This window comes from Lithobates pipiens, unplaced genomic scaffold (genome assembly GCF_037356315.1).
Source record: "Lithobates pipiens isolate NorthernLeopardFrog02 unplaced genomic scaffold, aLitPip1_a1.2 Scaffold_13, whole genome shotgun sequence".
NCBI classification, from domain to species: Eukaryota; Metazoa; Chordata; class Amphibia; order Anura; family Ranidae; genus Lithobates; species Lithobates pipiens.
Window position 1 is genome coordinate 554999176 of NW_027507718.1, and position 72089 is coordinate 555071264.

Below are 72089 nucleotides of genomic sequence, written 5' to 3' on the forward strand. Positions count from 1 at the left end.
ATCACCGCCCACACTGTATGGCTATCAGAAAGTGTCCGTATGTAAGTGCGCATGCGTCATGTGCCCTTATCACCGCCCACACTGTATGGCTATCAGAAAGTGTCCGTTGCGAAGTGCGCATGCGTCATGTGCCCTTATGACCGCCCACACTGTATGGCTATCAGAAAGTGTCCGTTGCGAAGTGCGCATGCGTCATGTGCCCTTATCACCACCCACACTGTATGGCTATCAGAAAGTGTCCGTTGCGAAGTGCGCATGCGTCATGTGCCCTTATGACCGCCCACACTGTATGGCTATCAGAAAGTGTCCGTATGTAAGTGCGCATGCGTCATGTGCCCTTATCACCGCCCACACTGTATGGCTATCAGAAAGTGTCGGTATGTAAGTGCGCATGCGTCATGTGTCCTTATGACCGCCCACACTGTATGGCTATCAGAAAGTGTCCGTTGCGAAGTGCGCATGCGTCATGTGCCCTTATCACCACCCACACTGTATGGCTATCAGAAAGTGTCCGTTGCGAAGTGCGCATGCGTCATGTGCCCTTATGACCGCCCACACTGTATGGCTATCAGAAAGTGTCCGTATGTAAGTGCGCATGCGTCATGTGCCCTTATCACCGCCCACACTGTATGGCTATCAGAAAGTGTCGGTATGTAAGTGCGCATGCGTCATGTGCCCTTATCACCGACCACACTGTATGGCTATCAGAAAGTGTCCGTTGCGAAGTGCGCATGCGTCATGTGCCCTTATCACCGCCCACACTGTATGGCTATCAGAAAGTGTCCGTATGTAAGTGCGCATGCGTCATGTGCCCTTATCACCGCCCACACTGTATGGCTATCAGAAAGTGTCGGTATGTAAGTGCGCATGCGTCATGTGTCCTTATGACCGCCCACACTGTATGGCTATCAGAAAGTGTCGGTATGTAAGTGCGCATGCGTCATGTACCCTTATCACCGCCCACACTGTATGGCTATCAGAAAGTGTCCGTATGTAAGTGCGCATGCGTCATGTGCCCTTATCACCACCCACACTGTATGGCTATCAGAAAGTGTCCGTTGCGAAGTGCGCATGCGTCATGTGCCCTTATCACCGCCCACACTGTATGGCTATCAGAAAGTGTCCGTTGCGAAGTGCGCATGTGTCATGTGCCCTTATGACCGACCACATTGTATGGCTATCAGAAAGTGTCCGTTGCGAAGTGCGCATGTGTCATGTGCCCTTATCACCGCCCACATTGTATGGCTATCAGAAAGTGTCCGTATGTAAGTGCGCATGCGTCATGTGCCCTTATGACCGCCCACACTGTATGGCTATCAGAAAGTGTCCGTATGTAAATGCGCATGCGTCATGTGCCCTTATCACCGCCCACACTGTATGGCTATCAGAAAGTGTCGGTATGTAAGTGTGCATGCGTCATGTGCCCTTTCCACCACCCACACTGTATGGCTATCAGAAAGTGTCGGTATGTAAGTGCGCATGCGTCTTGTGCCCTTATCACCGCCCACACTGTATGGCTATCAGAAAGTGTCGGTATGTAAGTGCGCATGCGTCATGTGCCCTTTCCACCACCCACACTGTATGGCTATCAGAAAGTGTCGGTATGTAAGTGCGCATGCGTCATCTGCCCTTATCACCGCCCACACTGTATGGCTATCAGAAAGTGTCCGTATGTAAGTGTGCATGCGTCATGTGCCCTTATCACCTCCCACACTGTATGGCTATCAGAAAGTGTCCGTATATAAGTGCGCATGCGTCATGTGCTCTTATCACCACCCACACTGTATGGCTATCAGAAAGTGTCTGTACATAAGTGCGCATGCGTCAGGTGCCCTTATCACCGCCCACACTGTATGGCTATCAGAAAGTGTCCGTATGTAAGTGCGCATGCGCCATGTGCCCTTATGACCGCCCACACTGTATGGCTATCAGAAAGTGTCCGTATGTAAGTGCGCATGCGTCATGTGCCCTTATCACCGCCCACACTGTATGGCTATCAGAAAGTGTCCGTATGTAAGTGCGCATGCGCCATGTGCCCTTATGACCGCCCACACTGTATGGCTATCAGAAAGTGTCCGTATGTAAGTGCGCATGCGTCATGTGCCCTTATCACCACCCACACTGTATGGCTATCAGAAAGTGTCGGTATGTAAGTGCGCATGCGTCATGTGCCCTTATCACCGCCCACACTGTATGGCTATCAGAAAGTGTCGGTATGTAAGTGCGCATGCGTCATATGCTCTTATCACTGCCCACACTGTATGGCTATAAGAAAGTGTCCGTATATAAGTGCGCATGCGTCATGTGCCCTTATCACCGCCCACACTGTATGGCTATCAGAAAGTGTCCATATGTAAGTGCGCATGCGTCATGTGCCCTTATGACCGACCACACTGTATGGCTATCAGAAAGTGTCGGTATGTAAGTGCGCATGCGTCATGTGCCCTTATGACCGACCACACTGTATGGCTATCAGAAAGTGTCCATATGTAAGTGCGCATGCGTCATGTGCCCTTATCACCACCCACACTGTATGGCTATAAGAAAGTGTCCGTATATAAGTGCGCATGCGTCATGTGCCCTTATCACCGCCCACACTGTATGGCTATCAGAAAGTGTCCGTATGTAACTGCGCATGCGTCATGTGCCCTTATCACCACCCACACTGTATGGCTATCAGAAAGTGTCCGTATGTAACTGCGCATGCGTCATGTGCCCTTATGACCGACCACACTGTATGGCTATCAGAAAGTGTCGGTATGTAAGTGCGCATGCGTCATGTGCCCTTATGACCGACCACACTGTATGGCTATCAGAAAGTGTCCGTATGTAAGTGCGCATGCGTCATGTGCCCTTATCACCGCCCACACTGTATGGCTATCAGAAAGTGTCCGTATGTAAGTGCGCATGCGTCATGTGCCCTTATCACCGCCCACACTGTATGGCTATCAGAAAGTGTCCGTATGTAAGTGCGCATGCGTCATGTGCCCTTATCACCGCCCACACTGTATGGCTATCAGAAAGTGTCCGTATGTAAGTGCGCATGCGTCATGTGCCCTTATGACCGACCACACTGTATGGCTATCAGAAAGTGTCCGTTGCGAAGTGCGCATGCGTCAAGTGCCCTTATCACCACCCACACTGTATGGCTATTAGAAAGTGTCCGTTGCGAAGTGCGCATGCGTCATGTGCCTTTATCACCGCCCACACTGTATGGCTATCAGAAAGTGTCCGTATGTAAGTGCGCATGCGTCATGTGCCCTTATCACCGCCCACACTGTATGGATATCAGAAAGTGTCCGTATGTAAGTGCGCATGCGTCATGTGCCCTTATCACGGACCACACTGTATGGCTATCAGAAAGTGTCGGTATGTAAGTGCGCATGCGTCATGTGCCCTTATCACCGCCCACACTGTATGGCTATCAGAAAGTGTCGGTATGTAAGAGCGCATGCGTCATGTGCCCTTATCACCGCCCACACTGTATGGCTATCAGAAAGTGTCCGTATGTAAGTGCGCATGCGTCATGTGCCCTTATCACCGCCCACACTGTATGGATATCAGAAAGTGTCCGTATGTAAGTGCGCATGCGTCATGTGCCCTTATCACCGACCACACTGTATGGCTATAAGAAAGTGTCCTATGTAAGTGCGCATGCGTCATGTGCCCTTATCACGGACCACACTGTATGGCTATCAGAAAGTGTCGGTATGTAAGTGCGCATGCGTCATGTGCCCTTATCACGGACCACACTGTATGGCTATCAGAAAGTGTCGGTATGTAAGTGCGCATGCGTCATGTGCCCTTATCACCGCCCACACTGTATGGCTATCAGAAAGTGTCGGTATGTAAGAGCGCATGCGTCATGTGCCCTTATCACCGACCACACTGTATGGCTATCAGAAAGTGTCCGTATGTAAGTGCGCATGCGTCATGTGCCCTTATCACCGCCCACACTGTATGGCTATCAGAAAGTGTCGGTATGTAAGTGCGCATGCGTCATGTGCCCTTATCACCACCCACACTGTATGGCTATCAGAAAGTGTCGGTATGTAAGTGCGCATGCGTCATGTGCCCTTATCACCACCCACACTGTATGGCTATCAGAAAGTGTCCTTATATAAGTGCGCATGCGTCATGTGCCCTTATGACCGACCACACTGTATGGCTATCAGAAAGTGTCCGTATGTAAGTGCGCATGCGTTATGTGCCCTTATGACCGACCACACTGTATGGCTATCAGAAAGTGTCCGTATGTAAGTGCGCATGCGTCAGGTGCCCTTATGACCGACCACACTGTATGGCTATCAGAAAGTGTCCGTATGTAAGTGCGCATGCGTCATGTGCCCTTATCACCACCCACACTGTATGGCTATCAGAAAGTGTCCGTATATAAGTGCGCATGCGTCATGTGCCCTTATGACCGACCACACTGTATGGCTATCAGAAAGTGTCCGTATGTAAGTGCGCATGCGTCAGGTGCCCTTATGACCGACCACACTGTATGGCTATCAGAAAGTGTCCGTATGTAAGTGCGCATGCGCCATGTGCCCTTATGACCGCCCACACTGTATGGCTATCAGAAAGTGTCCGTATGTAAGTGCGCATGCGTCAGGTGCCCTTATGACCGACCACACTGTATGGCTATCAGAAAGTGTCGGTATGTAAGTGCGCATGCGTCATGTGCCCTTATCACCACCCACACTGTATGGCTATCAGAAAGTGTCCGTATATAAGTGCGCATGCGTCATGTGCCCTTATGACCGACCACACTGTATGGCTATCAGAAAGTGTCGGTATGTAAGTGCGCATGCGTCATGTGCCCTTATCACCACCCACACTGTATGGCTATCAGAAAGTGTCCGTATGTAAGTGCGCATGCGTCATGTGCCCTTATCACCGCCCACACTGTATGGCTATCAGAAAGTGTCCGTATGTAACTGCGCATGCGCCATGTGCCCTTATGACCGCCCACACTGTATGGCTATCAGAAAGTGTCCGTATGTAACTGCGCATGCGTCATGTGCCCTTATCACCACCCACACTGTATGGCTATCAGAAAGTGTCCGTATGTAAGTGCGCATGCGTCATGTGCCCTTATCACCGCCCACACTGTATGGCTATCAGAAAGTGTCCATATGTAAGTGCGCATGCGCCATGTGCCCTTATGACCGCCCACACTGTATGGCTATCAGAAAGTGTCCGTATGTAAGTGCGCATGCGCCATGTGCCCTTATGACCGCCCACACTGTATGGCTATCAGAAAGTGTCCGTATGTAACTGCGCATGCGTCATGTGCCCTTATCACCACCCACACTGTATGGCTATCAGAAAGTGTCCGTATGTAAGTGCGCATGCGTCATGTGCCCTTATCACCACCCACACTGTATGGCTATCAGAAAGTGTCCGTATATAAGTGCGCATGCGTCATGTGCCCTTATGACCGACCACACTGTATGGCTATCAGAAAGTGTCCGTATGTAAGTGCGCATGCGTCAGGTGCCCTTATGACCGACCACACTGTATGGCTATCAGAAAGTGTCCGTATGTAAGTGCGCATGCGCCATGTGCCCTTATGACCGCCCACACTGTATGGCTATCAGAAAGTGTCCGTATGTAAGTGCGCATGCGTCAGGTGCCCTTATGACCGACCACACTGTATGGCTATCAGAAAGTGTCCGTATGTAAGTGCGCATGCGTCATGTGCCCTTATCACCACCCACACTGTATGGCTATCAGAAAGTGTCCGTATATAAGTGCGCATGCGTCATGTGCCCTTATGACCGACCACACTGTATGGCTATCAGAAAGTGTCGGTATGTAAGTGCGCATGCGTCATGTGCCCTTATCACCACCCACACTGTATGGCTATCAGAAAGTGTCCGTATGTAAGTGCGCATGCGTCATGTGCCCTTATCACCGCCCACACTGTATGGCTATCAGAAAGTGTCCGTATGTAACTGCGCATGCGCCATGTGCCCTTATGACCGCCCACACTGTATGGCTATCAGAAAGTGTCCGTATGTAACTGCGCATGCGTCATGTGCCCTTATCACCACCCACACTGTATGGCTATCAGAAAGTGTCCGTATGTAAGTGCGCATGCGTCATGTGCCCTTATCACCGCCCACACTGTATGGCTATCAGAAAGTGTCCATATGTAAGTGCGCATGCGCCATGTGCCCTTATGACCGCCCACACTGTATGGCTATCAGAAAGTGTCCGTATGTAAGTGCGCATGCGCCATGTGCCCTTATGACCGCCCACACTGTATGGCTATCAGAAAGTGTCCGTATGTAACTGCGCATGCGTCATGTGCCCTTATCACCACCCACACTGTATGGCTATAAGAAAGTGTCCTATGTAAGTGCGCATGCGTCATGTGCCCTTATCACGGACCACACTGTATGGCTATCAGAAAGTGTCGGTATGTAAGTGCGCATGCGTCATGTGCCCTTATCACGGACCACACTGTATGGCTATCAGAAAGTGTCGGTATGTAAGTGCGCATGCGTCATGTGCCCTTATCACCGCCCACACTGTATGGCTATCAGAAAGTGTCGGTATGTAAGAGCGCATGCGTCATGTGCCCTTATCACCGCCCACACTGTATGGCTATCAGAAAGTGTCCGTATGTAAGTGCGCATGCGTCATGTGCCCTTATCACCGCCCACACTGTATGGATATCAGAAAGTGTCCGTATGTAAGTGCGCATGCGTCATGTGCCCTTATCACCGACCACACTGTATGGCTATAAGAAAGTGTCCTATGTAAGTGCGCATGCGTCATGTGCCCTTATCACGGACCACACTGTATGGCTATCAGAAAGTGTCGGTATGTAAGTGCGCATGCGTCATGTGCCCTTATCACCGCCCACACTGTATGGCTATCAGAAAGTGTCGGTATGTAAGAGCGCATGCGTCATGTGCCCTTATCACCGACCACACTGTATGGCTATCAGAAAGTGTCCGTATGTAAGTGCGCATGCGTCATGTGCCCTTATCACCGCCCACACTGTATGGCTATCAGAAAGTGTCGGTATGTAAGTGCGCATGCGTCATGTGCCCTTATCACCACCCACACTGTATGGCTATCAGAAAGTGTCCTTATATAAGTGCGCATGCGTCATGTGCCCTTATGACCGACCACACTGTATGGCTATCAGAAAGTGTCCGTATGTAAGTGCGCATGCGTTATGTGCCCTTATGACCGACCACACTGTATGGCTATCAGAAAGTGTCCGTATGTAAGTGCGCATGCGTCAGGTGCCCTTATGACCGACCACACTGTATGGCTATCAGAAAGTGTCCGTATGTAAGTGCGCATGCGTCATGTGCCCTTATCACCACCCACACTGTATGGCTATCAGAAAGTGTCCGTATATAAGTGCGCATGCGTCATGTGCCCTTATGACCGACCACACTGTATGGCTATCAGAAAGTGTCCGTATGTAAGTGCGCATGCGTCAGGTGCCCTTATGACCGACCACACTGTATGGCTATCAGAAAGTGTCCGTATGTAAGTGCGCATGCGCCATGTGCCCTTATGACCGCCCACACTGTATGGCTATCAGAAAGTGTCCGTATGTAAGTGCGCATGCGTCAGGTGCCCTTATGACCGACCACACTGTATGGCTATCAGAAAGTGTCCGTATGTAAGTGCGCATGCGTCATGTGCCCTTATCACCACCCACACTGTATGGCTATCAGAAAGTGTCCGTATATAAGTGCGCATGCGTCATGTGCCCTTATGACCGACCACACTGTATGGCTATCAGAAAGTGTCGGTATGTAAGTGCGCATGCGTCATGTGCCCTTATCACCACCCACACTGTATGGCTATCAGAAAGTGTCCGTATGTAAGTGCGCATGCGTCATGTGCCCTTATCACCGCCCACACTGTATGGCTATCAGAAAGTGTCCGTATGTAACTGCGCATGCGCCATGTGCCCTTATGACCGCCCACACTGTATGGCTATCAGAAAGTGTCCGTATGTAACTGCGCATGCGTCATGTGCCCTTATCACCACCCACACTGTATGGCTATCAGAAAGTGTCCGTATGTAAGTGCGCATGCGTCATGTGCCCTTATCACCGCCCACACTGTATGGCTATCAGAAAGTGTCCATATGTAAGTGCGCATGCGCCATGTGCCCTTATGACCGCCCACACTGTATGGCTATCAGAAAGTGTCCGTATGTAAGTGCGCATGCGCCATGTGCCCTTATGACCGCCCACACTGTATGGCTATCAGAAAGTGTCCGTATGTAACTGCGCATGCGTCATGTGCCCTTATCACCACCCACACTGTATGGCTATCAGAAAGTGTCCGTATGTAACTGCGCATGCGTCATGTGCCCTTATCACCGACCACACTGTATGGCTATCAGAAAGTGTCCGTATGTAAGTGGGCATGCGTCATGTGCCCTTATCACCGCCCACACTGTATGGCTATCAGAAAGTGTCCGTATGTAAGTGCGCATGCGTCATGTGCCCTTATCACCACCCACACTGTATGGCTATCAGAAAGTGTCCGTATGTAAGTGCGCATGCGTCATGTGCCCTTATCACCACCCACACTGTATGGCTATCAGAAAGTGTCCGTATGTAAATGCGCATGCGTCATGTGCCCTTATCACCGCCCACACTGTATGGCTATCAGAAAGTGTCCGTATGTAAATGCGCATGCGTCATGTGCCCTTATCACCGCCCACACTGTATGGCTATCAGAAAGTGTCCGTATGTAAGTGCGCATGCGTCATGTGCCCTTATCACCGCCCACACTGTATGGCTATCAGAAAGTGTCCGTATGTAAATGCGCATGTGTCATGTGCCCTTATCACCGCCCACACTGTATGGCTATCAGAAAGTGTCGGTATGTAAGTGCGCATGCGCCATGTGCCCTTATGACCGCCCACACTGTATGGCTATCAGAAAGTGTCCGTATGTAACTGCGCATGCGTCATGTGCCCTTATCACCACCCACACTGTATGGCTATCAGAAAGTGTCCGTATGTAAGTGCGCATGCGTCATGTGCCCTTATCACCGCCCACACTGTATGGCTATCAGAAAGTGTCCGTATATAAGTGCGCATGCGTCATGTGCCCTTATCACCACCCACACTGTATGGCTATCAGAAAGTGTCCGTATGTAACTGCGCATGCGTCATGTGCCCTTATCACCACCCACACTGTATGGCTATCAGAAAGTGTCCGTATGTAAGTGCGCATGCGTCATGTGCCCTTATGACCGCCCACACTGTATGGCTATCAGAAAGTGTCCGTATGTAACTGCGCATGCGTCATGTGCTCTTATCACCACCCACACTGTATGGCTATCAGAAAGTGTCCGTATGTAAGTGCGCATGCGCCATGTGCCCTTATGACCGCCCACACTGTATGGCTATCAGAAAGTGTCCGTATGTAACTGCGCATGCGTCATGTGCCCTTATCACCACCCACACTGTATGGCTATCAGAAAGTGTCCGTATGTAAGTGCGCATGCGTCATGTGCCCTTATCACCACCCACACTGTATGGCTATCAGAAAGTGTCCGTATGTAAGTGCGCATGCGTCATGTGCCCTTATCACCACCCACACTGTATGGCTATCAGAAAGTGTCCGTATGTAAGTGCGCATGCGTCATGTGCCCTTATGACCGACCACACTGTATGGCTATCAGAAAGTGTCCGTTGCGAAGTGCGCATGCGTCATGTGCCCTTATCACCACCCACACTGTATGGCTATCAGAAAGTGTCCGTATGTAAATGCGCATGCGTCATGTGCCCTTATCACCACCCACACTGCATGGCTATCAGAAAGTGTCCGTATGTAAGTGCGCATGCGTCATGTGCCCTTATGACCGACCACACTGTATGGCTATCAGAATGTGTCCGTTGCGCAGTGCGCATGCATCACGTTTGTTTCTCACGTCCCACACACTGGCTCTTATAAGTGTTAATAAGCATTTCGTATCCGCCCTCTTCACCGCCCTACACACTGTGCATTACATATTGGAGCGAGTGCATAAGCGCCCAAAATCACACCCCTTTTGTTAATTGTACGAGCCTCGTGAACGTGCGGGTGGTTGTGAGGCGAGTTAATGAGAAGTGCGCATGCGTGAATGATCAGCTGTTTAGTTTCGGCAATTTCCGGAGAGTGGTAGGTGATGGGTTGTGATGCGTAGTGCGCATGCGCTGCACATGCGCAGTTGAGGGCGGACGCTCTGTGATGGGGGACACTAAGTGATAGGACACCGGGGTGCATCAGGCTCCTCCCCTTCGTGGCCACGCCCCCAGGCCCCAAAGGCGGAGAGGTCTCTCCTCTAGCCCCTCCCCCTTCATGTATAACTACCCCTGGGTCTCTCCTCTAGCCCCTCCCCCTTCATGTATCTGTACCCCTGGTGCCCATGGCTGAGCCTGAGCTGGCCTGGCAGCCAGGCTGCCGCGGAAAAGATAGGGGACTGTCGCGGGTGTAGTGTCACATTATGCTGCCTATCACAGGATACTGCGGAAGTGACGTTTCCGCCAGAAATTGCGTACTGCGCATGCGCCGTGCGTTCCAAACGCTAGCGCCGTGCGTTCCAACACATGTTCGGCAATACAGTTAAGCAAAAGCATCACATAATGTTACGGAAGTGACTGTGCAGACAACACAAACACTGGGCGTTACAACACCAATACTTCCCTTGTTACCTCGTATCAGTTTTTAAATAACCATGCTGAGCTACGTGCGGTCTTAGGTTATGGAGTGCTGGGACTTGTAGTGCCTATGCTGAGCTACGTGCGGTCTTCGGTTATGGAGTGCTGGGACTTGTAGTGCCTATGCTGAGCTACGTGTGCTGTTAGGTTCTGGATTGCTGGGACTTGTAGTGCCTATGCTGAGCTACGTGCCGTCTTAGGTTCTGGATTGCTGGGACTTCTGGATTGCTGGGACTTGTAGTGCCTATGCTGAGCTACGTGCGGTCTTCGGTTATGGAGTGCTGGGACTTGTAGTGCCTATGCTGAGCTACGTGCGGTCTTCGGTTATGGAGTGCTGGGACTTGTAGTGCCTATGCTGAGCTACGTGCGGTCTTCGGTTATGGAGTGCTGGGACTTGTAGTGCCTAAGCTGAGCTACGTGCAGTTTTACGTTCTGGATTGCTGGGACTTGTAGTGCCTATGCTGAGCTACGTGCGGTCTTCGGTTATGGAGTGCTGGGACTTCTGGATTGCTGGGACTTGTAGTGCCTATGCTGAGCTACGTGCGGTGTAGTGTCACATTTTGCTGCCTATCACAGGATGCTGCGGAAGTGACGTTGCCGCCAGAAATAGCGTACTGCGCATGCGCGATGCGTTCCAAACACTCGCGCCGTGCGTTCCAACATAGTTTCGGCAATACAGTTCAGCGGAACCATCACATAATGTTACGGAAGTGATGTTACACACAACACAAACACTGGGCCGTTCGTTACAACACTGAACATTGAAGCATGTAGCTCAGGATAGGCACTACAAGTCCCAGCAATGCAAAACCTACTAGGTAACAAGGGAAGTATTAGTGTTGTAACGAACGGCCCAGTGTTTGTTTTGTGTAACATCACTTCCGTAACATTATGTGATGGTTCCGCTGAACTGTATTGCCGAAACTATGTTGGAACGCACGGCGCGAGTGTTTGGAACGCATCGCGCATGCGCAGTACGCTATTTCTGGCGGCAACGTCACTTCCGCAGCATCCTGTGATAGGCAGCAAAATGTGACACTACACCGCACGTAGCTCAGCATAGGCACTACAAGTCCCAGCAATGCAGAACCTAAGACCGCACGTAGCTCAGCATAGGCACTACAAGTCCCAGCAATGCAGAACCTAAGACCGCACGTAGCTCAGCATAGGCACTACAAGTCCCAGCACTCCATAACCGAAGGCCGCACGTAGCTCAGCATAGGCACTACAAGTCCCAGCAATCCAGAACCTAAAACTGCACGTAGCTCAGCATAGGCACTACAAGTCCCAGCACTCCATAACCAAAGACCGCACGTAGCTCAGCATAGGCACTACAAGTCCCAGCAATGCAGAACCTAAGACCGCACGTAGCTCAGCATAGGCACTACAAGTCCCAGCAATGCAGAACCTAAGACTGCACGTAGCTCAGCATAGGCACTACAAGTCCCAGCAATCCAGAACCTAAAACTGCACGTAGCTCAGCATAGGCACTACAAGTCCCAGCACTCCATAACCGAAGACCGCACGTAGCTCAGCATAGGCACTACAAGTCCCAGCACTCCATAACCTAACAGCACACGTAGCTCAGCATGGTTATTTAAAAACTGACCGGAGGTAACAAGGGAAGTATTGGTGTTGTAACGCCCAGTGTTTGTGTTGTCTGCACAGTCACTTCCGTAACATTATGTGATGCTTTTGCTTAACTGTATTGCCGAACATATGTTGGAACGCACGGCGCTAGCGTTTGGAACGCACGGCGCATGCGCAGTACGCAATTTCTGGCGGAAACGTCACTTCCGCAGTATCCTGTGATAGGCAGCCTTGAGCAGCCTGCCTTGTCCCCACAAGCAATCAGCCGTTGAGTCGCGTCACGTGACTTGTTAACGAGACCTGCAGCTGTTACTATGGCAACCAGGGACGTTATAGGGATTTGGCTGTTCTGTGATTGGTTGAACGGAATATAAATACTCAACACTGACTGGCAGAGCGGCAGTTGCTCTGCTGCGGGGGAAGAGTGCGGACGTGTTTGCCTGGAGTACCCGCCCACATCGGATAGCATGCCGATTGCTTCTATATCACTGTCACCTACAAGGAGCTTCCTGACCGTGAGTGTTTGAAGGTCTTTACATTGACTACTTCAGTCCCGAGAGATTTTACCTCCTTAATGACCAGGCTATTTTTTTGCGATACGGCACTGCTGTACCCAAACTAAATTATTTTTTTTTCCCCACCAAAAATTAATATATATTTAAATTATAATAATTAATAATAAATTAATTAATAAAAATTAATATATATATATTTAATTAAATAATTACTTAATAAATTAATAATAAATAATAATAATTAATATATGTATTTTTTTTTGTGCTGTAAACAAAAAGTGACACTTAAAAATAAATATTGTGCGTGTTTGTTTTTTTTTTCTATATGCCCAAAAATGTTTTTTTTTAAAAACAAAAACAAAATAAAACAAATTTCTTCATCAGTTTAGGCCAATATACAGTCTACATATTTTTGGTAAACAGATGCAGTAAGTGTATATATTGATTGGTTTGCTCAAAAGTTATAGCGCCTACAAACTATGGGAAAGATTTATGGCGTTTTTATAATTCATATACATTTTTTTTATATCAATGGCGGTGATCTGCGTGTGGGCTGTTTTTTTTTTTTTTTTGTTTTTTTTTTTCGGTATTGTGACGCACAGATAAGACACTTTTAACACTTTTTTTGGACCAGTGACAATTACACAGCGATCAGTGCTATGAATATGCACTAATTACTGTGTACTTGTTCCTGGCAGGGAAGGGGTAAATATGTGTTCCCTCAGTGTGTGCGACCTGGAGATGTCACTGACTGGGGGAGCAGAAATCATTCTTACTCCAGGATTGAGTGTGCTACATACCCTGAGTCCGGAAAGGAGTACTGGGGGTTGTACGCACTGCCTGGCCACCACACCAACTTGCAACTTGTCATCCATTTTTTTTTTCTTTTGGTCTAGGATTGAGTGTGCTAACATACCCTAAGTCTGGAAAGGAGTACTTGGGGTTGTACGCACTGCCTGGCCACCACACCAACTTGCAACTTGTCATCCATTTTTTTTTTCTTTTGGTCTAGGATTGAGAGTGCTATATACCCTAAGTCCGGAAAGGAGTACTGGGGTTGTATGCACTGCCTGGCCACCACACCAACTTGCAACTTGTCATCCATTTTTTTTTTCTTTTGGTCTAGGATTGAGTGTGCTAACATACCCTGAGTCCGGAAAGGAGTACTTGGGGTTGTACGCACTGCCTGGCCACAACACCAACTTGCAACTTGTCATCCATTTTTTTTTTTCTTTTGGTCTAGGATTGAGTGTGCTAACATACCCTGAGTCCGGAAAGGAGTACTTGGGGTTGTACGCACTGCCTGGCCACCACACCAACTTGCAACTTGTCATCCATTTTTTTTTTTTCTTTTGGTCTAGGATTGAGTGTGCTATATACCCTGAGTCCGGAAAGGAGTACTTGGGGTTGTACGCACTGCCTGGCCACCACACCAACTTGCAACTTGTCATCCATTTTTTTTTTTTCTTTTGGTCTAGGATTGAGTGTGCTAACATACCATGAGTCCGGAAAGGAGTACTTGGAGTTGTACGCACTGCCTGGCCACCACACCAACTTGCAACTTGTCATCCATTTTTTTTTTTCTTTTGGTCTAGGTTTGAGTGTGCTAACATACCCTGAGTCCGGAAAGGAGTACTTGGGGTTGTACGCACTGCCTGGCCACCACACCAACTTGCAACTTGTCATCCATTTTTTATTTTTCTTTTGGTCTAGGATTGAGTGTGCTATATAGCCTGAGTCCGGAAAGGAGTACTTGGGGTTGTATGCACTGCCTGGCCACCACACCAACTTGCAACTTGTCATCCATTTTTTTTTTTCTTTTGGTCTAGGATTGAGTGTGCTATATACCCTAAGTCCGGAAAGGGGTACTTGGGGTTGTACGCACTGCCTGGCCACCACACCAACTTGCAACTTGTCATCCATTTTTTTTTTCTTTTGGTCTAGGATTGAGTGTGCTAACATACCCTGAGTCCGGAAAGGAGTACTTGGGGTTGTACGCACTGCCTGGCCACCACACCAACTTGCAACTTGTCATCCATTTTTTTTTTCTTTTGGTCTAGGATTGAGTGTGCTATATACCCTAAGTCCGGAAAGGAGTACTTGGGGTTGTACGCACTGCCTGGCCACCACACCAACTTGCAACTTGTCATCCATTTTTTTTTTCTTTTGGTCTAGGATTGAGTGTGCTATATACCCTGAGTCCGGAAAGGAGTACTTGGGGTTGTACGCACTGCCTGGCCACCACACCAACTTGCAACTTGTCATCCATTTTTTTTTTCTTTTGGTCTAGGTTTGAGTGTGCTAACATACCCTGAGTCCGGAAAGGAGTACTGGGGTTGTACGCACTGCCTGGCCACCACACCAACTTGCAACTTGTCATCCATTTTTTTTTTTCTTTTGGTCTAGGATTGAGTGTGCTATATACCCTAAGTCCGGAAAGGAGTACTTGGGGTTGTACGCACTGCCTGGCCACCACACCAACTTGCAACTTGTCATCCATTTTTTTTTTTTTCTTTTGGTCTAGGTTTGAGTGTGCTAACATACCCTGAGTCCGGAAAGGAGTACTTGGGGTTGTACACACTGCCTGGCCACCACACCAACTTGCAACTTGTCATCCATTTTTTATTTTTCTTTTGGTCTAGGATTGAGTGTGCTAACATACCATGAGTCCGGAAAGGAGTACTTGGGGTTGTATGCACTGCCTGGCCACCACACCAACTTGCAACTTGTCATCCATTTTTTTTTTTCTTTTGGTCTAGGATTGAGTGTGCTATATACCCTAAGTCCGGAAAGGAGTACTTGGGGTTGTACGCACTGCCTGGCCACCACACCAACTTGCAACTTGTCATCCATTTTTTTTTTTTTTTTCTTTTGGTCTAGGATTGAGTGTGCTATATACCCTAAGTCCGGAAAGGGGTACTTGGGGTTGTACGCACTGCCTGGCCACCACACCAACTTGCAACTTGTCATCCATTTTTTTTTTTTCTTTTGGTCTAGGTTTGAGTGTGCTAACATACCCTGAGTCCGGAAAGGAGTACTTGGGGTTGTACACACTGCCTGGCCACCACACCAACTTGCAACTTGTCATCCATTTTTTTTTTCTTTTGGTCTAGGATTGAGTGTGCTATATACCCTAAGTCCGGAAAGGAGTACTTGGGGTTGTACGCACTGCCTGGCCACCACACCAACTTGCAACTTGTCATCCATTTTTTATTTTTCTTTTGGTCTAGGATTGAGTGTGCTATATACCCTGAGTCCGGAAAGGAGTACTTGGGGTTGTATGCACTGCCTGGCCACCACACCAACTTGCAACTTGTCATCCATTTTTTTTTTTCTTTTGGTCTAGGTTTGAGTGTGCTAACATACCCTGAGTCCGGAAAGGAGTACTGGGGTTGTACGCACTGCCTGGCCACCACACCAACTTGCAACTTGTCATCCATTTTTTTTTTTCTTTTGGTCTAGGATTGAGTGTGCTAACATACCCTGAGTCCGGAAAGGAGTACTTGGGGTTGTACGCACTGCCTGGCCACCACACCAACTTGCAACTTGTCATCCATTTTTTTTTTTTCTTTTGGTCTAGGTTTGAGTGTGCTAACATACCCTGAGTTCGGAAAGGAGTACTTGGGGTTGTACACACTGCCTGGCCACCACACCAACTTGCAACTTGTCATCCATTTTTTTTTTTTTTTTGGGCTAGGATTGAGTGTGCTATATGCCCTAAGTCCGGAAAGGAGTACTTGGGGTTGTACGCACTGCCTGGCCACCACACCAACTTGCAACTTGTCATCCATTTTTTTTTTTCTTTTGGTCTAGGTTTGAGTGTCCTAACATACCCTGAGTCCGGAAAGGAGTACTTGGGGTTGTACGCACTGCCTGGCCACCACACCAACTTGCAACTTGTCATCCATTTTTTTTTTTTTTCTTTTGGTCTAGGATTGAGTGTGCTATATACCCTAAGTCCAGAAAGGGGTACTTGGGGTTGTACGCACTGCCTGGCCACCACACCAACTTGCAACTTGTCATCCATTTTTTATTTTTATTTTGGTCTAGGATTGATTGTGCTAACATACCCTGAGTCCGGAAAGGAGTACTTGGGGTTGTACGCACTGCCTGGCCACCACACCAACTTGCAACTTGTCATCCATTTTTTTTTTCTTTTGGGCTAGGATTGAGTGTGCTATATACCCTAAGTCCGGAAAAGAGTACTTGGGGTTGTACGCACTGCCTGGCCACCACACCAACTTGCAACTTGTCATCCATTTATTTATTTTTTTTTCTTTTGGTCTAGGTTTGAGTGTGCTAACATACCCTGAGTCCGGAAAAGAGTACTTGGGGTTGTACGCACTGCCTGGCCACCACACCAACTTGCAACTTGTCATCCATTTTTTTTTTTTTCTTTTGGTCTAGGTTTGAGTGTGCTAACATACCCTGAGTCCGGAAAGGAGTACTTGGGGTTGTACACACTGCCTGGCCACCACACCAACTTGCAACTTGTCATCCATTTTTTATTTTTCTTTTGGTCTAGGATTGAGTCTGCTAACATACCATGAGTCCGGAAAGGAGTACTTGGGGTTGTATGCACTGCCTGGCCACCACACCAACTTGCAACTTGTCATCCATTTTTTTTTTTCTTTTGGTCTAGGTTTGAGTGTGCTAACATACCCTGAGTCCGGAAAGGAGTACTTGGGGTTGTATGCACTGCCTGGCCACCACACCAACTTGCAACTTGTCATCCATTTTTTTTTTTCTTTTGGTCTAGGTTTGAGTGTGCTAACATACCCTGAGTCCGGAAAGGAGTACTGGGGTTGTACGCACTGCCTGGCCACCACACCAACTTGCAACTTGTCATCCATTTTTTTTTTTCTTTTGGTCTAGGATTGAGTGTGCTAACATACCCTGAGTCCGGAAAGGAGTACTTGGGGTTGTACGCACTGCCTGGCCACCACACCAACTTGCAACTTGTCATCCATTTTTTTTTTTTTCTTTTGGTCTAGGTTTGAGTGTGCTAACATACCCTGAGTTCGGAAAGGAGTACTTGGGGTTGTACACACTGCCTGGCCACCACACCAACTTGCAACTTGTCATCCATTTTTTTTTTTTTTTTGGGCTAGGATTGAGTGTGCTATATGCCCTAAGTCCGGAAAGGAGTACTTGGGGTTGTACGCACTGCCTGGCCACCACACCAACTTGCAACTTGTCATCCATTTTTTTTTTTCTTTTGGTCTAGGTTTGAGTGTCCTAACATACCCTGAGTCCGGAAAGGAGTACTTGGGGTTGTACGCACTGCCTGGCCACCACACCAACTTGCAACTTGTCATCCATTTTTTTTTTTTCTTTTGGTCTAGGATTGAGTGTGCTATATACCCTAAGTCCAGAAAGGGGTACTTGGGGTTGTACGCACTGCCTGGCCACCACACCAACTTGCAACTTGTCATCCATTTATTTATTTATTTTTTTTTGGTCTAGATTTGAGTGTGCTAACATATCCTGAGTCCGGAAAGGAGTACTTGGGGTTGTACGCACTGCCTGGCCACCACACCAACTTGCAACTTGTCATCCATTTTTTTTTTTTCTTTTGGTCTAGGATTGAGTGTGCTATATACCCTAAGTCCGGAAAGGGGTACTTGGGGTTGTACGCACTGCCTGGCCACCACACCAACTTGCAACTTGTCATCCATTTTTTTTTTTTCTTTTGGTCTAGGATTGAGTGTGCTATATACCCTAAGTCCGGAAAGGAGTACTTGGGGTTGTATGCACTGCCTGGCCACCACACCAACTTGCAACTTGTCATCCATTTTTTTTTTTTTTTTTATTTTGGTCTAGGTTTGAGTGTGCTAACATACCCTGAGTCCGGAAAGGAGTACTTGGGGTTGTATGCACTGCCTGGCCACCATACCAACTTGCAACTTGTCATCCATTTTTTTTTTTTCTTTTGGTCTAGGTTTGAGTGTGCTACCATACCCTGAGTCCGGAAAGGAGTACTGGGGTTGTACTCACTGCCTGGCCACCACACCAACTTGCAACTTGTCATCCATTTTTTTTTTTTTCTTTTGGTCTAGGATTGAGTGTGCTATATACCCTAAGTCCGGAAAGGAGTACTTGGGGTTGTACGCACTGCCTGGCCACCACACCAACTTGCAACTTGTCATCCATTTTTTTTTTCTTTTGGTCTAGGTTTGAGTGTGCTAACATACCCTGAGTCCGGAAAGGAGTACTTGGGGTTGTACGCACTGCCTGGCCACCGCACCAACTTGCAACTTGTCATCCATTTATTTTTTTTCTTTTGATCTAGGTTTGAGTGTGCTAACATACCCTGAGTCCGGAAAGGAGTACTTGGGGTTGTACGCACTGCCTGGCCACCACACCAACTTGCAACTTGTCATCCATTTATTTTTTTTCTTTTGGTCTAGGATTGAGTGTGCTATATACCCTAAGTCCGGAAAGGAGTACTTGGGGTTGTACGCACTGCCTGGCCACCACACCAACTTGCAACTTGTCATCCATTTTTTTTTTTTTTTTTTTTTTTCTTTTGGTCTAGGTTTGAGTGTGCTAACATACCCTGAGTCCGGAAAGGAGTACTTGGGGTTGTACACACTGCCTGGCCACCACACCAACTTGCAACTTGTCATCCATTTTTTTTTTGGGCTAGGATTGAGTGTGCTATATGCCCTAAGTCCGGAAAGGAGTACTTGGGGTTGTACGCACTGCCTGGCCACCACACCAACTTGCAACTTGTCATCCATTTTTTTTTTCTTTTGGTCTAGGTTTGAGTGTGCTAACATACCCTGAGTCCGGAAAGGAGTACTTGGGGTTGTACGCACTGCCTGGCCACCACACCAACTTGCAACTTGTCATCCATTTTTTTTTTCTTTTGGGCTAGGATTGAGTGTGCTATATACCCTAAGTCCGGAAAGGAGTACTTGGGGTTGTACGCACTGCCTGGCCACCACACCAACTTGCAACTTGTCATCCATTTTTTTTTTTTTCTTTTGGTCTAGGTTTGAGTGTGCTAACATACCCTGAGTCCGGAAAGGAGTACTTGGGGTTGTACGCACTGCCTGGCCACCACACCAACTTGCAACTTGTCATCCATTTTTTTTTTCTTTTGGTCTAGATTTGAGTGTGCTAACATATCCTGAGTCCGGAAAGGAGTACTTGGGGTTGTACGCACTGCCTGGCCACCACACCAACTTGCAACTTGTCATCCATTTTTTTTTTTTCTTTTGGTCTAGGATTGAGTGTGCTATATACCCTAAGTCCGGAAAGGGGTACTTGGGGTTGTACGCACTGCCTGGCCACCACACCAACTTGCAACTTGTCATCCATTTTTTTTTTTCTTTTGGTCTAGGATTGAGTGTGCTATATACCCTAAGTCCGGAAAGGAGTACTTGGGGTTGTATGCACTGCCTGGCCACCACACCAACTTGCAACTTGTCATCCATTTTTTTTTTCTTTTGGTCTAGGTTTGAGTGTGCTAACATACCCTGAGTTCGGAAAGGAGTACTTGGGGTTGTACACACTGCCTGGCCACCACACCAACTTGCAACTTGTCATCCATTTTTTTTTTTTTTTTGGGCTAGGATTGAGTGTGCTATATGCCCTAAGTCCGGAAAGGAGTACTTGGGGTTGTACGCACTGCCTGGCCACCACACCAACTTGCAACTTGTCATCCATTTTTTTTTTTCTTTTGGTCTAGGTTTGAGTGTCCTAACATACCCTGAGTCCGGAAAGGAGTACTTGGGGTTGTACGCACTGCCTGGCCACCACACCAACTTGCAACTTGTCATCCATTTTTTTTTTTTCTTTTGGTCTAGGATTGAGTGTGCTATATACCCTAAGTCCAGAAAGGGGTACTTGGGGTTGTACGCACTGCCTGGCCACCACACCAACTTGCAACTTGTCATCCATTTTTTATTTTTCTTTTGGTCTAGGATTGATTGTGCTAACATACCCTGAGTCCGGAAAGGAGTACTTGGGGTTGTACGCACTGCCTGGCCACCACACCAACTTGCAACTTGTCATCCATTTTTTTTTTTTCTTTTGGTCTAGGATTGAGTGTGCTATATACCCTAAGTCCAGAAAGGGGTACTTGGGGTTGTACGCACTGCCTGGCCACCACACCAACTTGCAACTTGTCATCCATTTTTTATTTTTCTTTTGGTCTAGGATTGATTGTGCTAACATACCCTGAGTCCGGAAAGGAGTACTTGGGGTTGTACGCACTGCCTGGCCACCATACCAACTTGCAACTTGTCATCCATTTTTTTTTTTTTCTTTTGGTCTAGGTTTGAGTGTGCTACCATACCCTGAGTCCGGAAAGGAGTACTGGGGTTGTACGCACTGCCTGGCCACCACACCAACTTGCAACTTGTCATCCATTTTTTTTTTTCTTTTGGTCTAGGATTGAGTGTGCTATATACCCTAAGTCCGGAAAGGAGTACTTGGGGTTGTACGCACTGCCTGGCCACCACACCAACTTGCAACTTGTCATCCATTTTTTTTTTCTTTTGGTCTAGGTTTGAGTGTGCTAACATACCCTGAGTCCGGAAAGGAGTACTTGGGGTTGTACGCACTGCCTGGCCACCGCACCAACTTGCAACTTGTCATCCATTTATTTTTTTTCTTTTGATCTAGGTTTGAGTGTGCTAACATACCCTGAGTCCGGAAAGGAGTACTTGGGGTTGTACGCACTGCCTGGCCACCACACCAACTTGCAACTTGTCATCCATTTTTTTTTTTCTTTTGGTCTAGGATTGAGTGTGCTATATACCCTAAGTCCGGAAAGGAGTACTTGGGGTTGTACGCACTGCCTGGCCACCACACCAACTTGCAACTTGTCATCCATTTTTTTTTTTTTCTTTTGGTCTAGGATTGAGTGTGCTAACATACCCTGAGTCCGGAAAGGAGTACTTGGGGTTGTACGCACTGCCTGGCCACCACACCAACTTGCAACTTGTCATCCATTTATTTTTTTTCTTTTGGTCTAGGATTGAGTGTGCTATATACCCTAAGTCCGGAAAGGAGTACTTGGGGTTGTACGCACTGCCTGGCCACCACACCAACTTGCAACTTGTCATCCATTTTTTTTTTTTTTTTTTTCTTTTGGTCTAGGTTTGAGTGTGCTAACATACCCTGAGTCCGGAAAGGAGTACTTGGGGTTGTACACACTGCCTGGCCACCACACCAACTTGCAACTTGTCATCCATTTTTTTTTTGGGCTAGGATTGAGTGTGCTATATGCCCTAAGTCCGGAAAGGAGTACTTGGGGTTGTACGCACTGCCTGGCCACCACACCAACTTGCAACTTGTCATCCATTTTTTTTTTCTTTTGGTCTAGGTTTGAGTGTGCTAACATACCCTGAGTCCGGAAAGGAGTACTTGGGGTTGTACGCACTGCCTGGCCACCACACCAACTTGCAACTTGTCATCCATTTTTTTTTTCTTTTGGGCTAGGATTGAGTGTGCTATATACCCTAAGTCCGGAAAGGAGTACTTGGGGTTGTACGCACTGCCTGGCCACCACACCAACTTGCAACTTGTCATCCATTTTTTTTTTTTTTTTTTTTGGTCTAGGTTTGAGTGTGCTATATACCCTAAGTCCGGAAAGGAGTACTTGGGGTTGTATGCACTGCCTGGCCACCACACCAACTTGCAACTTGTCATCCATTTTTTTATTTTTTTTATTTTGGTCTAGGTTTGAGTGTGCTAACATACCCTGAGTCCGGAAAGGAGTACTTGGGGTTGTATGCACTGCCTGGCCACCACACCAACTTGCAACTTGTCATCCATTTTTTTTTTCTTTTGGTCTAGGATTGAGTGTGCTATATACCCTAAGTCCGGAAAGGAGTACTTGGGGTTGTACGCACTGCCTGGCCACCACACCAACTTGCAACTTGTCATCCATTTTTTTTTTTTCTTTTGGTCTAGGATTGAGTGTGCTATATACCCTGAGTCCGGAAAGGAGTACTTGGGGTTGTACGCACTGCCTGGCCACCTCACCAACTTGCAACTTGTCATCCATTTTTTTTTTTTTTTTGGTCTAGGATTGAGTGTGCTATATACCCCGAGTCCGGAAAGGAGTACTGGGGTTGTATGCACTGCCTGGCCACCACACCAACTTGCAACTTGTCATCCATTTTTTTTTTTTCTTTTGGTCTAGGTTTGAGTGTGCTAACATACCGAGTCCGGAAAGGAGTACTTGGGGTTGTACGCACTGCCTGGCCACCACACCAACTTGCAACTTGTCATCCATTTTTTTTTTTCTTTTGGTCTAGGATTGAGTGTGCTATATACCCTGAGTCCGGAAAGGGGTACTTGGGGTTGTACGCACTGCCTGGCCACCACACCAACTTGCAACTTGTCATCCATTTTTTTTTTCTTTTGGTCTAGGATTGAGTGTGCTATATACCCTAAGTCCGGAAAGGAGTACTTGGGGTTGTACGCACTGCCTGGCCACCACACCAACTTGCAACTTGTCATCCATTTTTTTTTTTTCTTTTGGTCTAGGATTGAGTGTGCTATACACCCTGAGTCCGGAAAGGAGTACTTGGGGTTGTACGCACTGCCTGGCCACCACACCAACTTGCAACTTGTCATCCATTTTTTTTTTTTTTTCTTTTGGTCTAGGTTTGAGTGTGCTAACATACCCTGAGTACTTGGGGTTGTACGCACTGCCTGGCCACCACACCAACTTGCAACTTGTCATCCATTTTTTATTTTTATTTTGGTCTAGGATTGAGTGTGCTATATACCCTGAGTCCGGAAAGGAGTACTTGGGGTTGTACGCACTGCCTGGCCACCTCACCAACTTGCAACTTGTCATCCATTTTTTTTTTTTTTTTGGTCTAGGATTGAGTGTGCTATATACCCCGAGTCCGGAAAGGAGTACTGGGGTTGTATGCACTGCCTGGCCACCACACCAACTTGCAACTTGTCATCCATTTTTTTTTTTTTTCTTTTGGTCTAGGTTTGAGTGTGCTAACATACCGAGTCCGGAAAGGAGTACTTGGGGTTGTACGCACTGCCTGGCCACCACACCAACTTGCAACTTGTCATCCATTTTTTTTTTTCTTTTGGTCTAGGATTGAGTGTGCTATATACCCTGAGTCCGGAAAGGGGTACTTGGGGTTGTACGCACTGCCTGGCCACCACACCAACTTGCAACTTGTCATCCATTTTTTTTTTCTTTTGGTCTAGGATTGAGTGTGCTATATACCCTAAGTCCGGAAAGGAGTACTGGGGTTGTATGCACTGCCTGGCCACCACACCAACTTGCAACTTGTCATCCATTTTTTTTTCTTTTGGTCTAGGATTGAGTGTGCTATATACCCTGAGTCCGGAAAGGAGTACTTGGGGTTGTACACACTGCCTGGCCACCACACCAACTTGCAACTTGTCATCCATTTTTTTTTTTCTTTTGGTCTAGATTTGAGTGTGCTAACATATCCTGAGTCCGGAAAGGAGTACTTGGGGTTGTACGCACTGCCTGGCCACCACACCAACTTGCAACTTGTCATCCATTTTTTTTTTTTTTTTTTTTCTTTTGGTCTAGGATTGAGTGTGCTAATATACCCTGAGTCCGGATAGGAGTACTTGGGGTTGTACGCACTGCCTGGCCACCACACCAACTTGGAACTTGTCATCTATTTTTTTTTTCTTTTGGTCTAGGTTTGAGTGTGCTAACATACCCTGAGTCCGGAAAGGAGTACTTGGGGTTGTACGCACTGCCTGGCCACCACACCAACTTGCAACTTGTCATCCATTTTTTATTTTTCTTTTGGTCTAGAATTGAGTGTGCTATATACCCTGAGTCCGGAAAGGGGTACTTGGGGTTGTACGCACTGCCTGGCCACCACACCAACTTGCAGCTTGTCATCCATTTTTTTTTTTCTTTTGGTCTAGGTTTGAGTGTGCTAACATACCCTGAGTCCGGAAAGGAGTACTTGGGGTTGTACGCACTGCCTGGCCACCACACCAACTTGCAACTTGTCATCCATTTTTTTTTTTCTTTTGGTCTAGGTTTGAGTGTGCTAACATACCCTGAGTCCGGAAAGGAGTACTTGGAGTTGTACGCACTGCCTGGCCACCTCACCAACTTGCAACTTCTCATCCATTTTTTTTTCTTTTGGTCTAGGTTTGAGTGTGCTAACATACCCTGAGTACTTGGGGTTGTACGCACTGCCTGGCCACCACACCAACTTGCAACTTGTCATCCATTTTTTTTTTCTTTTGGTCTAGGATTGAGTGTGCTAACATACCCTGAGTCCGGAAAGGAGTACTTGGGGTTGTATGCACTGCCTGGCCACCACACCAACTTGCAACTTGTCATCCATTTTTTTTTTTCTTTTGGTCTAGGTTTGAGTGTGCTAACATACCCTGAGTCCGGAAAGGAGTACTTGGGGTTGTACGCACTGCCTGGCCACCACACCAACTTGCAACTTGTCATCCATTTTTTTTTTTTTTTTTTTTTTTCTTTTGGTGTAGGATTGAGTGTGCTATATACCCTAAGTCCGGAAAGGAGTACTTGGGGTTGTACGCACTGCCTGGCCACCACACCAACTTGCAACTTGTCATCCATTTTTTTTTTCTTTTGGTCTAGGTTTGAGTGTGCTAACATACCCTGAGTCCGGAAAGGAGTACTTGGGGTTGTACGCACTGCCTGGCCACCACACCCAACTTGCAACTTGTCATCCATTTTTTTTTCTTTTGGTCTAGGATTGAGTGTGCTATATACCCTAAGTCCGGAAAGGAGTACTTGGGGTTGTACGCACTGCCTGGCCACCACACCAACTTGCAACTTGTCAAACATTTTTTTTTTTTTTTTCTTTTGGTCTAGGTTTGAGTATCCTAACATACCCTGAGTCCGGAAAGGAGTACTTGGGGTTGTACGCACTGCCTGGCTACCACACCAACTTGCAACTTGTCATCCATTTTTTTTTTTTTTTCTTTTGGTCTAGGATTGAGTGTGCTAACATACCCTGAGTCCGGAAAGGAGTACTTGGGGTTGTACACACTGCCTGGCCACCACACCAACTTGCAACTTGTCATCCATTTTTTTTTTTCTTTTGGTCTAGATTTGAGTGTGCTAACATATGCTGAGTCCGGAAAGGAGTACTTGGGGTTGTACGCACTGCCTGGCCACCACACCAACTTGCAACTTGTCATCCATTTTTTTTTTTTTTTCTTTTGGTCTAGGATTGAGTGTGCTAACATACCCTGAGTCCGGATAGGAGTACTTGGGGTTGTACGCACTGCCTGGCCACCACACCAACTTGGAACTTGTCATCTATTTTTTTTTTCTTTTGGTCTAGGTTTGAGTGTGCTAACATACCCTGAGTCCGGAAAGGAGTACTTGGGGTTGTACGCACTGCCTGGCCACCACACCAACTTGCAACTTGTCATCCATTTTTTATTTTTCTTTTGGTCTAGAATTGAGTGTGCTATATACCCTGAGTCCGGAAAGGGGTACTTGGGGTTGTACGCACTGCCTGGCCACCACACCAACTTGCAGCTTGTCATCCATTTTTTTTTTTTCTTTTGGTCTAGGTTTGAGTGTGCTAACATACCCTGAGTCCGGAAAGGAGTACTTGGGGTTGTACGCACTGCCTGGCCACCACACCAACTTGCAACTTGTCATCCATTTTTTTTTTTCTTTTGGTCTAGGTTTGAGTGTGCTAACATACCCTGAGTCCGGAAAGGAGTACTTGGAGTTGTACGCACTGCCTGGCCACCTCACCAACTTGCAACTTGTCATCCATTTTTCCCAAGGCGTCTTTCAGGACAGCACCTGAGAGATAGCGACTCCACCCTCCTCGTTAGGAAACACCTTCTTCCTCCAGACTTTAAAGGGAGGCGCCTCCCTACCACACATCAGTTTTTGTGTTTCCTCCGGCCCGGAGGGAACACCTTTTGGGAGGGAGTCTGTTTCTCTTAGGTGTTCCTGAGGGACTAGGCTTCTTTCCCTTTTTTTCCTCCTTTAGAGACCCGCTGTCCTCCCGACCTACCCACGCCTCGTCAGCGGTAGCAAGCGGGCTCCTCTTCCCCTCTTGTGCTCGGAGAGAGCCGAAGACTCGGTGGCCCGCACGTTCGTAGGCGCGGCGGCGCGCGTGTGCCGCCGCCATGTTTGTTTTCGGCGGTCGCGCCGGAAGTGACAGAGCGGGTCATCGGGTCAGCTGAAACGTCGTTTCCGGCGTGGACGCAGGGGGGAGGAGGGAGGACAGGTGCTGGTGCCTATTTCCGCTTCCGGTCCGGTGCAGCTGCACGGCGTGACTCCGGAGGCGGCGTTTAGCCACAAGTGGATCTCTGCACAGCTGATTATGGAAGATTCAGCGTCTGCAGCGGTGGGGACAGGCACAGGCACCAGCAAGGCCCAGGTAAGAGGCAGCAGTTAAAGTCTGCCTTTCTTTTTCTATTTCCTGGCGTTTGGTCTCGCTCTCTCCTTTCTTTTTTCCCCCCTGGTGGCAAGGGGCCTGTCTGGGCACTAGAAGCTGACTGGTTTCTTCTTAGTGCACCTGTGTGGTGATCCCTATCAAAGCTGAGACTGGGTCTCACTAAGGGTTCCCTGGTTTTTTTTCCCTTTTTCTCTTTTCTTCATAGGCTAAGAGCTCTGACCCAAAGAAAAGATGTCCTTCTTGCAGGGCCAAGCTGGGAGAAAATTGGAAGAAAACCTTATGCAGTCCCTGCATTACTTCTTTAGTTAAAGAGGAATCTGCCTCTGTATGTGAGGATCTGGTGGCCTCTGTAAAGAAGGAGCTGTACGCCACGATCCAGAATTTTCGTGACCCACTAGCAAACCCGGCTGCTAGTCAGCCTTCCACTTCAGAGTCTTCCCAGGGGTCTCTCTCAATCCCGGTGTTAGAATCTCTGCCTGAAGACCCTTCAGATAGGGAAAAGCAGTCCACTGCTCTTTCCGTTAAAGATTCGGAAGAGGAGTTGGAGGATTCTGAGGTAGCCCCCTCTAAATTCAAACTGTCCCTTGAAGAGGTCGATGGGCTCCTTAAAGCCATTCATGCTACGCTTGGTTTAAGTGAGGAGAAAAAGGAATTATCACTCCATGACCGCATGTATGCTGGGTTGGATGAGCCTAAGGGCCGAACATTCCCAGTTCATCCGGTCATCTCTGAGGCCATTAGGAAAGAATGGCAGGATCCAGAGAAAAAGCCCTTTTTCTCCAAAGCCCACAAAAGGCGTTTTCCTTTCGAGGAGGACCCTGCAGCAGTATGGAACAAGGTGCCCAGACTGGATGCCGCCTTTTCCCAGGTTTCAAGGTCCACAGATCTGTCCTTTGAGGATATGGGAGTTTTGAAAGATCCGATGGACAAACGCATGGATCTTTTGCTCAAGAGATCATGGCAATCAGTTATGAGCAATTTAAAACCAGCAATGGCCACAACGTGTGTAGCCAGAGATTTAGAATACTGGATTAACCAGTTAAAGTCACATATAGCTGCAGATTCCCCTAAACAGGAAATCTTAGATTCTTTTCCTACCCTGATTACGGCAGTGGCCTATGTTGCAGATGCCTCAGCTGAGGCAATTAAGATATCGGCCAGGTCAGCAGCTCTAACTAATGCTGCAAGAAGAGCCTTATGGCTTAAAACCTGGCCGGGTGACTCGGCTTCAAAGAATAAGCTGTGTGGGTTACCCTTTTCAGGAGACTTGCTCTTCGGCTCTGACCTCGATAATATTCTTGACAGGACAGCCGATAAAAAGAGATCCTTTCCGGTCAAAAAGAAAAAGCAGGTACCAAAGCGTCTTTTTCGACCTCAAAAAACTCAGGATCAGGACAGCAAGTTGCAAGGGAGAAGGAAAAGTTGGTCCGCCCCGAAGCCGAAGGGTAGAGGCGGAATTCTCTTCCGTCCTCCTACACAGGCCGAAAAATCGCAATGACTCGTCTCTGCGGGTGGGCGGAAGACTACAAGAATTTCTTCCGCAGTGGTCAGGGATAACTTCAAATCAGTTTATCCTGACCACTCTCGCGCAGGGTTACTCACTCGAGTTTGTCAACGACCCCCCAAAAAGGTTCCTGATTACCAACACCCCGCGGGATCCAGTAAGGGCCCTGGCCATGAAGTCCTCTCTAGAGGAACTGATGCAACAGGGCGTAGTAGTACAGGTACCCCTGCAAGAACAGCAGGAGGGGTTTTATTCCCATGTTTTCCTAGTAAAGAAACCGACAGGGAAGTTTCGGTTGATTCTCAACCTAAAACCTTTAAACGAGTCCATAAGGTACAGGAAGTTCAAAATGGACTCAATTTTTTCGGTCAGAAACCTGTTGACGCCAGGATGTTTTATGGCGTCAGTAGATTTAAAAGACGCATACCTACATGTTCCGATCTCTCCCCAGTCTCAGAAGTTTCTCAGGCTGGCGGTGAGGTTGGGGGGTATGGTTCATCATCTCCAGTTCAGGGCTCTACCCTTCGGCCTGTCATCATCTCCCCGAATTTTTACCAAAATAATGGCAGAAGCTTTAGCGCCACTGCGTCTTCAGGGAATCGCAGTTATTCCTTATTTAGACGATCTGCTGTTTTTCGCCCCATCCAGCGAGGAATTGCAGACCAATCTAGGCAAAGCTCGCAGCCATCTGGAGGCGTTGGGTTGGATTTTGAACCTCCAAAAGTCGTCCCTAAACCCATCTCAGGAGATTCGGTTTTTAGGGTTTCTAATAAATTCGGTGGAGCAAAAAATCTTCCTTCCCTTAGACAAAAAGGACAGGATTTCCGGTGCAGTGTCTTTATTACAGACCAGCCAAAATCTGACAGTAAGACAGGTTATGTCAGCTTTGGGAGTTCTGACTTCAGCAATGCCAGCAGTCCAGTGGGCAAGAATGCATTTCAGGTGTCTGCAGGCTTTCCTTCTAAAATCTTGGGATCACACAGTGGCATCCCTAGAGGCAGAGGTGAGAATGTCAACCCAGGTAAAAAGGTCCCTATGGTGGTGGAAAAGACAGGAGGTCTTATCGGAAGGGTTAGTCTGGGCTTTTCCAGTCGGGAAAAGACTAACAACCGACGCCAGTTCCTGGGGGTGGGGAGCCCATCTAGGAACACGTTTCACTCAGGGGTCCTGGGCCAAAGAGGAGACAATAAGGTCCTCAAACTGGAGGGAACTCAAGGCGATTGCCTTAGCTCTGGAGTTGTTTGTTCAGGAACTGCAGTCCCATCACGTCCAGGTCCTAACAGACAATGCCACGGCAGTGGCTTATTTAAACAGACAGGGGGGTACAAGAAGCAGGTCGCTTCAGGTACTGGCCATGGAGATTCTTCGGTGGGCGGAAAAACATTTGTTATCCCTATCAGCAGTCCACCTAAAAGGGGATCTAAACAGGGTAGCGGACTTCCTAAGCAGAAACGCTATTCGGGAAGCAGAATGGTCTCTAAATCCGGAGGTATTCACAATGATTGCCGGAAAATGGGGTTTACCAGAAGTAGACCTGTTCGCCTCAAGGGTGAACGCCCAGGTTCCCCAGTTCTTTTCCCTGGACAGTCGCGATGGCTCGCTGGGCACAGATGCGCTAGCTTATCCATGGGAATTTCGTCTTTGCTATGCTTTCCCCCCATTTCAGTTAATCCCGTTAATTTTAAGAAAAATTCAGAGGGAGAAGGTACCAGTTATTCGAATCACGCCCTTTTGGCCAAAAAGGGCTTGGTTTTCGACAGTTCTAGGCCTGGCAATCAAGCCTTGTTGGCGTCTGCCCCTCAGACACGATCTGTTGTTGCAGGGCCCAGTGAACCATCCAGGAGTGGCCAGCCTGGCTCTCACGGCCTGGTTTCTGAAAGGCAGCTCCTTAGGAGCAAGGGGTTTTCCAACCGTTTGATCTCGACCCTTTTAGCAAGTAGGAAAAGGGTTACGAGGGCCATTTATTCTAAGGTCTGGAAGCGTTATGAAACTTGGTGTTTGTCAGCCGCCCAGGTGACAGGGAGCCTTGTCTCCATCTTGGAGTTTTTACAAGATGGTGCAGACAAGGGACTGGCAGTTAGTACCCTGAAGGTGCAAGTAGCAGCCCTGACGGTGTTCTTAGAAAAATCTGTGGCCTCAGATCCGCTGGTGATCAGGTTCTTTAGAGCTCTTAAAAGATCTAGGCCAGCTCCTGTTAAGGTTTTTCCTAGATGGGATTTGTCGGTAGTCCTACAGTCTCTAACAAAAGGGCCTTTTGAGCCTCTTGTGGAGGCTTCCCTTAGGTTTCTCACATTAAAAACCGTGTTTCTGATTGCCATTGTCTCTGCACGCAGGATCAGTGAGCTAAATGCTCTGTCAATTAAAGAACCATAGCTTTCCATTTTTCCTGACAGAGTTATTCTTAGAACAGATGCAAAATTCTTACCGAAGGTAGCTTCAGTTCAGAACCGTATACAGGACATAGTACTGCCAACGTTTTGGGTTAACCCCAAAGGAAATAAGGAGACTTCTTTCCATACTTTGGACGTCAGAAGGACTCTGCTGAGTTATTTAAAAAGGACGGAGTCCTTCAGGCGTTCAGATTCACTGTTTGTACTTTTCTCAGGAAGAAAAAAGGGTTTTCAGGCTTCTAAAGTTACTTTAGCTAGATGGCTGAAATTAGCTATCTCAGAGGCATATTCCCAGGCAGGGTTATCTCCTCCAGCAGGAATTTGTGCACACTCAACCAGAGCTCTGGCGTCTACGTGGGCAGAGAGAGCTGGTGCCACCCCTGAGCAGATCTGCAAGGCGGCGACGTGGTCGAGTTTTCACACATTTGTGAAACATTATAGACTGGATCTCACTTCTGCCAGCGATCAGGCGTTTGGCAGAAAGGTCCTGCAAGCTGTTGTCCCGCCCTAAGGGGTAAGTCTCTGTTATCCTCTCAGGTGCTGTCCTGAAAGACGCCTTGGGAAAGACCAAGTTAGACTTACCGGTAACTTGTTTTCCAGAAGTCTTTCAGGACAGCAAGCATCCCGCCCTATGGTATTATATTATGCTACGCTGTGACTAACGTATGTGTTTATGTGTTCCAGCCGGGGCCGGAGGTTCTCTTCTACAACTGATGTGTGGTAGGGAGGCGCCTCCCTTTAAAGTCTGGAGGAAGAAGGTGTTTCCTAACGAGGAGGGTGGAGTCGCTATCTCTCAGGTGCTGTCCTGAAAGACTTCTGGAAAACAAGTTACCGGTAAGTCTAACTTGGTCTTTTTTTCTTTTGCTTTTGGTCTAGGTTTGAGTGTGCTAACATACCCTGAGTACTTGGGGTTGTACGCACTGCCTGGCCACCACACCAACTTGCAACTTGTCATCCATTTTTTTTTTCTTTTGGTCTAGGATTGAGTGTGCTAACATACCCTGAGTCCGGAAAGGAGTACTGGGGTTGTATGCACTGCCTGGCCACCACACCAACTTGCAACTTGTCATCCATTTTTTTTTTCTTTTGGTCTAGGATTGAGTGTGCTATATACCCTAAGTCCGGAAAGGAGTACTTGGGGTTGTACGCACTGCCTGGCCACCACACCAACTTGCAACTTGTCATCCATTTTTTTTTTTTTTCTTTTGGTCTAGGTTCGAGTGTGCTAACATACCCTGAGTCCGGAAAGGAGTACTTGGGGTTGTACGCACTGCCTGGCCACCACACCAACTTGCAACTTGTCATCCATTTTTTTTTTCTTTTGGTCTAGGATTGAGTGTGCTATATACCCTAAGTCCGGAAAGGAGTACTTGGGGTTGTACGCACTGCCTGGCCACCACACCAACTTGCAACTTGTCATCCATTTTTTTTTTTTTTCTTTTGGTCTAGGTTTGAGTGTGCTAACATACCCTGAGTTCGGAAAGGAGTACTTGGGGTTGTACGCACTGCCTGGCCACCACACCAACTTGCAACTTGTCATCCATTTTTTTTTTTCTTTTGGTCTAGGATTGAGTGTGCTAACATACCCTAAGTCCGGAAAGGAGTACTGGGGTTGTATGCACTGCCTGGCCACCACACCAACTTGCACCTTGTCATCCATTTTTTTTTCTTTTGGTCTAGGTTTGAGTGTGCTAACATACCCTGAGTCCGGAAAGGAGTACTTGGGGTTGTACGCACTGCCTGGCCACCACACCAACTTGCAACTTGTCATCCATTTTTTTTTTCTTTTGGTCTAGGATTGAGTGTGCTATATACCCTAAGTCCGGAAAGGAGTACTTGGGGTTGTACGCACTGCCTGGCCACCACACCAACTTGCAACTTGTCATCCATTTTTTATTTTTATTTTGGTCTAGGTTTGAGTGTGCTAACATACCCTGAGTCCGGAAAGGAGTACTTGGGGTTGTACGCACTGCCTGGCCACCACACCAACTTGCAACTTGTCGTCCATTTTTTTTTTTTTTTCTTTTGGTCTAGGTTTGAGTGTGCTAACATACCCTGAGTTCAGAAAGGAGTACTTGGGGTTGTACGCACTGCCTGGCCACCACACCAACTTGCAACTTGTCATCCACTTTTTTTTTTTTTTTCTCTTGGTCTAGGATTGAATGTGCTATATACCCTAAGTCCGGAAAGGAGTACTGGGGTTGTACGCACTGCCTGGCCACCACACCAACTTGCAACTTGTCATCCATTTTTTTTCTTTTGGTCTAGGTTTGAGTGTGCTAACATACCCTGAGTCCGGAAAGGAGTACTTGGGGTTGTAGGCACTGCCTGGCCACCACACCAACTTGCAACTTGTCATCCATTTTTTATTTTTCTTTTGGTCTAGGTTTGAGTGTGCTAACATACCCTGAGTCCGGAAAGGAGTACTTGGGGTTGTACGCACTGCCTGGCCACCACACCAACTTGCAACTTGTCATCCATTTTTTTTTTCTTTCTTTTGGTCTAGGATTGAGTGTGCTATATACCCTAAGTCCGGAAAGGAGTACTTGGGGTTGTACGCACTGCCTGGCCACCACACCAACTTGCAACTTGTCATCCATTTTTTTTTTTCTTTTGGTCTAGGATTGAGTGCTATATACCCTAAGTCCGGAAAGGAGTACTTGGGGTTGTACGCACTGCCTGGCCACCACACCAACTTGCAACTTGTCATCCATTTTTTTTTTTTTCTTTTGGTCTAGGTTTGAGTGTGCTATATACCCTAAGTCCGGAAAGGAGTACTGGGGTTGTACGCACTGCCTGGCCACCACACCAACTTGCAACTTCTCATCCATTTTTTTTTTTTTTTCTTTTGGTCTAGGTTTGAGTGTGCTAACATACCCTGAGTTCAGAAAGGAGTACTTGGGGTTGTACGCACTGCCTGGCCACCACACCAACTTGCAACTTGTCATCCATTTTTTTTTTTCTTTTGGTCTAGGATTGAGTGTGCTAACATACCCTAAGTCCGGAAAGGAGTACTGGGGTTGTATGCACTGCCTGGCCACCACACCAACTTGCACCTTGTCATCCATTTTTTTTTCTTTTGGTCTAGGTTTGAGTGTGCTAACATACCCTGAGTCCGGAAAGGAGTACTTGGGGTTGTACGCACTGCCTGGCCACCACACCAACTTGCAACTTGTCATCCATTTTTTTTTTTCTTTTGGTCTAGGATTGAGTGTGCTATATACCCTAAGTCCGGAAAGGAGTACTTGGGGTTGTACGCACTGCCTGGCCACCACACCAACTTGCAACTTGTCATCCATTTTTTATTTTTCTTTTGGTCTAGGTTTGAGTGTGCTAACATACCCTGAGTCCGGAAAGGAGTACTTGGGGTTGTACGCACTGCCTGGCCACCACACCAACTTGCAACTTGTCATCCATTTTTTTTTTTTCTTTTGGTCTAGGTTTGAGTGTGCTAACATACCCTGAGTTCAGAAAGGAGTACTTGGGGTTGTACGCACTGCCTGGCCACCACACCAACTTGCAACTTGTCATCCACTTTTTTTTTTTTTTTTCTCTTGGTCTAGGATTGAATGTGCTATATACCCTAAGTTCGGAAAGGAGTACTGGGGTTGTATGCACTGCCTGGCCACCACACCAACTTGCAACTTGTCATCCATTTTTTTTTCTTTTGGTCTAGGTTTGAGTGTGCTAACATACCCTGAGTCCGGAAAGGAGTACTTGGGGTTGTACGCACTGCCTGGCCACCACACCAACTTGCAACTTGTCATCCATTTTTTATTTTTCTTTTGGTCTAGGTTTGAGTGTGCTAACATACCCTGAGTCCGGAAAGGAGTACTTGGGGTTGTACGCACTGCCTGGCCACCACACCAACTTGCAACTTGTCATCCATTTTTTTTTTTTTTCTTTTGGTCTAGGATTGAGTGTGCTATATACCCTAAGTCCGGAAAGGAGTACTTGGGGTTGTACGCACTGCCTGGCCACCACACCAACTTGCAACTTGTCATCCATTTTTTTTTTCTTTTGGTCTAGGATTGAGTGCTATATACCCTAAGTCCGGAAAGGAGTACTTGGGGTTGTACGCACTGCCTGGCCACCACACCAACTTGCAACTTGTCATCCATTTTTTTTTCTTTTGGTCTAGGATTGAGTGTGCTATATACCCTAAGTCCGGAAAGGAGTACTGGGGTTGTACGCACTGCCTGGCCACCACACCAACTTGCAACTTGTCATCCATTTTTTTTTTTCTTTTGCTCTAGGTTTGAGTGTGCTAACATACCCTGAGTCCGGAAAGGAGTACTTGGGGTTGTACGCACTGCCTGGCCACCACACCAACTTGCAACTTGTCATCCATTTTTTTTTCTTTTGGTCTAGGTTTGAGTGTGCTAACATACCCTGAGTACTTGGGGTTGTACGCACTGCCTGGCCACCACACCAACTTGCAACTTGTCATCCATTTTTTTTTTCTTTTGGTCTAGGATTGAGTGTGCTAACATACCCTGAGTCCGGAAAGGAGTACTGGGGTTGTATGCACTGCCTGGCCACCACACCAACTTGCAACTTGTCATCCATTTTTTTTTTTTCTTTTGGTCTAGGTTTGAGTGTGCTAACATACCCTGAGTCCGGAAAGGAGTACTTGGGGTTGTACGCACTGCCTGGCCACCACACCAACTTGCAACTTGTCATCCATTTTTTTTTTTTTTTTCTTTTGGTCTAGGTTTGAGTGTGCTAACATACCCTGAGTCCGGAAAGGAGTACTTGGGGTTGTACGCACTGCCTGGCCACCACACCAACTTGCAACTTGTCATCCATTTTTTTTTTCTTTTGGTCTAGGATTGAGTGTGCTAACATACCCTGAGTCCGGAAAGGAGTACTGGGGTTGTATGCACTGCCTGGCCACCACACCAACTTGCAACTTGTCATCCATTTTTTTTTTTTCTTTTGGTCTAGGTTTGAGTGTGCTAACATACCCTGAGTCCGGAAAGGAGTACTTGGGGTTGTACGCACTGCCTGGCCACCACACCAACTTGCAACTTGTCATCCATTTTTTTTTTCTTTTGGTCTAGGATTGAGTGTGCTATATACCCTAAGTCCGGAAAGGAGTACTTGGGGTTGTACGCACTGCCTGGCCACCACACCAACTTGCAACTTGTCATCCATTTTTTTTTTTTTTTTTCTTTTGGTCTAGGTTTGAGTATCCTAACATACCCTGAGTCCGGAAAGGAGTACTTGGGGTTGTACGCACTGCCTGGCCACCACACCAACTTGCAACTTGTCATCCATTTTTTATTTTTTTTCTTTTGGTCTAGGTTTGAGTGTGCTAACATACCCTGAGTTCAGAAAGGAGTACTTGGGGTTGTACGCACTGCCTGGCCACCACACCAACTTGCAACTTGTCATCCATTTTTTTTTTTTCTTTTGGTCTAGGATTGAGTGTGCTAACATACCCTAAGTCCGGAAAGGAGTACTGGGGTTGTATGCACTGCCTGGCCACCACACCAACTTGCACCTTGTCATCCATTTTTTTTTCTTTTGGTCTAGGTTTGAGTGTGCTAACATACCCTGAGTCCGGAAAGGAGTACTTGGGGTTGTACGCACTGCCTGGCCACCACACCAACTTGCAACTTGTCATCCATTTTTTTTTTCTTTTGGTCTAGGATTGAGTGTGCTATATACCCTAAGTCCGGAAAGGAGTACTTGGGGTTGTACGCACTGCCTGGCCACCACACCAACTTGCAACTTGTCATCCATTTTTTATTTTTCTTTTGGTCTAGGTTTGAGTGTGCTAACATACCCTGAGTCCGGAAAGGAGTACTTGGGGTTGTACGCACTGCCTGGCCACCACACCAACTTGCAACTTGTCATCCATTTTTTTTTTTTTCTTTTGGTCTAGGTTTGAGTGTGCTAACATACCCTGAGTTCAGAAAGGAGTACTTGGGGTTGTACGCACTGCCTGGCCACCACACCAACTTGCAACTTGTCATCCACTTTTTTTTTTTTTTTTCTCTTGGTCTAGGATTGAATGTGCTATATACCCTAAGTCCGGAAAGGAGTACTGGGGTTGTACGCACTGCCTGGCCACCACACCAACTTGCAACTTGTCATCCATTTTTTTTCTTTTGGTCTAGGTTTGAGTGTGCTAACATACCCTGAGTCCGGAAAGGAGTACTTGGGGTTGTACGCACTGCCTGGCCACCACACCAACCTGCAACTTGTCATCCATTTTTTATTTTTCTTTTGGTCTAGGTTTGAGTGTGCTAACATACCCTGAGTCCGGAAAGGAGTACTTGGGGTTGTACGCACTGCCTGGCCACCACACCAACTTGCAACTTGTCATCCATTTTTTTTTTTTCTTTTGGTCTAGGATTGAGTGTGCTATATACCCTAAGTCCGGAAAGGAGTACTTGGGGTTGTACGCACTGCCTGGCCACCACACCAACTTGCAACTTGTCATCCATTTTTTTTTTCTTTTGGTCTAGGATTGAGTGTGCTATATACCCTAAGTCCGGAAAGGAGTACTGGGGTTGTACGCACTGCCTGGCCACCACACCAACTTGCAACTTGTCATCCATTTTTTTTTTTTTTTTTTTTGGTCTAGGTTTGAGTGTGCTAACATACCCTGAGTTCAGAAAGGAGTACTTGGGGTTGTACGCACTGCCTGGCCACCACACCAACTTGCAACTTGTCATCCATTTTTTTTTTTCTTTTGGTCTAGGATTGAGTGTGCTAACATACCCTAAGTCCGGAAAGGAGTACTGGGGTTGTATGCACTGCCTGGCCACCACACCAACTTGCACCTTGTCATCCATTTTTTTTTCTTTTGGTCTAGGTTTGAGTGTGCTAACATACCCTGAGTCCGGAAAGGAGTACTTTGGGTTGTACGCACTGCCTGGCCACCACACCAACTTGCAACTTGTCATCCATTTTTTTTTTCTTTTGGTCTAGGATTGAGTGTGCTATATACCCTAAGTCCGGAAAGGAGTACTTGGGGTTGTACGCACTGCCTGGCCACCACACCAACTTGCAACTTGTCATCCATTTTTTATTTTTCTTTTGGTCTAGGTTTGAGTGTGCTAACATACCCTGAGTCCGGAAAGGAGTACTTGGGGTTGTACGCACTGCCTGGCCACCACACCAACTTGCAACTTGTCATCCATTTTTTTTTTTTTTTCTTTTGGTCTAGGTTTGAGTGTGCTAACATACCCTGAGTTCAGAAAGGAGTACTTGGGGTTGTACGCACTGCCTGGCCACCACACCAACTTGCAACTTGTCATCCACTTTTTTTTTTTTTTTCTCTTGGTCTAGGATTGAATGTGCTATATACCCTAAGTCCGGAAAGGAGTACTGGGGTTGTATGCACTGCCTGGCCACCACACCAACTTGCAACTTGTCATCCATTTTTTTTCTTTTGGTCTAGGTTTGAGTGTGCTAACATACCCTGAGTCCGGAAAGGAGTACTTGGGGTTGTACGCACTGCCTGGCCACCACACCAACTTGCAACTTGTCATCCATTTTTTATTTTTCTTTTGGTCTAGGTTTGAGTGTGCTAACATACCCTGAGTCCGGAAAGGAGTACTTGGGGTTGTACGCACTGCCTGGCCACCACACCAACTTGCAACTTGTCATCCATTTTTTATTTTTCTTTTGGTCTAGGTTTGAGTGTGCTAACATACCCTGAGTCCGGAAAGGAGTACTTGGGGTTGTACGCACTGCCTGGCCACCACACCAACTTGCAACTTGTCATCCATTTTTTTTTTTTTTCTTTTGGTCTAGGTTTGAGTGTGCTAACATACCCTGAGTTCAGAAAGGAGTACTTGGGGTTGTACGCACTGCCTGGCCACCACACCAACTTGCAACTTGTCATCCACTTTTTTTTTTTTTTCTCTTGGTCTAGGATTGAATGTGCTATATACCCTAAGTCCGGAAAGGAGTACTGGGGTTGTACGCACTGCCTGGCCACCACACCAACTTGCAACTTGTCATCCATTTTTTTTCTTTTGGTCTAGGTTTGAGTGTGCTAACATACCCTGAGTCCGGAAAGGAGTACTTGGGGTTGTACGCACTGCCTGGCCACCACACCAACTTGCAACTTGTCATCCATTTTTTATTTTTCTTTTGGTCTAGGTTTGAGTGTGCTAACATACCCTGAGTCCGGAAAGGAGTACTTGGGGTTGTACGCACTGCCTGGCCACCACACCAACTTGCAACTTGTCATCCATTTTTTTTTTTTTTCTTTTGGTCTAGGATTGAGTGTGCTATATACCCTAAGTCCGGAAAGGAGTACTTGGGGTTGTACGCACTGCCTGGCCACCACACCAACTTGCAACTTGTCATCCATTTTTTTTTTCTTTTGGTCTAGGATTGAGTGCTATATACCCTAAGTCCGGAAAGGAGTACTTGGGGTTGTACGCACTGCCTGGCCACCACACCAACTTGCAACTTGTCATCCATTTTTTTTTTCTTTTGGTCTAGGATTGAGTGTGCTATATACCCTAAGTCCGGAAAGGAGTACTGGGGTTGTACGCACTGCCTGGCCACCACACCAACTTGCAACTTGTCATCCATTTTTTTTTTTTTCTTTTGGTCTAGGTTTGAGTGTGCTAACATACCCTGAGTTCAGAAAGGAGTACTTGGGGTTGTACGCACTGCCTGGCCACCACACCAACTTGCAACTTGTCATCCATTTTTTTTTTTTTTTCTTTTGGTCTAGGTTTGAGTGTGCTAACATACCCTGAGTTCAGAAAGGAGTACTTGGGGTTGTACGCACTGCCTGGCCACCACACCAACTTGCAACTTGTCATCCATTTTTTTTTTCTCTTGGTCTAGGATTGAATGTGCTATATACCCTAAGTCCGGAAAGGAGTACTGGGGTTGTATGCACTGCCTGGCCACCACACCAACTTGCAACTTGTCATCCATTTTTTTTCTTTTGGTCTAGGTTTGAGTGTGCTAACATACCCTGAGTCCGGAAAGGAGTACTTGGGGTTGTACCCACTGCCTGGCCACCACACCAACTTGCAACTTGTCATCCATTTTTTATTTTTCTTTTGGTCTAGGTTTGAGTGTGCTAACATACCCTGAGTCCGGAAAGGAGTACTTGGGGTTGTACGCACTGCCTGGCCACCACACCAACTTGCAACTTGTCATCCATTTTTTTTTTTTCTTTTGGTCTAGGATTGAGTGTGCTATATACCCTAAGTCCGGAAAGGAGTACTTGGGGTTGTACGCACTGCCTGGCCACCACACCAACTTGCAACTTGTCATCCATTTTTTTTTCTTTTGGTCTAGGATTGAGTGTGCTATATACCCTAAGTCCGGAAAGGAGTACTGGGGTTGTACGCACTGCCTGGCCACCACACCAACTTGCAACTTGTCATCCATTTTTTTTTTCTTTTGGTCTAGGTTTGAGTGTGCTAACATACCCTGAGTCCGGAAAGGAGTACTTGGGGTTGTACGCACTGCCTGGCCACCACACCAACTTGCAACTTGTCATCCATTTTTTATTTTTCTTTTGGTCTAGGATTGAGTGTGCTATATACCCTGAGTCCGGAAAGGAGTACTTGGGGTTGTATGCACTGCCTGGCCACCACACCAACTTGCAACTTGTCATCCATTTTTTTTTTTTCTTTTGGTCTAGGTTTGAGTGTGCTAACATACCCTGAGTCCGGAAAGGAGTACTTGGGGTTGTACGCACTGCCTGGCCACCACACCAACTTGCAACTTGTCATCCATTTTTTTTTTCTTTTGGTCTAGGATTGAGTGTGCTATATACCCTAAGTCCGGAAAGGAGTACTGGGGTTGTATGCACTGCCTGGCCACCACACCAACTTGCAACTTGTCATCCATTTTTTTTCTTTTGGTCTAGGTTTGAGTGTGCTAACATACCCTGAGTCCGGAAAGGAGTACTTGGGGTTGTACGCACTGCCTGGCCACCACACCAACTTGCAACTTGTCATCCATTTTTTATTTTTCTTTTGGTCTAGGTTTGAGTGTGCTAACATACCCTGAGTCCGGAAAGGAGTACTTGGGGTTGTACGCACTGCCTGGCCACCACACCAACTTGCAACTTGTCATCCATTTTTTTTTTCTTTTGGTCTAGGATTGAGTGTGCTATATACCCTAAGTCCGGAAAGGAGTACTTGGGGTTGTACGCACTGCCTGGCCACCACACCAACTTGCAACTTGTCATCCATTTTTTTTTTCTTTTGGTCTAGGATTGAGTGTGCTAACATACCCTGAGTCCGGTAAGGAGTACTTGGGGTTGTACGCACTGCCTGGCCACCACACCAACTTGCAACTTGTCATCCATTTTTTTTTTTCTTTTGGTCTAGGTTTGAATGTGCTAACATACCTTGAGTCCGGAAAAGAGTACTTGGGGTTGTACGCACTGCCTGGCCACCACACCAACTTGCAACTTGTCATCCATTTTTTTTTCTCTTGGTCTAGGATTGAATGTGCTATATACCCTAAGTCCGGAAAGGAGTACTGGGGTTGTATGCACTGCCTGGCCACCACACCAACTTGCAACTTGTCATCCATTTTTTTTCTTTTGGTCTAGGTTTGAGTGTGCTAACATACCCTGAGTCCGGAAAGGAGTACTTGGGGTTGTACCCACTGCCTGGCCACCACACCAACTTGCAACTTGTCATCCATTTTTTATTTTTATTTTGGTCTAGGTTTGAGTGTGCTAACATACCCTGAGTCCGGAAAGGAGTACTTGGGGTTGTACGCACTGCCTGGCCACCACACCAACTTGCAACTTGTCATCCATTTTTTTTTTTTTTTCTTTTGGTCTAGGATTGAGTGTGCTATATACCCTAAGTCCGGAAAGGAGTACTTGGGGTTGTACGCACTGCCTGGCCACCACACCAACTTGCAACTTGTCATCCATTTTTTTTTTTCTTTTGGTCTAGGATTGAGTGTGCTATATACCTTAAGTCCGGAAAGGAGTACTTGGGGTTGTACGCACTGCCTGGCCACCACACCAACTTGCAACTTGTCATCCATTTTTTTTTTCTTTTGGTCTAGGTTTGAGTGTGCTAACATACCCTGAGTCCGGAAAGGAGTACTTGGGGTTGTACGCACTGCCTGGCCACCACACCAACTTGCAACTTGTCATCCATTTTTTATTTTTCTTTTGGTCTAGGATTGAGTGTGCTATATACCCTGAGTCCGGAAAGGAGTACTTGGGGTTGTATGCACTGCCTGGCCACCACACCAACTTGCAACTTGTCATCCATTTTTTTTTTTTCTTTTGGTCTAGGTTTGAGTGTGCTAACATACCCTGAGTCCGGAAAGGAGTACTTGGGGTTGTACGCACTGCCTGGCCACCACACCAACTTGCAACTTGTCATCCATTTTTTTTTTCTTTTGGTCTAGGATTGAGTGTGCTATATACCCTAAGTCCGGAAAGGAGTACTGGGGTTGTATGCACTGCCTGGCCACCACACCAACTTGCAACTTGTCATCCATTTTTTTTTTTTTTTCTTTTGGTCTAGGTTTGAGTGTGCTATATACCCTAAGTCCGGAAAGGAGTACTGGGGTTGTACGCACTGCCTGGCCACCACACCAACTTGCAACTTGTCATCCATTTTTTTTTTCTTTTGGTCTAGGATTGAGTGTGCTAACATACCCTGAGTCCGGAAAGGAGTACTTGGGGTTGTACGCACTGCCTGGCCACCACACCAACTTGCAACTTGTCATCCATTTTTTTTTTTCTTTTGGTCTAGGTTTGAATGTGCTAACATACCTTGAGTCCGGAAAAGAGTACATGGGGTTGTACGCACTGCCTGGCCACCACACCAACTTGCAACTTGTCATCCATTTTTTTTTTCTTTTGGTCTAGGTTTGAGTGTGCTAACATACCATGAGTCCGGGAAGGAGTACTTGGGGTTGTACGCACTGCCTGGCCACCACACCAACTTGCAACTTGTCATCCATTTTTTTTTTTGGTCTAGGTTTGAGTGTGCTAACATGCCCTGAGTCCGCAAAGGAGTACTTGGGGTTGTACGCACTGCCTGGCCACCACACCAACTTGCAACTTGTCATACATTTTTTTTTTTCTTTTGGTCTAGGATTGAGTGTGCTAACATACCCTGAGTCCAGAAAGGAGTACTTGGGGTTGTACGCACTGCCTGGCCACCACACCAACTTGCAACTTGTCATCCATTTTTTTTTCTTTTGGTCTAGGCTTCAGTGTGCTATATACCCTATGTCCGGAAAGGAGTACTTGGGGTTGTACGCACTGCCTGGCCACCACACCAACTTGCAACTTGTCATCCATTTTTTTTTTTTTTTCTTTTGGTCTAGGTTTGAGTGTGCTAACATACCATGAGTCCGGGAAGGAGTACTTGGGGTTGTACGCACTGCCTGGCCACCACACCAACTTGCAACTTGTCATCCATTTTTTTTTTTGGTCTAGGTTTGAGTGTGCTAACATGCCCTGAGTCCGCAAAGGAGTACTTGGGGTTGTACGCACTGCCTGGCCACCACACCAACTTGCAACTTGTCATACATTTTTTTTTTTCTTTTGGTCTAGGATTGAGTGTGCTAACATACCCTGAGTCCAGAAAGGAGTACTTGGGGTTGTACGCACTGCCTGGCCACCACACCAACTTGCAACTTGTCATCCATTTTTTTTTCTTTTGGTCTAGGCTTCAGTGTGCTATATACCCTATGTCCGGAAAGGAGTACTTGGGGTTGTACGCACTGCCTGGCCACCACACCAACTTGCAACTTGTCATCCATTTTTTTTTTTTTTTCTTTTGGTCTAGGTTTGAGTGTGCTAACATACCCTGAGTCCGGAAAGGAGTACTGGGGGTTGTACGCACTGCCTGCCCACCACACCAACTTGCAACTTGTCATACATTTTTTTTTTCTTTTGGTCTAGGATTGAGTGTGCTAACATACCCTGAGTCCAGAAAGGAGTACTTGGGGTTGTACGCACTGCCTGGCCACCACACCAACTTGCAACTTGTCATCCATTTTTTTTTTCTTTTGGTCTAGGCTTCAGTGTGCTATATACCCTAAGTCTGGAAAGGAGTACTGGGGTTGTACTCAATGCCTGGCCACCACACCAACTTGCAACTTGTCATCCATTTTTCTTTTTTCTTTTGGTCTAGGATTGAGTGTGCTATATACCCTAAGTCCGGAAAGGAGTTCTGGGGTTGTACGCACTGCCTGGCCACCACACCAACTTGCAACTTGTCATCCTTTTTTTTTTTTTTCTTTTGGTCTAGGTTTGAGTGTGCTAACATACCCTGAGTCCGGAAAGGAGTACTTGGGGTTGTACGCACTGCCTGGCCACCACACCAACTTGCAACTTGTCATCCTTTTTTTTTTTTTTTCTTTTGGTCTAGGTTTGAGTGTGCTAACATACCCTGAGTCCGGAAAGGAGTACTTGGTGTTGTACACACTGCCTGGCCACCACACCAACTTGCAACTTGTCATCCATTTTTTTTTCTTTTGGTCTAGGATTGAGTGTGCTATATACCCTAAGTCTGGAAAGGAGTACTGGGGTTGTACGCACTGCCTGGCTACCACACCAACTTGCAACTTGTCATCCATGTTTTTTTTTCTTTTGGTCTAGGATTGAGTGTGCTATATACCCTAAGTCTGGAAAGGAGTACTGGGGTTGTACGCACTGCCTGGCCACCACACCAACTTGCAACTTGTCATCCATGTTTTTTTTCTTTTGGTCTAGGATTGAGTGTGCTACATACCGTAAGTCTGGAAAGGAGTACTGGAGTTGTACGAACTGCCTGGCCACCACAGCAACAAGACAAAAGGTAGTCCTGATTTGGGTACTCTTAATATTTCTAGATGATCCCTTTAACATGGCAAATCTTTACTTTTGAGCTCCAGTCTACTTTAGGATGTGATCTTTGCAATTCTACACTGTTGTAGAATCTATTGTCTGTGGCAAGAAGGTTTTGTATTTTTTAAAAAACCTAAATGAACCTTTTTATTATATTTAGGTTTTTGGCACAGGCATCCCAGCTTCATGACTCTGCCTTCATTGCAAGCATTAATTATATATTGTCTACAAGTCTAGCTATTTCTGCAGGTAAGATGAGTTCAGTATGGTGTATATGTGTTAAACATCTTCATGCATGGAGCAGTACATCAACGTACATTGGAAACAGTTGGGGATTTTACCTCTTGTATCATTCCTCTAGGGCCAAGTCACACTGCCCCTTCGTAAAATCGTAGAACAACTTAAGCAATTCACTGCTCCTTGCCGCTGTGCTGCACAATCAATTGCATTGCACTGCTCCTTTTGTACGCAAACAAAAACCAAAAACATACACTTCACTGCAGTGTGGGGTGCCACAATGCGCTGCCCAACATTCCAGTGTGATTCGGGCTGGTGCTAGGCTTTGTTGCAGTGTGAATGGGACACATATGAAACTATTGTTTCTAGATTCTCTGCCGTGACAGACCTTTTTAGAATTTAAAACGTCGATCGCCGCATATAGTGTGAATTGGCCCTTACATCCTTTTGATGGAAATATAGGAAATTCACTTTTGCTAGAAAACTAAAATCTTGCGCAGTGTGACAAAATAGTTTTCATAAAGCACAGTTAGATCTATTTAATGCTTATGCCAGGTTTAATCTGCAGGACATACTCTTAGTCAAAGTAGAAATAAGATACCATGGGGTGGTGGGTGACATTGCTAAAAGGTATTGGGATGTAAGCGCTTTGATTTCTGTTTTTTTTTTTATTTTATTTTTTTTTTATACATCAGTCTTTATTTTATTTTTTGTGTGGAAGAGCCACTGTTCAATATCTATAGAATAGAAAGGCAAAAACAGGTCTTTGAAATCAGTAAAAGCTTCATGAAGTTGGCATTTAAAGCAACCCTGTCCTTCCGGTAATCAAAGTAACCTTTAAGCTCCGATGCAGGCCTACCATGTCCTGTAGTGATGGGAGAATCATTAAGCATCACAGGGGACACAGTATATATACACTCCAGGAAACTGTTTTCTGCAGACTTCAGCAATTCATTTTTGTTAACCACTTTCAGACCGGACCATTTTGCTGTTCAAAGACCAGACCACTTTTTGCGATTCGGCACTGCATCGTTTAAACTGACAATTGCACGGTTGTGCGGCGTGGCTCCCAAACAAAATTGACGTCCTTTTTTTCCCCACAAATAGAGCTTTCTTTTGGTGGTATTTGATCACCCCTACGGTTTTTATTTTTTGCGCTATAAACAAAAATAGAGTGACAATTTTGAAAAAGCATTATTTTTTACTTTTTGTTATAATAAATATCCCCCAAAAATATATATAAAAACATTTTTTTTCCTCAGTTTAGGCCGATACGTATTCTTCTACATATTTTTGGTAAAAAAAACCCGCAATAAGCGATTATTGATTGGTTTGCGCAAAAGTTATAGCTTTTACAAAATAGGGATAGTTTTATAGCATTTTTATTAATAATTTTTTATTATTTTTTTTTTTACTAGTAATGGCGGCAATCAGCGATTTTTATTGTGACTGCGACATTGTGGGGGACCCATCGGACATTTTTGACACCTTTTTGGGACCATTGTCATTTTATACAGTAATCACTGCTATATAAATGCAGTGATTCCTGTGTAAATGACACTGGCAGTGAAGGGGTTAACCAGGGGGTGGTGGCAGTGTAGGGGTTAAGTGTTCCTAGGGGTATGTTACTAACTGTGGGGGGGTTGGGCTTTCATTTAGTGAACACTGATCTCTGCTCCAATCACATGGAGCAGAGATCAGCGTCACTAGTTGCTAGGCAGAATGGAGAAATGCTGTTTACACGGCATTTCCTCCATTCAGCTGTCCCGTGAGACGATCGCGGGGATGCCCGCGGCGATTGAGTCCGCGGGTCCCGCGACCGGACTCACGGGGGTCCCGACCAGCGCGGGAGCGCACCGATGGCAGGGCGGCATTGAATATTGGACGTACATGTACGCCAATATGCCTGCCCGTGCCATTCTGTCGACGTACATTGTCGGGAACCGGTTAAGGGACATTCAGTAAAGCGGTCCTGTAGGAGAGGTAAGTATTTTTCTTTTTTTTACAGGGCCAGCTTTTATTTGCCTTTTTATATATTGCTGACATAAGGTTACCAGATTTTCAAAATAAAATTCACGAACACCCTACTCGCCATGCCAAAAAAATCAGTTTTTTACATGACCAGAAACAGTTGATCACAATTTTGAAACCAGAGGCAGACATTAAGGCATAAAGACACCGCACCATCTGAAGGGGAATGATGCAGTGCATGTAGTGCACCACATTGAATTGTGGGTGTGGTCAGATTGCTGTAACAATAAGCAGGGCTTAAATAAATATGGCTAAAAAAAAACCTGACGCTGTGTCTATGGGTCAAGAGAGATTAAAGCACAGAGTGCAGGAGTATGTAAAGCACAGAGTTCAGAGGTTACAAGTGTGTAACAAACAGATTGCTCCTGGTGTGGTGTCCCCCATGTCCACTGTCATCCCCAGCATTGTTCCTGGGAGCTGTGCATTATAGGTTTAGGTAACACAGAGTTAAGCTGCCGCCATTTACTTCTGATCAATTTTAAAACGAAAAACTGCCGGTAAAAGTCCCAAAAAATTAAGTATTTTAAATCCTTTTTTAAATGCTGTTTTTTTTTTTTGTTCGTTTTTTGTTTTTTTACACACAATTCTGTCTTTGAGCTTGCTAGAAAATGTAGCTATTCCAAAAAGAGCCATTCCCTCCCTCCCCTTTTTTTTCTGGGAGTGTCTAATTACTTTCTGAACTGGCCCAGCATCTCTGACCCTCTTTAACGACCAAAATAAACAATTATCTGACTAACGAGGGGCGGGGGGAGAGAGATTGAGGGGCAGAAAGAAAGGGAAAGCTATAGATTGTCTGTCTGTTGACAGCTCTGAGTCTGCTGACAACACATCCACAATGGTGGCTCCCAACAGCAGTCTTGGGGCTTTGGGATGTCTATACAAAGGAAGGAGGCTTTTACAGGTAGATAATGTGCAAAAAGTTCAATGTACAGTGCATCTAATCTTGGGAAGATATGGTTGGGCAACAGGGTCATTTTAAGGCCCCTTTTCACATGGACGGCTGTTCTGCTGCAGTTTAGAATGTTTATTTTTTTCTGTGAAATTAAAGACTCCAGGCACAGCAATCAGCTGCATTTGTACAGTGTGATTAACTGCGTTTACGTGCGTTTCTGTGCAATTGCGTTCAGCTGCAGTTACCTAATATAGTCATTCCCATGGCAACCCTTTTTTTTTGGTCTCTTGAATCCCTTCTCACGCTGCTATCCGCAGTTGACACAAAAGACTGCGATTACCTGCGGTTATGTGCATATAGCTGCGCTACATCGCATCTGGACGCATTCAGTTGTATTTTTTCTATTCGCACCGAACCGCACGTAACTAAATCGCAGCTAAACACTGTGTGTGAATGGGGGCCATAGGAAAGCATTGTGTGATTTTAGCTGCGGTAGAAAACGAGAAAATCCGCAGCTAAAAGCGCCACTCTATCCGTCTGTGTGAAAGGGGCCTAAGGCACTAACTACTGTGCAGCTAGGTGCTGATACCTTAGGAGACCCACTTCAGGGTACCTTAACCAATTAATAGGCCTTCTAGAACTGCTTAAATCTTGCTCCAATGATGGAGAATATGCAAAATCGCAGGCAAACCCACCACAGGCAGCTGAAACATTATCCTATCCTGTAGATTGTAATAGGATGAGCCAGAATGTTCCCAGGTGAGTTGCGATTCCCTGGGAGGACGGTTTCAGATAAAGAACTTTAAAGAAACCTATACTTACAGTGCCTTGCAAAAGTATTCGGCCCCTTTGAACTTTTCAACCTTTTGCCACATTTCAGGCTTCAAACATAAAGATATAAAATTTTTATTTTTTGTGAAGAATCACCAACAAGTGGGACACAATTGTGAAGTGGAACGAAATCTATTGGATTTTTGAAACTTTTTTACCTAATAAAAAAATGAAAAGTGGGGCGTGCAAAATTATTCGGCCCCCTTGCGTTAATACTTTGTAGAGCCACCTTTTGCTGCGATTACAGCTGCAAGTCGCTTGGGGTGTCTCTATCAGTTTTGCACATCGAGAGACTGAAATTCTTGCCCATTCTTCCTTGCAAAACAGCTGGAGCTCAGTGAGGTTGGATGGAGAGCGTTTGTGAACAGCAGTTTTCAGCTCTTTCCACAGATTCTCGATTGGATTCAGGTCTGGACTTTGACTTGGCCATTCTAACACCTGGATACGTTTATTTGTGAACCATTCCTTTGTAGATTTTGCTGTATGTTTGGGATCATTGTCTTGTTGGAAGATAAATCTCCGTCCCAGTTTCAGGTCTTTTGCAGACTCCAACAGGTTTTCATCCAGAATGGTCCTGTATTTGGCTGCATCCATCTTCCCCTCAATTTTAACCATCTTCCCTGTCCCTGCTGAAGAAAAGCAGGTCCAAACCATGATGCTGCCACCACCATGTGTGACAGTGGGGATGGTGTGTTGAGGGTGATGAGCTGTGTTGCTTTTTACGCCAAACATATCGTTTTGCATTGTGGGCAAAAAGTTGGATTTTGGTTTCATGTGACCAGAGCACCTTCTTCCACATGTTTGGTGTGTCTCCCAGGTGGCTTGTGGCAAACTTTAGACGAGACTTTTTATGGATATCTTTGAGAAATGGCTTTCTTCTTGCCACTCTTCCATAAAGGGCAGATTTGTGCAGTGTATGACTGATTGTTGTCCTATGGACAGACTCTCCCACCTCAGCTGTAGTTCTCTGCAGTTCATCCAGAGTGATCATGGGCCTCTTGGCTGCATCTCTGATCAGTCTTCTCCTTGTCTGAGCTGAAAGTTTAGAGGGACGGCCAGGTCTTGGTAGATTTGCAGTGGTCTGATACTCCTTCCATTTCAAAATGATGGCTTGCACAGTGCTCCTTGGGATGTTTAAAGCTTGGGAAATCATTTCGTATCCAAATCCGGCTTTAAACTTCTCCACAACAGTATTACGGACCTGCCTGGTGTGTTCCTTGGTCTTCATGATGCTCTCTGCGCTTTCAACAGAACCCTGAGACTATCACAGAGCAGGTGCATTTATACAGAGACTTGATTACACACAGGTAGATTCTATTTATCACCATCAGTCATTTAGGACAACATTGGATCATTCAGAGATCCTCGCTGAACTTCTGGAGTGAGTTTGCTGCACTGAAAGTAAAGGGGACTTTTCAGTTTTTTATTTGCTAAAAAAGTTTAAATTATCCAGTAGATTTCGTTCCACTTCACAATTGTGTCCCACTTGTTGGTGATTCTTCACAAAAAATTTAAATTTTATATCTTTATGTTTGAAGCCTGAAATGTGGCAAAAGGTTGAAAAGTTCAAAGTTCAAGGGGGCCGAATACTTTCGCAAGGCACTGTGTGTGTGTGTGTGTGTGTGTGTGTGTGTGTGTGTGTATATATATATATATATATATATATATATATATATATATATATATATATATATATATATACTTTCTGTCACACTGTATTTGCACAGCGGTCTCACAAGCATGATTTTTTTTTTAGAAAAAAAAAACTTTTTTTGGAATTAAAATATCTAAAAAAAAATAATAAAATTGGGCTAACTTTACTGTTGCCTTATATTGTGAAAGATGATGTTTACGCCAAGTAAATTGATAGCTATAAACACTGCGCCCGCTCGTGGAATGGCGACAAACTTTAAACTCTTAAAAATCTCCACAATTAAAAAAAAAATTCTACAGATTACCAGTTTTGAGTTACAGAGGAGGTCTAGGGCTAGAATTATTGCTCTCGCTCTACCGATCGTGGCGATACCTCACATGTGTTGTTGTAAACACCGTTTTCATATGCAGGCGTAAATGTAGTATGCGTTCGTTTCTGCGCACGAACTCGACGGGACGGGCTGCTTTAAAAAAAATATATATATATATATATATATATATATAATTATTTATTTTACTTTTTTATTTTTACACTGTCTCTTAAAAAAATAAATGTTTGGGTCACTTTTATACCTATTGCAAGGAATGTAAACATCCCTTATAATAGAAAAAAAAAAGCATGACAGGACCTCTTTAATGTGAGATCTGGGGTCAAAAAGACTCATATTTACACTAAAATACAAAAATGTCTTTTAAAAAAAAAAAAAAATTTCGCCTTTTAAGACTATTGGGCGGGAGTAACGTTTTCACGTCGTTTCCGTCATCCAATGTTATGGGGGCCGAGTGGGGGCCATCTTCCCCTCACTTGGCTCCATGTTACTGAAGGGAAAGGATTGAAACGTCTCTGCCTCCTGGCACCTCTGGGGCACCTCTCCCGCCGCCATTAAAAGTGCTTTATCTTACTGCTGAGACCACTTTTATCTGAAAGAGGACACGCGCAGAAAAATACCGGGGTTTATGGCAGCTATCTGCCGCCATAACCACGGTATTCTACGTCAAAATACCGATGTATAAGGACGGCCGCTGGTCTGCAAGTGGTTAAACCCCCAAACATTATATATATTTTTAAACAAAGGCCCTGGAGAATAAAATGGTGAGTGTTGAAAGGTTCAGCACTGGGTAACAGTCTTTGAAAAATAAAAAATGCATTTTATATACATCTATATAGATCAGACCAAAATGAGGAGGAAGGTGGGACAGAGGGATTTTGTTCCCAGTCCCTCCAATTCAGGGACAGTTTGGAGCTACAGTATGTGCACGAGAGCAGCAGGGGTGGGCAGGAAGGGCAGCTGCCCTGGGGCACAGCAGTAGTGCAGTGGCACCTCCCTCACCATACATAAAACTCCAGATCAATGGCAACCAATAGGTGGCGATTTCATGTCTTCTCTGTCTGTCACATTGTGCCCCCCAACATGCCCACTCCTCCACCCCATCTGCTCACAGCCGACATGAAAAACATACAGTGGGTGTAGCTGCTAGAAAGCAAGTGATTGGCCATGCATTTACAGTACACATTCCATGACAGCCATGGGCACCTGGAGCAAGGGGACAAAGAATGGGCACAGGGCCATCTACCCATTAGACATGGGCACTGACAAAAAATGTGTTAGTTTTCGTTTCATTCTTTTTTATGCTTTTTTTTTTTTTTTTTTTTTTTTTTTTTTTGTAAATTCAGAAATTCAAAAATACAGATTTTTCGAAATTCCGAATTTACTTACAAATTCTCAAATTTATAAATTTCGAATTTACGAACTTCTGAATTTCCAAAATTTCACATTTTCGAACTAGAATTTTCGATTCTATTAAATTTTCCATTTTCCAAAATTTTCGAATTTTCCAATTTCCAGTGCCGTTCTGCATTCTTGCCCCCCGGGTGCTAGATTAACCTTCGGCAGGTGGAAACATTTTGTTCTGGGTGGGGGCAGCAAACAGTATGCCAACCCCCCACACGACGGCCGGTAGGTAGGTAGCACTTACCTCATCACTGGCGGCTTTCCCTGCGCGGTGGTGGACTCCCGTTCTACTGGTCAACAGGCCTCAGTGGCGAAGGCGGCTTCCGTTTCCTCCCTCCTCCTCGACAGCCAATTGGGAGCCTTCTCTTTTCGGGTCAATCAGAAAACGAGTCTCACACCCGCTTCTGATTGGCCGGATTGAGGATCAGTGTTTCAACAGCAAATATTCATTCTCTGTTGTAACACACCTGGATGGGCTCCGGATGCATCTGTCAGGGCTGGGCTCAGTCCTTCCTCCTTTGAGCTGGACGCTCAGCTGTCAGCTAATTGCCAGCTTCTATCTCTCTCCACAGTTACTCAGCTATTGATGATATCCTGCTCATCAGTCCTGCCTACTTAAGCCGATCAGCCTAGAGGATCTCTCCCTTCGCCTTGGTCAACCTCACAAGAGACTATATCCTGCGTTCCTGTTTAAAAACTGGCTTGGCTGACATCCCTTCTGGCTCTAGATCCTGCTTGCTGTTCCACTACATTGGTCCCTGACTTCTGGCTTGGCTGACTATCCATTCCGGTTACTGAGCTTTGGCTATGTTTTTGACTACGTTTGTTCTTTTTACTTTTATTATTAAACAAGTGTGATTTAACTGTACTTCTGTCTCCGTCTGATTTCATGGTTTCTGACAGCATCCTCTGCTCCCCGAGCCCACCCTATTTTGAAGCCTTTTAGAGCCTCTGGCTCCAATCAGGTGCTTAAAAACAAACAAACCCTGGCGCTGTAATTCACACGCCTGGTGCCCTGAAAGGGGCGCCGGACACATGAATAGGGGGTGCATACAAATTTGGCCCCAAAGGAAATAAACGACCACAATTTGTGCCTTCTGGGCTCCATGTAGTCATTACTTACAGTTAAATATTTATCAACATTTGGAAATGTACCCTCCAATCAGAGGAGAATGTACAGGGGTCACAATTGCCACTCAGCCCTATGCTTCCAGGGGTATGGCCCCCTGTACATCTGGATAGGAGGGGCGGCATATAGAGGAAACAATTCTCTATATTTTCCTCCCGCAGCAGCTGAAAAACGGAGGCAATGGGACCCCTCCTATCCAACTCCTGTTGTGATTGGGCCTCTGGGTTTTCAGTTAAATTTTAACTCTTCCAAAAAAAAAAGTTTTCTTCTTTAGTAGTTTCCATCTCTTGAAGAAGCGTTCGGTGTGTATAGTGTTTTGTGCTTCAGTGTCCAGTTTTTCACGGAGAAGTAGGCGCTGGAGGTCTCACTTTACATCCATGGATGGTTGGAGAACAAGTGGAGATCCAGTCCCACATCATTCATCATCTGGCCATCAAGAGGCAGATATGTAGCCATTCCGAGCCTCTGGCCGGTGTTCTTTGACTTTGAACAGAATTAGTTTATTGAATATCATGGATGGAAAACAGGAGCATGGGGGGGTCGATGGGTATCGTCTTAGCGGGGAAAGATCTTATGTAGTGTCCAGAAGTTGGATATGTCTCGGCAAGACCAGATACAGTGGGTCAAAGTAGGTTGTGTTTGGTTACATTTTGGGCATTTTGTTGACAGCTCTCCAGAGAAGTCATTGATTGTACAAAGAAAGCTGTGAAGAACCATATATTGCAATTCCTGTCTGGTTTCATTGGAGGCAGAGGCAATACTAGAACCTTCTGGTTTCATTGGAGGCAGAGGCGCTACTAGAACCTTCTGGTTTCATTGGAGGCAGAGGCAATACTAGAACCTTCTGGTTTCATTGGAGGCAGAGGCAATACTAGAACTTTCTGGTTTCATTGGAGGTGTTACTGGAACCTTCTGGTTTGATTGGACGCAGAGACAATACTAGAACCTTCTGGTTTCATTGGAGGCAGAGGCGTTACTAGAACCTTCTGGTTTCATTGGAGGCAGAGGCGTTACTAGAACCTTCTGGTTTCATTGGAGGCAGAGGCGTTACTAGAACCTTCTGGTTTCATTGGAGGCAGAGGTGTTAATAGAACCTCCAATGTGCAAAGCTGGTAGAGACATCCCCAAAAATACTTGCAGCTGTAATTACAGAGAAAGGGGGTTCTACAAATATTGACTCCGGAGGGCGCCATACAAATACAACGCCACACTTTTCACATCTTTATTTGTAAAAAAATGTTACAAAAAAAATGTATCATTTTCCTTCCACTTCACAATGATGTGCCACTTTGTGTTGATCTATCACATAAAATCCCAATAAAATTAATTTACGTTTTTGGTTGTAACATGACGTGAAAAATTTCAATGGGTAGGAATACTTTTTCAAGGCATTATATATACCATATTTTTTACATACTATAACCTTCATGCAAACCAATTAATATAGACACTCATTGGGACTTTTTTTTTACCAAAGAATACATGTTGGCCTACATTTATGACAACATTTGATTTTTTTCCCCCCAAAAGAAAGCTCTATTTGTGTGAAAAAAAAGATCTAAATGTAATTTGGGTACAGCGTTGCATGACCGTGCAATTACCAGTTAAAGTAGCGTAGTGCTGAATAACAAAAAAAATTACCGTATTCATCGGCGTATAACACGCACTTTTTTTCCCCTTAAAAGCAGGGGAAAATTGTGGGTGCGTGTTATACGCTGATTCCCCCGAAATTCTGAGCCTCTGGGCGGCTTTTAGCCGCCTTCGGCTCTTCAAGGCGACTTTCGGCCACCTTCGGCCGTTCTCGGCAGCTTTCGGCTGCCGAGAAGAGCCGAAGGCACCGGAGGCCCGCCGAGAACTACTGCACGCCGCCGAGATACACATCCGGCTCTGTATATCGGTGGCGGCATTTTAAAAAAATAAAACAAATAGCAAAATAAACAAGGCTGCAATGGTGGACAAGGCTGCAGATGACACTGATGGGCATATAAACGTAAGGTTTTTTTTTTTTTTCCCCCTTTAAACTTCCCTCCTAAAAGTTTTTTTTCCTTAAAATTCCCTCCTAAACTTGGGGTGCGTGTTATACGCCGATAAATACGGTACCTATTCATGAAGGGGGTTAAAAGGGGTAAAACCTTCCGGAGCTGAAATGGTTTAAATAATATGCAGCATATTATTATCTCTGAGAAAAGGAACTTTACATAATCCTAGCACCCATCTAGGAGGGTGCTACATGTGTGCTGATGTAAATTTAGTGTTGGCTCACTGTAACCAGTGTGGCAGAGAGCATCTCCAACCTCTATACTTTCTTGTATCGTCATGTCTCCAACCTCTATACTTTCTTGTATCGTCATGTCTCCAACCTCTATACTTTCTTGTATCGTCATGTCTCCAACCTCTATACTTTCTTGTATCGTCCTGTCTCCAACCTCAATACTTTCTTGTATCGTCATGTCTCCAACCTCAATACTTTCTTGTATCGTCATGTCTCCAACCTCTATACTTTCTTGTATCGTCATGTCTCCAACCTCAATACTTTCTTGTATCGTCATGTCTCCAACCTCTATACTTTCTTGTATCGTCATGTCTCCAACCTCTATACTTTCTTGTATCGTCATGTCTCCAACCTCTATACTTTCTTGTATCGTCATGTCTCCAACCTCTATACTTTCTTGTATCGTCATGTCTCCAACCTCTATACTTTCTTGTATCGTCATGTCTCCAACCTCTATACTTTCTTGTATCGTCCTGTCTCCAACCTCTATACTTTCTTGTATCGTCATGTCTCCAACCTCTATATTTTCTTGTATCGTCATGTCTCCAACCTCAATACTTTCTTGTATCGTCATGTCTCCAACCTCTATACTTTCTTGGATCGTCATGTCTCCAACCTCTATATTTTCTTGTATCGTCATGTCTCCAACCTCAATACTTTCTTGTATCATCATGTCTCCAACCTCTATATTTTCTTGTATCGTCATGTCTCCAACCTCAATACTTTCTTGTATTGTCATGTTTCCAACCTCTATACTTTCTTGGATCGTCATCTCTCCGACCTCTATACTTTCTTGGATTGTCATGTCTCCAACCTCTATACTTTCTTGAATCATCATCTCTCCAACTTCTATACTTTCTTAAATCACTTTTGGCTCACCAGTTCTCCTTCCAACCTCTATATGTTCTTGGATCATCATTTCTCCCTCCGCTATACTTTCTTAGATCATCTTTGGCTCTCCAGGTCTCCCTCCAACCTCTATACTTTCTTCGATCACTTTTGCCTCCGTTTGTCTCCAACCTTTATACTTTCCTGGATTCCTTTTGGCTCAGCGTGTCTCCAACCTCTTTACTGTCTTGGATTACTATTGGCTCACCGTGTTTCCATTCTCTATACTTTCGTGGAATACTTTTGGCCCACCATTTCTTACACATCCATACTTTCTTGGATCACTTTTGGCACACCATGTCCCCAACCAAAAGTACTTATATACTGGGCCCACATGCTCTATATGTATTATCATACTGTAAATGATGTTACTAATGTGAGAACAGTACATTAATGCTATTTTGACATAATACGCCAAAGCATAACTTGTATTGTTACTTGAAAAAAAAAAATCTGCACTAAGATGTTTAAAAAAAAGAGAAGTAGTCAGCTGCAGGAAACTTATAAGGGAACTGAATCTTTCATGGAGGAGTAGGGACTGGATCTAGGAAAACCTCCTTCATTCAACAAGAAAAGTTGTGGTACATTGAACATAACGTTACATTGAAGCTTCCTATTGAATGAACTGATTAACTATAACAGCGTGGGAATCTCCCATGATGCCTCGGGCCAGCTACTAGACTGCCCCACCCCATGAGAATCATTGCCAGTAAGTACAGACTCAGGAGAGCATTGATCCCTCTCTATTAGCTCTTGATGATGCTTCTTTAATTAGGAAGAAGACCGGGCTTGGGACATCTCTGCAAAAAGCCGAGCGGGTGGAGGGAAGCTATATTCATTTTGAAAAGAAGTATTAGAAAATCATTCTATGTCTCTGTGTCTTTAAAAAATGTGCTCCACTGAACCCGTGGAGTTTTCCCTTTACTGGGTCATGGGGGGGGGGGGCAGAATACCCTCAGTAAGGACCTGCATGGAGTTTGTATGACCCACCAATGTTTGTGTGGATTTCCCACAATTCTAAAATTATATTGACAAGTTATTGATCTGCCGGGGGGGGGGGGGGATTAAAGCGTAAGCCGGCAATGCAGGAACAAAGCGTCTCCTCCCTTAGTGTAGTGGTGTGCAGAGAGTTTATTGGTAACCCTTGTACTCCTCAACGCTCCAATCCATTCAAACTGCTATCAGCAATGACCCATCACCCCCTCACTTCATTAATCATCTGTACATCATTCTACCTGTCATAGGAGGGGATTAGTCACTGATGTATTACAACTATTCTCCTCCTGTGTTACATTAACAATCAACGTGCGAGGCTGCCAAGCCAAAATTAAATTTTTTTTTCCATGGACAGCTGCCCCAAAGCAAGAGCTATAGAGACACAGGGACCGCAGAGAGCCAGGGAACACCGTAGAGATCCTGGGGACACACGGACCACAGAGAGCTGGGGGACACACCGACCGCAGACAGCTGGGGGACACAAGGACTGCAGAGAGCCAGGGGACACACAGGGACACATACGGACCACAGAGGGCCAAGGACACATGGACCACAGAGAGCCGGAGACACACAGGGACACACACGAACCACAGAGGGCTGGGGACACACGGACCAAAGAAAGCTGGGGAGACATGGACCAAAGAGAAGCGGGGACACACGGACCAAAGAAAGCTGGGGAGACAAGGAGCAAAGAGAAATGGGGACACAAGGACCAAAGAAAGCTGGGGAGACATGGACCAAAGAGAAGCGGGGACACACGGACCAAAGAAAGCTGGGGAGACACGGACCGAAGAGAAATGGGGACACACGGACCAAAGAGAGCTGGGGACAAATGGACCAAAGAGGGCCGGGGACACACGGACCAAAGAGAGCCAGGGATACACGGACCAAAGAAAGCCGGGGACACATGGACCAAAGAGAGCCGGGGACACATGGACCAAAGAGAAACGGAGACACACGGACCAAAGAAAGCTGGGGAGACATGGACCAAAGAGAGCCGGGGACACACGGACCAAAGAGAGCCGGGGACACACAGACCAAAGAGAGCTGGGGAGACACGGACCAAAGAGAAACGGGGACACATGGACCAAAGAAAGCTGGGGAGACATGGACCAAAGAAAGCTGGGGAGACATGGACCAAAAAAGTTAGTTAAAAAAGTTTCAAAAATCCAATAGATTTTGTTCCACTTCACAATTGTGTCCCACTTGGTGGTTCTTCACAAAAAATAAAAATTTTATATCTTTATGTTTGAAGCCTGAAATGTGGCAAAAGGTTGAAAAGTTCAAGGGGGCCGAATACTTTCGCAAGGCACTGTATATGTTTTATAACATTTTTTATTGTATAAAATTCTTACAAATGTAAAAATCTTGAGTAAGTTTGCATATATAAGAAAAATGTGATGTACCAGCATTATAATATTTTGCTGTAAGAGCCTCCAGTATCCTGTATCCCTATCACTACCAGCACATACAGTATATTCAGTTGTGTTCTGGAGGGCCCCGGGAGCCCTGATGTAACAAATGTAATATGCAAATACCAACTTTTCATGAGGAATGTGTTGTTTGTCACCACTCAGGGGCGGACTGACAACTCATGGGGCCCCCGGGCAATAGGAGAAGATTATGGGGCCCCTGGGCAATAGGAGATTATGGGGGCCCCCGGGCAATAGGAGATTATGGGGCCCCCAGGCAATAGATAATTGGGGCCACACAGTATAAACACACATAAAGTATACACACACAGACACACACAGTATACACACACAGAATACACATACACACACTGAAAAGGTACTGGAGATGCGGGGCAGCTATAATCTTCAATTTTTTTTAAAAACACAGATTTTTACATACTGTCCCTGGTTATATCGAGGCTGGCAACCCTGATGGGGCCCCTTAGTGGCATGGGGCCCTCGGGCAATGCCCGAGTGCCCGAATGGTCAGTCCGCCCTAGTCAGCACCATAATGGATAAGGAAGAGTGTAGGGCCAAGTGCTGATGTCTTAGTCCTCCTGACCTCATGTTGGAGCTCTCTGGGTTCAGGGGTTCCTGAGATATAACCGAAGAAGATATTAGTAGTGACTGCATTACACACATATCCTGTACATCGCATTCTATTGGCCGTTTATTGATTGGTAGAGGAAGAAGACTTTTACAAAGCTGTAAGTATCATATGCTAATGATCACTATCAATAAAACAATTATGTATATATCCTACTCTAAGAAACATTAAACCTCAAATCTTACTGCTTGGGCTACCAAATAAAGCTGAACTCCAGAATCTGCAAATATGGTCTAAATCCATTCCTCGTGTGTCTTCTTCTTGAATCTCTGTGATCTTTGTGTATTTCTTCCAGATCTGTGCAATCATCCATTGTGAGACTTTCCCTCTGCAATAAAGACCACTCACTGCTGCTCTCTCTCCTTGTGCAGGGGGGCTGGTCTTGTCTCCGCCCCCTCCTGTCATTTTCTATGCGGGCAGCCTGTAGTGGGGGGGCCTCATAGGTCCCTCCCACAGCACTGCTCTCTGCACATGGCAATGTACAGTACAGTGATGTTGTCACTGCTACTTTTACAAGAAAATATTTGAGCTTGCAAAGACATTTAACGTGATTGTAAATGCTTCCATTTTTTTTTTAAAGCAAACGTGGTATAACCACTACAGCCCCGGACCAATTAACACCCTAAGGACCAGAGGTCTTTTTACAATTTCGCACTGCACTGATTTAACTGGTAATTGCGCGGTCATGCAATGTTGTACCCAAGCGAAATTTGCGTAATTTTCTTCCCACAAATAGAGCTTTCTTTTGATGGTATTTGATTGCCTCTGCGATTTTTATTTTTTGCGATATAAATGGAAAAAGACCGAAAATTTTGAGAAAAAATGATATTTTCTACTTTTTGTTATAAGAAAAATCGAATAAACTCAATTTTAGTCAAACATTTAGGGCAAAATTTATTCAGCCACATGTTTTTAGTAAAAAAAATATCAATAAGCGTATATTTATTGGTTTGCGCAAAAGTTATAGCGTCTACAAACTAGAGTACATTTTCTGGAATTAACACAGCCTATCTCATTTCGTGAGGTGCTAAAATGGCAGGGCAGTACAAACCCCCCCCAAATGACCCCATTTTGGAAAGTAGACACCCCAAGGAAATTGCTGAGGGGCATGTTGAGCCCATTGAATATTTTTTTTTTGTCCCAAGTGATTGAATAATGACACAAAAAAAAAAAAAGTTTACAAAAAGTTGTCACTAAATGATCTATTGCTCACACATGCCATAGTTATATGTGGAATTGCACCCCAAAATATATTCTGCTGCTTCTCCTGAGTACGGGGATACCACATATGTGGGACTTTTTGGGAGTCTAGCTGCGTACAGCACCCCCCGAAAGCCAATCACTGCCTTCAGGGTTTCTAAAGCTCTGTACACACTATCAGATTGTCTGCTGAGTTTTTCCTTCAGATTTACCAAAACCATATAATATGAGGTCAAACCTTAGGAGTTTCAATGTGTATGCAATCGGGCAGGCCCTTCTACTACATGGTTTTGGTAAATCTGAAGGAAAAACTCAGCAGACAATCTGATAGTGTGTACGGGGCTTAAGGGTGCAAATTTTTGATTTCACTCCTCACTACCTATCACAGTTTCGAAGGCCATAAAATGCCAAAATAACACAAACCCCCCCCAAATGACCCCATTTTGGAAAGAAGATACCCCAAGCTATTTACTGAGAGGCATGTTGAGTCCATGAAATATTTTATATTTTGCCACAAGTTGCAGGAATTTTACAATTTTTTTTTTTTTTTTTTGCACAAAGTTGTCACTAAATGATATATTGCTCACACATGCTATGGGCATAAGTGAAATTACACCCCAAAATACATTCTGCTGCTTCTCGGGGATACCACATGTGGGGGACTTTTTGGGAGCCTAGTTACATACGGGACCCCGAAAACCAAGCAATGCCTTCCGGATTTAAATATAATACGCTACCAAAAAAACGGTTAGCGATCGCAGGGATCAGGCCTGACTTTGCGATCGCTGCAGTTATGTATTTAGTGTTTTGTAAGTGACAGTGATCGATCGATACTGCACTTCGGTGGGCTGGGCAGAGGGGCAAAACGCAGGTGCCAGCAGGTATCTGGGCTGATCCCGCTAACAATGTGTTTTTTTGGAACCCTAAACTGCTGGGGATGCTAGTATAGATCTGATCAGATCAGATATTGATCTGTTCAGATTCTATACCACTACGGGAGGTTTATGCTTTGCCTGTGGGTGTTAGCGGTACTGGCACTAACCTAGCACTGCCTGGGGTGACGCAGACCCTGACCCTAAAACCTAATTCATATCACCCGCCGCGTGATCAGGGGGTTAAACCTTTATTGGGTAATAAATGGTGGGTGCCCTAATGCTATAAAAAGTAAACTAACCAGAGTCACCCGTAACACTTATACGGTGATCACCGGTGAAAGGGTTAACTAGGGGCAATCAGGGGGTTCAAATTTTTATTAGGTAGTATATGGGGGTCCCTGGCGCTATATAAAAACCTGACGGGGAACCTAAATAACTAACTGGCTAACCAGCGTCACCAGTGACACTTATACTGTGATCGCTGGTGAAAGGGTTAACTAGGGGCAATCAGGGGGTTAAAACCATTATTGGGTAGTATATGGGGGTACCTAACGCTATAAAAACCTGGCGGTGAACCTAAAAAAAAAAAACTAGCTACCTTGCAGCACTAGTGACACTAATGCAGCGATCAGAAAAATGATGGCTTAGTGACACTGGCAAAAGGGGGTGAAAGGGTTAACTAGGGGCAATCAGGGGGTTAAAACCATTATTGGGTAGAATATCGGGGTACCTAGCGCTATAAAAACCTGGCGGTGAACCTAAAAAAAAAAACTAGCTACCTTGCGGCACTAGTGACACTAATGCAGCAATCAGAAAAATGATGGCTTAGTGACACTGGCAAAAGGGGGTGAAAGGGTTAACTCTAGGGGCAATCAGGGGGTTAAACTTTTATTGGGGGGTGGTAGGGGGCTACCCTGGACCTAACACTAACTGCCCTGACAGTTTTTACTGTTACAACTGACACTGAATGCAGTGATCAGTAAATAAATGATCACTGCAATCAGTGACACTGTGACTGTGGGGGTGGGGGGCGGGGGGGATCGGGGTTTGTGTGCCTGTGTGTACCTACATGTCAGTGTAGTGTTTGGTGTTTGGTGCACACTTACTTTGTCTTCTCCTCGTAGTCCGGTCAAAAAGACCGCCCCGAGGAGAATGACATCACTTCCTCCCTGCCTGTGTATACAATACACAGTGGGAGGAAGCTTCTCATTGGCCAGGAGCGATCGAGAGGGGGTGGCCAGAAACCAACGGCCATCCCCTCATCTCAGATCGCTCCTGAAGCGAACCGGACCGCCGTATCCAGCGGACCCCCCACCCTCTGGAAGGCAAGCACGTACATGTACGTGCTTGTGCCTGCCTGTGCCATTGCGATGACGTATAATGGCAATACGGCGGTCCTTAAGTGGATACTTACCTGCTCTGTGTAATGGTTTTACACAGAGCAGTCCCGATCCTCTTCTTTTTATGTCCCCCATTGGCGGTCCTCTCCCCTACCGTGTGTCCCCAATAGCAAGCTTCTTCCGATTGTGATGATGTAATTTCGTTACGATGGGACTACGTTTACGCTAGTAGCCAATAGCTTTGATGTAGGAATTTGATCTGAGCATGCGTGGCACTTTGTCCGATCGGAATTCTCTACACATGATCGGAGTATGTCCAATCGAACCAGTTGGTCGGAAAATATTTCCAACAAGTTGGAAAATTGGGTCCGATGGATATTCCGATGGAATCAGTCCGATGCAGACCACACACAGTCGGATTATCCGACAACACGGTCCGATAGGACACATTCCGACGGATTCTTCGACCGTGTGTACAAGGGCTAACACATGAATAGGCTTTGATCTAAACCATTCCATTGTAGCTCCGGCTGGATGTTTCGGGTCGTTGTCCTGCTGGAAGGTGAACCTCCGCCCCGGTCTCAACTCTTTTGCCGACTCCAACAGGTTTTCTTCTAAGATTGCCTTGTATTTGTCTCCATCCATCTTCCCATCAACTGTGACCAGCTTCCCTGTCCCTGCTGAAGAAAAGCATCCCCACCACATGATGCTGCCACCACCATGTCTCACGGTTGGGGTGGTTTGTTCAGGGTGATGGGCAGTGTTAGTTTTCCCCCCACACATAGACTTTTGCTTTTAGGAGAAAAAAAAAGTTGAATTTTGGCCTCATCTGACCAGATCACCTTCTTCCACATGTTTGCTGTGTCCCCCCCCCATATGGCTTCTTGCCAACTGCAAACAGGACTTCTTATGGCTTTGTTTCAATGACGGCTTTCTTCTTCCTCCACCCCAGTGAGTGAGTGACTTGTATAGCGCTACCTATGCAAACTGAATCGCCTCATGGCGCTTTCTTGCCACCAGAGTCCATCTGCGGCTTTTTTTTGCATGGTCCTTTTACCCTGTAGGGTCCTGACACGCTTATGCCGTGTACACACGATCAAACAATCCAGTGGAAAAGTCTGGCAAACTCAAGTCCGCCAAACAATCCCCGCGTGTGTAGCCTCCGGCATACTTTTTTGATCCGAAAGTACGGCGGACTTAGAATGCCGTGTTGCACTCCAATCTTCCCGCCGGACCACTTTTCACATATGTATTAATAAAAAAAAATGTAAAACCATTTATCATTTTCTTTCCACTTCACAATGATGTGCCCCTTTGGTCTATCACATAAAATCCCAATGAAATACATTTAAGTTTTTGGTTGTAACCTGACAAAATGTGGGACATTTGAAGGGGTATGAATTAAATAGCACTGATTGCTATATAAATGACAATGGTTCCAAAAAAAGGGTCAAAAATGTCCGATGTGTCCGCCATAATGTCGCAGTCACAATAAAAAACGCAGATCACCGCCATTACTAGTAAAAAAAAAAATATATATTAATAAAAATGCTATAAAACTATCCCCTATTTTGTAAACGCTATGACTTTTGCGCAAACCAATCAATAATAGCTAATTGTGATTTTTTTTTTTAACCAAAAATATGTAGAAGAATACGTATCGGCCTAAACTGAGGGAAAAAAAAGTGTTTTTTTTATATATTTTTATATTTATTTATTATAGCAAAAAGTAAAAAAATATTGCCTTTTTTTCAAAATTTTCGCTCTGTTTTTGTTTATAGCGCAAACAATAAAAACCGCAGGGGTGATCAAATACCACCAAAAGAAAGCTCTATTTGCGTGAAAAAAAGGACGCCAATTTTGTTTGGGAGCCACGTTGCACGACCGCGCAATTGTCAGTTAAAGCGACGCAGTGCCGAATCGCAAAAAGGGGCCTGGTCCTTTGGCTGCAAATTGGTCCCTGGGGGCTTAAGAGGTTAATATCTCGCATGAACAGTGCCAGATAACTAGGTCTGCATTCCAGGATAGTTGGGTAACAGCTGGAGGGTTTCCTCATCACAGCAGATCTTGTCTCTAGGTCTTCGACACAATGACAGACACACCATCATCCCCAGGTACCCCTGCAATGGGAATTTGCTGCGACATTCATCTAGATGTATGTTAATAACTATATACACTATTGTACATGTGCACAATTCCACCAGGATTCCTATCAGGACCTTTGCTGATAATACAAACCTCCCCTTGCAGTCCAAAGCACAAATGCGTGTCAGCGTTCAAGACAGAAGGTGTACAGAATGGTGAAGATACACCTTCAGCCTAGGCCTAAGCTCCTCCTGACTACACTCCTCTGACATGTTTCACCCCACCCAAGGGGCTTAATCATAGAGGGTGGGGCAAAACATGTCTTCTGCCTTACCAGAGAGAGGTGGCCTCCAGAAAACCTGAGGTATCTCAGGTATCCCAGAGAGAGTGGGCCTCCAAATCTACTGCAATGCCTCACTTAGCATATGTTGGCATATAAATGAAAAGATAAAAACGCTCCAAAGAGTGCAGATAAACCTTTATTAAAACAAGTGTACAAGTAAGATAATGCCAGCACAAATGATCATCTCCTCACTTTGTATTTTTATATAACTTTAATATTTTTAACCACTTACAGACCGCCCGCTGTCATTATACGGCGGCACTTTGAAGTGGAATATCGTTGTTATGGCAGCCAGCTAGCTGCCATAACCTCAGTATCTCCTTCTTCTTCAGTGGGTGGTCCGCTTTAAGATAAAAGTGGTCTCAGCGGCGGATTCCCTGGGAGATCACTTTTATCGTTGGCGGGAGAGGCCCACCCTCCCGCCGTGCTCTGGTGCCCTCCGCCTCTTACCCGGACCAGCGGAGCAGGCGATCTGAGACCTGTCCCCTCTGTGGTATGGAGCCCCCACCCGGCTCCATGCTATTGCAGGGCAGAAGCGACATCACTAACGCCCGTAGCTCTTAACAACTTGCCGGCCGCCATATAGCAAAATGACGGGCGGCAAAGTGGTTTCAATATCCTGACCGGACGTCATATGACGTCGCCAGGATATCAAGCCGGTGCGCTCCCCTGGGGTTGCCACACCGCAACTCCGATCTAGGTAAGGAGTCTCTGACGGAGACTCTTTACCATGTGATCAGCCGTGTCCAATCTTGGCTGATCACAATATAAAAAGGAAGAGCCATTAACTGGCTTTTCCTCACTCGCGTCTGTCGGACACGAGTAGAGGAGAGCTGATCGGCTGCTCCCCTGACGATTATTAGCGCAGCCCCACCCGAGGATGTCCGCACTGTACCACCAGGGCCACCCGGGATGCCACCACTAGTCACCACCAGGTATGCTGCCCTAGACCACCAGACCACCAGGGATGCCAATCAGTACCCACAATGGATGCCAATCAGTGCCCAAAATGGGCATCACTGATTGGCATGCATTATTGTTTGGCACTGATTGACATCCATCGGTACCATTTATTAGTGTACATCAGTGCCGCCTATCAGTACCCATCTGTGCCGCCTTTCAGTGCCCATCCTTGCCGCCTTTCAGTGCCCATCCGTGCCGCATATTAGTGCCCATCCGTACCACCTTATTGGTGCCACTTCATCTGTGCCCATCAGTGCTGCCTTATCAGTGCCCATCAGTGCCTATCAGTGAAGGAGAAAACTTACGTTTTGTAACAGAAACATTTTTGGTCTTTTTTTTTATTTGTTTAGCAGAAAATAAAAACCGTAGAGGTGATCAAATACCAGCAAAATAAAAGCTCTATTTGTGGGAACAAGATGATAAAAATATAATTTGGGTAAAGTGTTGCATGACCGCGCAATTGTCCTTCAAAGTGCGACAGCGCTGAAAACTGAAAATTGGTCTGGGCATGAAGGCATATAAGTGCCCAGTACTGAATTGTTTAACCACTTCCCGACCGCTGCACGACGATGTACGTCGACAGCATGGCACGGGCAGGCATACGGGCGTACATGTACGTCCCTGCCTTCCCGCGGGTCGGGGGCCCGATCGGGCCCCCGCCCGGTGCCTGCGGCGGTCGGTATTCGTACGGGAGCGATCCGGGATGAGGGGGCGGCCATTCATTCATGGCCACCCCCTCGCGATCGCTCCCGACGAATAGAAATCCCCCGTGACATCACTTCCTCTCCTGTAATGTAAACACAGGAGAGGAAGTGATGTAATCTCTCCTCTGTGTCGGTATTTTTCGTTCCGACACCGAGGAGAGAGGATCGGTGAATTGCACCAACACGACACTACACAGTAGAACATGCCAGGCACACTCTCACCCCCCCTTCACCCCCGATCACCCCCCAATTACCCCTGCCCCCCAGTCACAGTGACACCAATGTAATTTTTTATTTTTTTTTTTATTTATTTTTTTTGCATTGGTGTCATTTGTGACTGTAATAACTGTTAGGGCAGTTAGGGTTAGCCCCCTTTAGTTCTAATGTACCCCCCTACCACATCCGAAATCACATCCGATCTCTGTGCGATTCGAGTTCAGCCATTCGCCGCACCCGCCGCACCCGCCGTAAATTCGCACGGGACCCTTTTTTTGGCCCGCAGCAGAATCGGATCGCATGGGTGTTCACACCATGCGATCCGAGTTTGCAGATCGCACTGCGATATGCGAACTGATCTGGGGGTGTCATTAACATTTCACTGACACTCCCAGCAGTTCGCATAGGGCAGTGTGAACTGCCGCCGGGAGGCATGTGATGCGGGAACCCGCCGCGGATTCGTGGCGTTCCCGCATCGCTCCAGTGTGAACCCAGCCTAATAGGCGATCGTTTTTCTGATCGCTGTATTAGTGTCACAGGTGACGCTAGTTAGGCAGGTAGGTATTTAGGTTCGCCGCAGCTTTTTATAGCGCCAGGGACCCCCATATACTACCGCATAAAGCCCCCTGATTGCCCCCTAGTTAACCCTTTCACCAGTGATCACCATATAACTGTTACAGGTGACGCTGGTTGGTTAGTTATTTTTTTATAGTTTCAGGGCACCCGCCATTTATTACCTAGTCTCACTAGTGTACCCCTAAATTTAGGGGTGTCTACTTTCCAAAATGGGGTCATTTGGGGGGCGTTTGTGCCATCTTGGCATTTTATGGCCTTCAAAACTGTAACGCCCTTAGAAAGCCTGAAGGCGGTGCTTGGTTTTCGGGGCCCCGTACGCGGCTAAGCTCCCAAAAAGTCCCACATATGTGGTATCCCCGTACTCAGGAGAAGCAGCAGAATTTATTTTGGGGTGTCATTTCACATATGCCCATGGCATGCGTGAGCAATATATCATTTAGTGACAACTTTGTGAAAAAAAAAAAAAAAGTTTGTAATTTTCCCGCAACTTGTGGCAAAATATAAAATATTCCATGAACTCAAAATGCCTCTCAGCAAATAGCTTGGGGTGTCTACTTTCTAAAATGGGGTCATTTGTGGGGGTTTTGTGCCATCTTGGCATTTTATGGCCTTCAAAACTGTAATAGGTAGTGAGAAGTGAAATCAAAAATTTACGCCCTTAGAAAGCCTGAAGGCGGTGCTTGGTTTTCGGGGCCCCGTACGCGGCTAGGCTCCCAAAAAGTACCACATATGTGGTATCCCCGTACTCAGGAGAAGCAGCAGAATTTATTTTGTGGTGTCATTTCACATATGCCCATAGCATGTGTATGAGCAATATATCATTTAGTGACAACTTTGTGTAAAAAAAAAAAAATAATTTTTTTTTTGTCATTATTCAATCGCTTGAGGCAAAAAAATAAAATATTCAATGGGCTCAACATGCCACTTATCAATTTCCTTAGGGGGTCTACTTTCCAAAATGGGGTCATTTGGGGGGGTTTTGTACTTCCCTGCCATTTTAGCACCTCAAGAAATGAGATAGGCAGTCGTAAACTAAAAGCTGCGTAAATTTCAGAAAACGTACCTTAGTTTGTAGATGTGACAACTTTTGTGCAAACCAATAAATATACAATTATTGACTTTTTTTTACCAAAGACATGTGGCTGAATACATTTTGGCCTAAATGTATGACTAAAATTGAGTTTATTGGATTTTTCTAATAACAAAAAGTAGAAAATATCATTTTTTTTCAAAATTTGCAGTCTTTTTACGTTTATATCGCAAAAAATAAAAATCGCAGAGGCAATCAAATACCATCAAAAGAAAGCTCTATTTGTGGGAAGAAAAGGACGCAAATTTTGTTTGGGTACAACATTGCATGACCGCGCAATTACCAGTTAAAGCAGCGCAGTGCCAAATTGTAAAAAGACCTCTGGTCATTTACCAGCAAAATGGTCCGGTCTGAAAGTGGTTAAGTGATGCCTTGATTGTGAACAGGTGTGGCAATAATCAGGCCTGGGTGTGGCTAGAGAAATTGAACTCAGGTGTGGACAACCACAGTTATAGTATGTTTTAACAAGGGGGGCAATCACTTTTTCACACAGGGCCATGATGGTTTGGATTTTTTTTCACTTTTAATAATAAACACCTTCATTTACAAATTGCATTTTGTGTTTACTTGTGTTGTCCTTGACTATTGTTTAAATTGGTTTGATGTTCCGAAACACTTAAGTGTGACAAACATGCAAAGGAACAGGAAATGAGGAAGGGGGCAAACACTTTTTCACACCACTGTAATTCAGGCTTTTATACACTTTGAACACAAGGGGGTTAGATAATGAGGTAGAGCTGCTCATGGATACTCCCCCCTCCCCTATAGCAACAACTTAAAATACAATTCCATAATTAACATGTTAATTACCCCAGCACTTAAAGCGGGATTCCACCCTAAACTGGAACCTCCGCTAATCGGTACCCTCCCCCCCCCTCTGGTGTCACAATTGACACCTTTCGGGGGGAGGGGGTGGAGATACCTGTCAAAGACAGGTATTTACGCCCACTTCCGGGCATAGACTCCCGTGGGAGTCTACGCCATTTCCTGCCCTGCCGCGCTGTCTGCTGGGACACACACGGGTCCCAGTGACAGCGCGGAGATTTCCTATTGCGCCGCGTGACTCGCGCATGCGCAGTAGGGAACCGGGAAGTGAAGCCGATTCGCATTCACTTCCTGATTCCCTCACTTGGAACGGTGGCGGCAGCAGCCGAGGTCCGAGCGGTCGATCGGCCTCGGCTGCCGGCATTGCTGGACCCCGGGACAGGTGAGTGTCCATTTATTAAAGATCAGCAGCTGTAGTATTTATAGCTGCTGGCTTTTAATATTTTTTTTTTTTGGTGGAATCCCTCTTTAACCACTACAATACAGGGCACTTTCGCCCCCTTCCTTCCCAGCCCAATTTTCAGCTTTCGGCGCTCTAGCGCTTTCAGTGACAATTGCGCGGTCGTGCTACACTGTACCCAAATGAAATTGTTATCATTTTGTTCGCACAAATAGAGCTTTATTTTGGTGTTATTTATTCACGACTCCGTTTTTTTTTTTTTTTTTGCGATATAAGCGCAAAAAAAGCGGAAATTTGGAAGAAAAACAATATTTTCTTTTTTCTATTTGAAAAGAAATCCAATAAAATCAAATTTTGTCATAAATTTAAGCCAAAATGTATTCTGCTACATGTTTTTGGTAAAAAAAAATTCAGTTAAGTGTATAATAATTGGTTTGTGTGATCACGGACATATGTACGCAAATGATTATGTACATATGTGTGCAGGTGATCATTGGGACATGTGATTTTAGTGGGACATATGTGGGGGACATGTTTTTATTATTAGGGACATGTGTTTTTATTATTTGGGGACATGTATGTTTTGGGGACATGTGTGTTTTGGGGACATATGTGGGGACTGTGTTTGTACTGTGTGGTGTGTTGTGTGTTTACACTACACTGATGATCAGTGAGTAAAAAGCTGTAAAAAGCAGCCCATACTCACTGATCATCAGCCGGCTGCAGCGTTCTGCTCTCCTCTCCTCAGCGGTGACTTCCGTGTGAGGAGAGGAGAGCCGATTGCCCAGCAACCGGCTGTTTGTTTACATCACATGACGGCCGTGATTGGACACGGCCGTCATGTGATCAGGAGGGCCAATCACAGAGCCCTCCTGCCGATCTAAGATGTGCCGTGTCCGGGTGACACGAGCACATCGGGATCGCGCCGCTGCGCGCGCGATCCCGCTCCTCCTGAAGGACGTTCCTGAACGTCCTATCAGGAGTAGACGGCTCCCACCCGGCCGTATATATGCATTGGCCGGGTGGGAAGTGGTTAAGTCAGCCTAGGTGACCAGACAGTACATCTCCGGAGGTAATCAGTACCAGGATGGCACAGGGTAACTTAGACAAGGACTTCTGGGTTCCATGTGCCCTCCCGTCACAATATGATTGTAAATTTCTTGTGCTTGTGCATAAGACATTATAGGGATGTTGCGTGCGTTTTTTTAGGGCATGTTTAGGGGCATGGCATGGTAGGTTATGGATTGAGTGATGCACTGGTGGTGAATAAGCCTGGAGGCCTGTTTCAAAAGTTTGAGGCCACGCCTACATGTGCGAACCTGAGTAATGAGTACAGTGCAACGGGTCGGAACTGATCCCTGATCCAAACGGGTCACCACGTTTGGATCGGCACATGCACCGTGATTCTTTGGAGCGATATGCGGTCTCGGCCTTAGGAAAGGCTGCGGCTTCGGCCTAGTTCGGGAGCGGCGGGCATCTTAGTGCACCTGTCGGCATTTAGAATGTGATTGCTTCATCAAATGACGGAGCGAACACCTGTAAAAAAAAAAAAATAGCGTCATGATGACGTTGGTTCCTCTCTCCCCTCTCTGTACAGTGGAGGGTAGAAATCAGATGGCAGCAGTGCTGTGGGATGCATCTGTAGTGCCCACAGCGCTGCTCTGTGAAAATTGCAGTCTCACAGACATCCCTTCATACCCTGGCAATACCCTGCCATACTGGGTAATACCCAGCCATACTAGGCAATACACAGCCATACCCATCCATTTTCAGCCAATATTACAGTGGGGGAGATGATGTGGATATTACAGTGGGGACTATATTTTGGTGGAATTTGCACAGATTTTT

At 45.9% G+C, this 72089-nt stretch overlaps 1 long non-coding RNA gene across 1 annotated transcript; it reads left to right on the plus strand.

Annotated features, from left to right (window-relative positions):
• Nucleotides 1-12658: 12658 nt before the first annotated feature.
• On the plus strand, nt 12659-53129 carry LOC143976264 (uncharacterized). Its single transcript, XR_013272580.1, has 4 exons — nt 12659-12804; nt 44788-44872; nt 45062-45150; nt 52851-53129. It is a non-coding gene; the product is annotated as an uncharacterized LOC143976264 (long non-coding RNA).
• Nucleotides 53130-72089: the final 18960 nt, after the last annotated feature.